The 72,089-nt window shown below is 39.2% G+C and overlaps 1 protein-coding gene across 1 annotated transcript; it reads left to right on the forward strand.

Annotated features, from left to right (window-relative positions):
- Positions 1-48,670: 48,670 nt before the first annotated feature.
- LOC149162658 (uncharacterized) lies at positions 48,671-51,655 on the forward strand. Its single transcript, XM_089435257.1, has 2 exons — positions 48,671-49,503; positions 50,251-51,655. Exons 1-2 carry the CDS (start codon positions 48,671-48,673, stop codon positions 51,653-51,655), a joined length of 2,238 nt encoding a protein of 745 aa, XP_089291383.1.
- The last annotated feature ends 20,434 nt before the right edge of the window (positions 51,656-72,089 follow it).

Genomic DNA, 72,089 nt, shown 5'->3' on the forward strand with positions numbered 1-72,089 from the left:
CATGTAGGAAGTCAAAAGGTCATAGAGAAGTCAAACAGTCATGAGGGTAGTCCAAGAGTCACAAGGGAGGTGAGTGATCACCCCACTTCTTATATATACCCCCTCATTGGTCATGCAAAGGACTTTTCACCTTGGCTCCTTCTACTAGGCACTCACGAGGAAGATAGCTCTTTTGGAGGAGCGAGTGACTGCTCTAATTCTCCACTATTGGGGCTAATGGTGTTTAATGTCTTGATGTGTCTTGGAAATTTTAATTAATTCAAAAGCTCGTTGAGCCAACACGCTTTCTTACATATGTCGTAAATATTGTAAGACTATTCTTTGAATGTTTGTGATGTATGTTGTTTTCATCTATACTAATGAAATCGAACTATGTTGTTGGCTTTGGTACTTATCTTGTTGAAGGTGTGTTGTATCTGTGTTAACAATCATTGCTTCCTTGTGAAGTATTTCACTAATTCATCAACGGTTCATTCATATGTATATCCTCGTGTGCCTTTTCTAGATTAGTACTATTACTTGTCTTTAAAGGGCCCACATTTCTCTTCCCTTTCGGTAGAAGGACCCTAATACTTTCCTCAGCTGAACTTTTCACAAGGCATACTCACTTTCTGATCCAAAAATACCTGTGTATTACTCTCTTGTGTTGAAAATTGTAGCCAAATAAAATTTAGAAGGATACATGGAAGTTGGATTGATACTCCGAATGGGGCTCCTACTCCAAATGATGTGAGGTATAATTGGGACTTCACATCGGTAATACCCCCTTGGTTTACGGATTTCTAGCATCGTCAACAAAATGGCACTAGAAGGAGGGTGAGATGACAAGTTGTGCCCATTGAGTTTCTTTTGAACCTCTTATCTGAAATGGCTTATCCTCAAATCACACTCCTGGGGTGTATTTATAACCTGTCCCCTAGTGAACTTTCAATCCCCGATGAATCTCTCCATGACTTGTCTCAATTCAAGTTTGATGGTGAGGGTGATACATCCATTGTCGAGCATTCATCTCTTTTCCTTAAGTTCTGTGAATACTACGAAATTGATTGTGAAGATGTGGCTTGTATTCTCTTCTACCTCAACCTTGAAGGTTGAGTTAGCAGATGGTGTCACACTCTACCACCTTCTTCCATTCATTCTCTTGAACACCTCATCAAGGAGCTTCATTTATCATTTGATAGGTATGTGTTAAAATTGGCAACTAGGGCCAAACTCCATGTAGGTCAGCTTATTTGTGGTAGCTGATATTTTTATTGGATCCCTCTCATTGAGAGGTGTAGGATTGATCTAAAGATCCTCCGATTCCGATAAGTATATATGGAGATATGAATTTATTTTGATTATGGAATTATCATCAAGCCGGCCAGCAACTAGAGTAGGTTCAGAAGCCCAATAGACTTGTCTATTCATCATCTACATGTTAGTATAAATAGAAGAGGATTTTAAGTCATTTGGAAACTCTCTTCAAGTGATATCGTCTCCACGTTTTGGGTTTTTGGAGAAGGAGATACACTATGGATTACGCTAGCCTAATATGATGATGCCCTAATGGAGAACGTAGTCATAAATACGCAGGCATATAAGGATGATCTACATTGTCCAAAAGTCTGATACACTTTACCTAAATCTAAACACAACTATGGAGGAGAAGCCTATACACAGCAAGAAAAGGCTCTTCATTCGGTCTACCATGGATGCAATAGAGACACCTAAAACACAGTCAAAAGGAGACTCCTAACATGCAGTGAAAGGAGACCTATTATCATAGTTATAGAAGAAATAGAACTTCGTATTCCTCTATGAGATTTCCACGTGAATCTTGTACAGGTATATACTGGAGGACAGAACTCGGGTTTTATGTATGAATTAAGGAGCAAGTATATGAAGCCGCAGGTATAGACCTAGCTGCAGTCATAGTATATGGAACCACGTTCATCAATACGTTGTTCATGAAGAAATATAATACGCTGCTCATTGAAGACCTAACCGCAGTCATCTAAGGACCTAGCTACGGTCTTTATGATACCTGTTAGCTTTGCTGTGCAAAACTATCAAAAATGGATTCAAACACTCTCAAAGGTTGCAATTACACTTATAATGGTGCCAAAGGATCCATGGTTGCTATTCAAATTCTCAAATTATGGCTAAAAGTCTTCCACCGATCGAAAAAATTGCAAGGGGAAAGCCCTTTGGAGGGCAGAAATACACTATCGGGAGGCGGAAATACCCAAAAAACCATGTAAAAATCAAAAGCGCAGGCATAAGGGACCGAATTAATCGCAGCCGTTGGATCTGGCTGATCAACGGTCCAGATCTCGTCGGCATATCGCAAGTCGGGGGAGGCAGCAGCAACGACATGATACATCGCCGATGAGCGATCGCCGATATCGCTATCGGCGTATCGCTATCGGCGTTTCCAATGGAGCATGGCCTTTTGCATATAAATGAGCAATCGCCGATGGGCCGGACCCGACGGCGGTATTAATTCCTTTTGATAGATTATCGGGTCCACAGCAATATCGCATCGGCATTATCAAAGAAATCGGGGCTTTTATGTTTGCGATGAGCGATCGCCGATATCGCTATCGGCGTATCGCTATCGGTGATAACAAAGGGGCGGGCTTTACCATGAGTTATGTTGCGACCCGATGGGCCAGACCCGACGACAATACAGCAATCCATTTCATAATATCTCAAATCCGCGCCCGTCGCTGTTTCGTTGTTTTTTATGTATTTTCTTTATTTTATGTATTTTCTTTATATAAAGAAAATACAAAGGAGGCCTAGTGGGTCCGATAGCGATGATGGGTCGGACCCGATGGAACTATAAATGGTTTTTATTAAAATTTAAAGTCCGCGCTGAGCCATTTTCATTGGTTTTGGGCGCATTTTCTTTGTTAAAGGAAATATAAGGAAATACAAAAGGAAGCCTGGGAGGATGTTGATAGCGATGAAGACCGGACCCGATGGGGTCCAGGAAGTAAAATATATATGTTTTTAAGTCCACCAAAAGCAAAATTCCCGTAGTTTTGCAGCGGTTTATGTGTTTTCAAATACAAAGGAAACCGCCAACTTTATCGGACCTCTTTTGCTCAACAAGTGGTTTTCGTACAAACTAGCCCGATGCAATAGAACTATGCCATGCGTCCTATGTACTTTTCCAAAACAGCCATTCTATCAGGACTTAAAGGACAGTCAGGAAAGGGCTTCCGATATTCACCTCAACCGTTCGATTTCTTGAAGGCAGATCAACAGTTGACGGACACCTTTTAAAGCCAAAGTTGAAACAGTGATGGGCGGGAATGAATAGTGTAGCAGCGTTTCACTGTTTTAAAGCCAAACAGTCATGATTGAGTCATTTTAATGATTCAGCAACTGCCATTAATCAAAAGTATGGCCGAGGAGGAAGTAGGACACCGTTTATCAAATCAGTGCATTCAATGGTTATGGCTCCTTTGGTATTTCACGCCACCTGCTCAAAGGAGGACTGCAGAGCAACAGAGGGGTCAAATCCATTTACAGCACAGCCAGATTTGTACCAGAGGCCCACTCCTGAATGTAAATGTGGTTGGTGACCATTTATGGGCTCCTCCACGCATAGCTAGCAAGGGGATTGTGTAATGAGACACCATATATACTGAAAAATTGATGTAGTGGGATTGATGAATGATAGTTTTTGTTGTTGCCTTTAACTTCTGGAGACTATAAATACTATGAGACCTGCAGCTTCTGGTCTTGATTTTCAACTAATACAAGCTTCTTTTGCTGTCACCTGCTCACTTTCCACTTCCCTTTCTTGTTCTAGGCTGTGCCTGCTGGCATTTATTTAATGTGCTGTGAATGTTTAATATCAGAGGGGCTGTCATCCCACCTCTGTATTATAATTTAGTGGTTCATTAAAATTGCTTGCAGATTGTTGTTGTTTAACATCAAGGAGTTGTCATCCTGTTTGAGTATTAAACAATAGTTCTACAGATCTTCTAACTGGTTGCAACTGGCCATCACAGGGTCCTGTGTATCTGCTGGTGTAATTAGTCTTCTCCATCATCACTTTTACCTTAAACTGTGAGTAGTTGGTAGTTGAAAGCCTTGTAGTTTGGGGGTCTTCACCCATGTCTGGGGATAGTCATAGTAGGAGTGGTTATCTGGCTTAAATGTGCAGCATATCTCCATTTATCCATCATCTTATCCAACCATAATTGTTGAATTTGTAATGTTCCTGAGCATCATTGGTTTACAACCTAGGTGAGTTTCTTGGGGTGATAACATTAAATGGCGTCGTTGCCGGGGAGAGGAGAATTGGAGCTCAAGCTTCCCTGGGAAAACGACATAGTTTCAAGCTTTGATGACAGACAAGGTTTGAACACAGTATTGGTTGTAATCTTCTGTCTAGCGACTCCATTGGTGGAAGGCCATCCTTTGGTGACTCCACTTTGAAGTTCTGGCTCAGTTTGTGAGGCATACTAGAAGAAATCCGCAGAAATCTCCAGCTGAACCATTGCATGACCCTGAGAAAGTTGTTAAATCGAAGAAATCATCACAGAAAGGGGCATCAGGATCAGGTAAGCCTAAAAACTCCAATTTATCTCTGAAAGATGAGTTTATAACTGAGGAATTACAGCTTGAAGTCTTAGAGCCCAACACTGTTAATAAAGAAATTCCTTCAGAGATTAATTCAGCCCCTTGTGCAGTTAGTGCCCCTTTGAATCTCAGTCCAAAGAAAGCTTCCCATATTGTCCAAAACATCCCAATATCTCTACCATCCATTACATTATTTCCTACTGCTCCATCTGCTAGTGTTCTTCCACATATTCCAAACATGGCAGGACAGCAAGCACCCACTAGGATTGAGAGGGTTGTTGCTGCTAGATATGGACCTTTGGTATTGCCTGTGCCTCTAAATCCTATGCCTGTGGGAGAATATAAAAAATATATGCCTAAATTTACTGGAACAGAGGGAGTGACAGCAGAAGAACATCTTGAAGCCTTTTACAGTTATGCTGATAATTTAGATATAAATGAGAATGATGTATGGATGAGAGTTTTTGTCCAGAGCCTTGATGGAGAGGCTAGGAAGTGGTTTAGAGAATTACCCCAAAGTTCTATAACAGATATTGAAGCATTAGATGATGCATTTTTGAAGCAATGGGGAGATAAGAAGGACTTATTATATTATCACACTGAGTTTGGAAACTTGAAAAGAGAAAAGGGTGAATCTTTGCCTAACTTCAATAAGATATTTAATAAGATGTATAGTAAAATACCAGCTGAGGTAAAGCCTACTCCCACCGCTGCCAAACTCACATATGCCAATGCTTTTGACTCTGATTTCTGCTTATTGTTGAGAGAAAGACGATGTGCTACTCTGGGTGATATGCAAGGCAGCCTTGGAGGTGGAATCCAATATTATGGCAGCAGAGAAGTTAAAGAGTCAAGTTGATAGGAGAAGGCTGAGAGGTGAGGCTTCTTCTTCCCCTGCCTTGTTATAGACATTTTTGGGCACTACAAACCCAAGCATGAAATTTCCATAAACCAAGGGCTCCTAAGTCCCTAAAAGTGTTGTTCTAACCCCTAAAGGAACAAGGTCAACAGATTACAGCTTCTCCCAGAAGTTCTCCATGAAAAACTGCTCAGAATTGGTCAAAACAGGATCATTTCAGCTGCTCCACTGGCCAAGTGCGTTGCATCTCACCTAAGTACACTGTGTGGGTGCGTTGCATTTCAAAAATCCCTTCTATGGGGTGCGATGGGCGAGAAATGACAAATGGCAGTGTCATTCCGCGAGGTGGAGAGGTAATGGAAGCTTCCAGAAACTTCTCCTGTGACACTTGCCTCTCTGAATTCGACCAAGGATGAGTAAGAGATCATCAATCTCCAAGTGGAAGCAAGAACTATCATAGGGAAGACACTAATCAAATCACAAGCTGGCTCATCTCCCTTACAGATATCTATATATGGATCCCTCATCCCAGAGATCCAGAGGCTGGAATTTTGCATATTGTAAGGAATTGTTGTTGGTTTCTTGAGGCAAACATCAGATTGTTGGGTGATCTAAGCTTTGTATGAGGTGAAGAGGGGCTTCCTTGCTGAGAGGTTGATGCTGGGTTAGAACAACTGGTTGTAACTCCTCTTGGCTTTTTCTTGTTTATCAATAAAAGCTATTCAAGTTTTCCTCCATACTTTTGTGTCATTCATGTTTGCTGCATTTGTATGGTCAATTTACATCTAATCCTAGATTGTTTATGATTATAGATCCATGTCTTTGTATAGTGTTATGCTACTGTGATCTTACAGGTACTCTGTGAAGCTGGGAGTGCAAGGGAACAAGTAGCGAAAGACTATCAAAGAAGAGAGGAATCGAACCAGGAGATTAGCGCAAGACAGAGGTTGGTCTTCTTTGTTCCTCTATATCTATACTTCATAAAGGAAAAATGAAAGTAGCTTTACTTTGTTTGTTTCTAAGGAAGTTGTCACACCTTAGTGGGATAAGCAGTTATGAGTAGACACTTTTCCCTGTAACATGCCTCATCTTCAGAGCCTAAATTAGACAAAATGACTAAGATGATCGAGTCATTGGCTGCTGAAATTTCTCAGTTAAAGGTCAAGCAGACTTCAGGGAAAACAAGGCAGCAAAACACATTTGCTCCAAGAAATCCAAAACTTTTCAGAAAATCAAATGAGCAGTTACAAATTATGCAAAGGGGTGAAGAAACAAAAGAAGATCATAAAGTTAAATATCCCTTTCAAAATATAGTCATGGAGGGGGAAAAAATTGAAGAAGATCAGGATGAAATTCACTGCTTGGAAGATAAACGCAGCGCTGCATTTTTAACATTGGCCGAATATGAAGAGTCATTGCTGCAAGAACAAAACAGTCAGAGGTGGGACAGTGGTGCTGTTCTGCAATCTGGTGAGCAGCAGCAAAAATATAATCTAAGATCCAATGCAAAGAATGTCAAAGAAAATGTTGCACAAGAAGCAGTTGCTCAAACAATGCCACAGAATAACAGGCAAAGAAGACCAGCAGCTGATCCTATCACCCTCAAAGCTCCAGTTCAAGAGGTAAAAACTGCTGATAAAGTATTCTCTTCTTTTAGTTTTGAGTCAGAAATTCAGAAATTGAAAATATCCATGCCTCTGGCTGAATTGGTGAAGAGTGAATTATTCAGAAAACCCATCCTAGAGGCCCTTGAACTAGAATCTAAACAAACCTCCATTGACTCTGTCAATTTGCAAGATGACAAGCCTGCTATTGTGCTTAGCCCCATGATTGAACTTGCTGATAATAGTTCTCCATCTTTCTATGTTTCATTAACTATCCATGATAAAATCCTCCACAATTGCCTGCTAGACACAGGGGCCAGCCACAATCTAATGCCTAAAACTGTCATGGAAGAGTTAGGCCTTGATATCACTAGACCTTATCATGATTTGTTCTCTTTTGATTCAAGGAAGGTAAAATGCCTTGGATTAATTAAGGATCTGGCCATTACCTTAACCCAGCTGCCCATGAAAAGTATGATGATGGATATAGTGGTGGCTGATGTTCCTCCAAATTTTGGTATGTTGTTGTCTAGAGGATGGATTAAGAGACTAGGTGGGACATTGCAGAATGATCTATCTTATGCAATTGTTCCAGTGTTTGGAGGAGAAAGCAGGAGGTTATATAGAGAAGCACAACTGGCATATATCATTAGTGATGAGAAGAATCCTACAAACCATCCCATATATGCAGTGGACACTGATTTTGGAGCTTGCATTCTCCAAATAGAAGAATCTTAGAAGGCTGCATTGCAGATCAGGAAACCAACAGCTCAGGCTGAGCATGATACAGGTGGTCAGATTTGGGAGATGTTCTTTGATGGAGCATGTACCAAGGAGACTGCATGAGCAGTGTTATAGACATTTTTGTGCCTTACAGCATTGAGCATGAAATGTCCATAATCTAAGGGATCCAAAGTCCCTAAACATGTTGTTCCTACCCCTAGAGGAACAAGGCTAACAAACCACAGCAATTCACAGAAGTTCTCCACCAGAAACTGCTCAAAAACAAGTCAGTTCAGGATCATTTCAGTGGCTACACTAGCTGTTTGCGCTGAATGTCAAAGCCAACACTGGCTACCTGTGTTGAATGTCAAATGGAACACTGGCTACCTGCGCTGAACGAAAGTGGACATGTGGCAGGCTCATTTCTCAAGGTGTCAAAACCCAGGAAGCTTCCAAAATGACACTTGCCTCAGGGAATTCGACTGGTGATGAGTAAGAGGTTCCAAATCTCCAAGTGGAAGCAAGAACCTCCAAGTGGACTCAAGAACTGATAGAGGGAGAGGACATTAGTCAGATCTCAAGCTGACTCATCCTCTCTCCAAACATCTATATATGGATCTCTCCTCCATGAGATCTGGAGGCTGGAATTTTGTTATTGCAAAGAATTGTTGTTGGTTTGAGATTGGAATCATTGGGTGCTTAATGCTTTGAAAGGGGTGAAGATAGGAATTCCATTTGCTGGGAAGGAGATGCTGGATTGGAGCCTTCTGGGTTGTATCTCTTCCTGAACCTTGTTATTCATCAATAAAGCTATCTTGGTTTCTCCTATATGCTGATGTATTTTTGATGTATGAATGCATTAGTATGTTTAGTTTATTTCTAATCCTAAACTAGTTATGAAAGTGAATATATGTCTTTGTGTAGTGCACTTCTCTTGTCGCAAGTAGCTGTTCTCTTGTCGCAAGTAGTTGTTCTCTTGTGATCTCGCAGGAACCCGTTGAAGCTGGACAAGCAAGAAGGCAAGTAGTTGTTCTCTTGTGATCTTGTATGAACCTGTTGAGGCTGGGCGAGTGAGAAGGCAAGTAGCTGTGAACTCCAAAAGAGAAGAGAGACCGGATCGAGGGACAAACGGAAGACACCGGTAAGTCTATTGATCTCTCTTCTTTCACATTTCATAAAGGAAGAAACCAGAATAGTTGTCTCCGTTTGTTGCTAAGGCACTGTCACACCTTAGGTGGATAGGATCATCCTGCATAGGCATTTTTCCCCACAACAAATTGGCGAATCCACTGGGGAGATTTGTTTAGTCATTTTATTTGTGTTTCTATCATTGTTTGTTTCATAGACTTGACAGCAACAATCGAACTGCATCTTTCCCGGATGCAAAGTAGACAGTTGCTGCTTTGATCCAATCACTGGACTTGTCTATGATCTGAACAATGGATTCACAAATGATTTGATGATCCTTTGTGATAGATCTTAGTACCCCTCAAAGCATCCCTTTGATTACACCTTGCTTGTTGCTTTTATTTGGCCTGAAACAGTTGATTAAATAGTAATATGTGACCCAGAACCAGTGAGAAACGAGAGTTTCTCCTTCAGCGCAGACCCAGTGAAGGGATTCTGCATTTCAACGCAGGTCCCGTGAAGGTTACCTGCGCTGAATGTCAAAACCCCTGTGTTGAGGTTGCGCTGAACCAGTTTTGCCTTGTGCAGCTGGGGTTCTCTGCTCTATTTTGCCTTGTTTTGATCTATGATTTTTGCAGCCTGTAACCAGCATAGGTACCAGTCTGATAACTCCTTTTCTCTGCTTAGATTCCGCCTCCTTTTGTACAAAAAGATTGTGAGTGTTTTATGTGTTTGTGGCGTCATTTACAATTTTCCTTTGCATGAGTAAAATAGTCATCCTGTAGCCCTTGATTCAGATCTGTTGATTGTGATCTTAGAAGAGAGTTCATTGGCTGTTTGTAGTTGATTATACATTTACTCTTGCTTATTGGTTTGAGTTTGTCTCTTTTAAGTGTCGAAACAAGTCTTTATTTCGAAAATCGTTAAGTGTTGTAATCTCTTCTATCTTCTCTGATTTCGAAAAAGTAAACTTGTTTGTATTTGTCATTTAAAAGCAAATTCAAAGTTGTACAAAAAGCTTTCTTTGTAGGCATCAATACTAAGAAAGCGGAAAACAAACACCTGCATTGTGCATTTGAATTTGATAGTTTGCATGTTGGATTTAGGAAAAGTGCATTAGAGTGTGTTGATTGCTCTTTGAGAAAAGATGGTGTTTTTCTTTTCCCTTAGTAGCTAGGATTTTCAAAGTTGAAAAGATATAAAGCTTGCTTATCATCTTTAGACTGCATTTAGGAGTTGTATCATACATCTCGTGGTGAACCTTGAAAGGCAAACTTCTAAAAAGATCAACCTAAAATAAATTGAATGAACTTAACAACGCTTTGCAACATAATGCACAACATAGAGGTCTAGGCTAGAGACGTGTTCCGGCGTCGTTAAGCCTGGAAACTGTCGATCTCGTGGATGGTGGGTGATTCCTCCTGAGGGACGATAGCGCCAGTACGGATTGTGCTCCCACGTACCGTCGCGTATATATTGGGAGACCCCTATAGGCATAAAACCTTTATCCTTGGGAATCCGTGTCGGCCGCCCTACTAATCGCAATGCACTGAACACAGCATTCAGGAAGATCGACCACCCGTACCCTAAAAAGTATTCTGCGGTTTTGCGAAAAGTTTGGCACACCCTCTGCCTAGAACTCCAGAGCAGTTCCTTTTGGCCTTTTTCAGACTCTATAACGGAAAAAGTCCATCCGAGCATTTGTCACTTCGGGCTCGTTAAAACATCAAAGGAGACTAGAGTCATCTTTATCTTTTTCTCGACTCTTTAAAACTGAAAAAGCAAGTTGTGTCTAAGCGTCGTTAAAAATTTATTTTAAACGGAACAATCACCCTTTAATCCCTGCGTTGATCTTTAGGTTGAAAAAATGGAGCACACCAACCAAGGAATTCCCCTTGGTGGAAATCCTAGTCCCTTCTCCTCTTGGGGAGATGTTGGTGCGCCCCATATGGCCACATTGTCACTTCCAGGACTGACAATTGGCCTGCCGGTCTGGCTCTTTTCAACCAATGTCGTTCAGAACACCACCATTCCTGAACAGTCGAGTCGACAGTTAGACCATACCAGAGTTGCCAACCAGCCTTCTACCTCATCTAACTCTTCCTCTACTCCTTCCTCTTCGCTTGACGGAACTGGTAAAACAAAAAACCAAGTTCCTAAGGAGAAGAAGGAAAAGAAGAAGAAAGAGAAGAAGAAGAAGGAGCCAAAGGTGACTGGGGGCAAACAAGTGTCGTCTGACAAAAATCCACACACAGCACTGACCAGGCCTAAATCGCCATGTGTCATATGCAAGGGAGACCACTTCCATAGATATTGTCCCTGCATCCCTCGGATACTAAGGGACTGGTCTCCCCATTTGCACAATTCGGTAGCGTCGACCTTTGATAGCCATGTTGACAGCTCACTATCGACTAGTGAAAGTGAAGTCCCAGGACGGAGAGGGAAAGCTAGATTTCCCTGCAAACTGTGTGAAGGTGACCATGCCATCCACCGTTGTCCCTTCTTAGACGAGGCTAAAAGATTTTTGGAAGATCGCCCGATTTTACGAGCACAACTTCCTCCTGGATATCAAAAACTCCTGCCAAGTCCTTCACTAGTTGAGAACCCGGCTGGTCCACCCCGATGGTCAGCCGAAGCACCTATCATTGAAGATGAACCGTCTGGATCCATGCCTGACGAAAGTCAAAAGGTTGAGGCGGCAGTTGACCCAGTTTTGCCTTCAGAGGCTCTATCTTTGAATGATACCATCACAGAGGAGAATAAAGACGACACCGTCCAAATTCTCTTCATCAACACTGACTCTGATGAACAAGGGGGCAATGCCCCCATTCCTTTATCGCAGGAAGGAAGTTCGTCCGAGCGATATCCGGTCGTCTATTCGGTCCCACCACCAAGCAACCTGGTTGTGTCCTTCAACTGGAACCAACTAGGCAGACCCCGGTTGCCAGCAAGCACACCATTCAGAATTATCGTTCAAATATACAGAATGGTAATGGCTGGCACTATCATTGATGAGGAGGCATCTGTGAGTATCCTTTCCTCTATTGCTTGGAAAGCGCTTGGTTCGCCAACGCTTTTGCCTGAAATGAGAAATCTATCAGGCTTTGATAAAGGAACCAGTCGACCTTTAGGGATCCTCCCCAATGTGCCTATAACATTGAAAGGGAAGACCGTTCAAATGAACGTGATGGTCGTTCAAGGACCCTTGGATTATAACCTACTCCTTGGACGAGACTATATATATTGCATGGGAGTTATAGTCTCCTCACTCTTTAGAGTAATGTGTTTTCCGCATGAAGGAAGAGTGGTCAAGCTCGTGGACCAACTTTCATTTCCCGGATCACGCATCGCAAATAGTCACATACCAACCCTAAATGGTCTATTCACGCAAGAAGTGTCTCAACCCACAGTCCGTCCTCCTGATGAGTGCGAGTAATCTGGGAGGATATGACTGGAACCTAGGGGGCATGCGTCCTGGTCTGCTTCAGCAGGAAAACTTTGGGTATAGGGTAGGTTTCCGCGGGAGAATATGACTAGTCCATACCCCGTCCGTAGAGGAAGAGGGGTTGTTCTAGAATAAGATTCTTTTGTCAAAGTTATGTGTTTGGCACTCGTTGTCACTCACCTTTGTCTATTTCGGTAGACATTGCTGAGGAAGTGTTTTGTTTGAAAGATTAACGAGACAATCTTTGGGTAACCTGAAAGAGGTAAGCCTCTCTCTTTAAAACAATTGTTTTGAAGGAAAAGAAGTAGAGGTAACCTTGAAATCGTACTTTATACCTGGGGGCATGCAAACCTTTTGGAGTGCAAGCAAAGAGCGGTTATTTATCTGTTTTTTGGGTTAGCCGTTTCCTAACTTGCATAAAGAAAGGTGCGGGGCATAGCTTTGTGAGATGAAGCTCCGTAAAAAAATAGAATCTCAATGAGACACTCTTATCATATGACTGGTATATCGAGCAGTTTTAGCACAAAGTTCATGCTCGTTAAAAAATAAACGCAAGATCCGAGCAGTTTTAGCACGTAATTCATGCTCGTTAAAAAATAAACGTAAGATCGAGCAAATGTTTCCACCCATGTTTAAGCTCGTTAAAAAATGAACTATCCCGGTAAATAACCACTGTGAATGTAAGATCATCAGCCATTAAAGCCTTGGTCGTGTTTGCCCCGTCACCTCCACTTTTCCATTGGCCGATCGTTCACCTCCATATGATTGTTTACCCATTTTGAGGAATAGCTGCGAAGAGTGATTTCACCTAGCCATCCTTGTGACACTGCCGTGATTGGAAAATTCCAACGTGTACCTGGAATCAGCTGCTAACCCTGTTTATCACTCGTTCCTCAAAAGACGAGTCTTCTTTAAGCTCTTTTCAGCTGACTCATAAAATATGAAAAGATTGTCGAGTCCTTGGCCTTCCAGCTCGTTAAAGGGACAGGAAGAGCTATCCCTCCTCTAGATTTTAATCTTTTTGGACCTGAGGGATTATTGCACAAAAAGATCAAGCGCTTGTTTTATTCGGCTCGTTAAAACTATCGAAAACTCATCCCTTCTGTATTGTTTTATACTTTTTCGGACTTAAGGGATTAAATGACGAAAAAGGAATTTTGGAGTTAACTTTATGTACCTTTTCAGACTCTCTAAAAATGAAAAGGACCGAGTTATCCTTGTCGTTAGACTCGTTAAAATCATTAAATAGCGACAAACTTGTCTTTAGACGAGAACGAGTTTCACTATCGCTAGGCTCGTTAAAACATAGCGATGGGCTTGCCCGAAGGGCAAGTTATAGAACAAGCATATGTTATCCTCCTCAAGCTTGACAAAAATAAAGAGGTACTGGTCAGCAATGACTGGGGAAAAAATTGGGAGAAACTAAAGAAAACTTTGATGGTAGCAAGTCGCTCTTGAACATGACACTTTTCCTCCACACCACAATCGGGCTGGGTTGTTTCATTCACCGGTCGCATCCATGGTCTCGCCATACCATCCATATTTGGGGTAATGTTACCGATCCATCGTATCAGTGTCGCCATATGTTCAAGAGAAGTCGTTCAGAAAAAAGTCAACCGTGTCCCATCCACTGCCATACATTATCCTTCATCCTTTCATGACCGCCACCCTGAATCATATGTCACAGATCGTTTTCACCTCCATTAAAATCATTAGCTTCGTTCCGTGTCACTGATGTGGGATTCATCAAGGCCCTCCTTTGACGGATCGCTTCTTTTCGACATCAGCTCATTATCCAAGAAGTTGATCTAGGAACAACCCCTTCAGTACTTTGAAGCTTGCATGCCTCAATGGCAAGTTTCTCACTTCCGGCGACAAGTATACATCAATGACCTTCGACCGAAAGATTTTGCGTGGTGTTCAACGCCAAGTCCTTTATTCACACCACGTGAATTGTACTACAGTACCTTGAGGGTCATTATCATTATCGGTGATTCCTCTCGCGCTTGTTAACGGTTTACATCATTGATCGGTAATCAAGCGATGTCTTTCCATGTTCGACTTCAGAACATTTCTCACATGGATCGACTTGTACTTAGAGTGAAGATCGAATGAGTTTGAAGACCCCGGATCTAGTTTCATCCATCCGGGCTGCGATATATATTCAGGAAAGATAAAGACATTGACATGTACATCATTGAAACAGATAATCATCCTACTCAAAGGATGATAATTTCATCAAAATTATCAGTCTACCATCAGACGATTGTCTGTTCTATGTACAGAAAAATGAATTTATAAAGCTGAGCATGGGAATGCCCGCCTCAGCTAGATCATGAAAGCAGTATGAAAAATAATGTATTGTATTGTATCTTATTACAGGTCTCCTCCCAGCATTGGATGAACTTCGGATCCCCCTGATAAAGCATTTCACCCGATAAACAGCCTCATACTTTAGGGGGCAACTGTTATAGACATTTTTGTGCCTTACAACATTGAGCATGAAATGTCCATAATCTAAGGGATCCAAAGTCCCTAAACATGTTGTTCCTACCCCTAGAGGAACAAGGCTAACAAACCACAACAATTCACAGAAGTTCTCCACCAGAAACTGCTCAAAAACAAGTCAATTCAGGATCATTTTAGTGGCTACACTAGCTGTTTGCGCTGAATGTCAAAGCCAACACTGGCTACCTGCGTTGAATGTCAAATGGAACACTGGCTACCTGCGCTGAACGAAAGTGGACATGTGGCAGGCTCATTTCTCAAGGTGTCAAAACCCAGGAAGCTTCCAAAATGACACTTGCCTCAGGGAATTCGACTGGTGATGAGTAAGAGGTTCCAAATCTCCAAGTGGAAGCAAGAACCTCCAAGTGGACTCAAGAACTGATAGAGGGAGAGGACACTAGTCAGATCTCAAGCTGACTCATCCTCTCTCCAAACATCTATATATGGATCTCTCCTCCATGAGATCTGGAGGCTGGAATTTTGTTATTGCAAAGAATTGTTGTTGGTTTGAGATTGGAATCGTTGGGTGCTTAATGCTTTGAAAGGGGTGAAGATAGGAATTCCATTTGCTGGGAAGGAGATGTTGGATTGGAGCCTTCTAGGTTGTATCTCTTCCTGAACCTTGTTATTCATCAATAAAGCTATCTTGGTTTCTCCTATATGCTGATGTATTTTTGATGTATGAATGCATTAGTATGTTTAGTTTATTTCTAATCCTAAACTAGTTATGAATGTGAATATCTGTCTTCGTGTAGTGTTCTTCTCTTGTCGCAAGTAGTTGTTCTCTTGTCGCAAGTAGCTGTTCTCTTGTCGCAAGTAGTTGTTCTCTTGTGATCTGCAGGAACCCGTTGAAGCTGGACAAGCAAGAAGGCAAGTAGATGTTCTCTTGTGATCTTGTATGAACCTATTGAGGCTGGGCGAGTGAGAAGGCAAGTAGCTGTGAACTCCCAAAGAGAAGAGAGACCAGATCGAGGGACAAACAGAAGACACCGGTAAGTCTATTGATCTCTCTTCTTTCACATTTCATAAAGGAAGAAACCAGAATAGCTGTCTCTGTTTCTTGCTAAGGCACTGTCACACCTTAGGTGGATAGGATCGTCCTGCATAGGCATTTTTCCCCACAACAAGCAGGGGTGGTGCTAGTATCTCCACAACAAGAAGCAGTTCAGTTGTCTCTAAAGCTGGTTTTTCAGGTGACAAACAACATAGCAGAATATGAAGCACTGTTGTTGGGCATTCATGAAGCCAAAGATAGAGGAATAAAAAATCTGAAGGTGTTTGGAGATGTTGATCTGATAATTCAGCAAGTAAATAAAACATTCCAAGCAAAGCATCCAAGGCTGAGAGCTTATAGATATGAGGTATGGAGAGTCAAAGAGTTCTTTGATTTTTTTTGCATTTCATATATTCCTAGAGCCCAAAATCAGCTTGTTGATTCACTTGCTGTCTCTGCTAGTTTGTTCATCCCTCCATCGCCTCCCAAACTAGTTTATGAGGTACAAATGAAGTATAGACCCTCTGTGCCTGATAATGTTCACCATTGGAAGGTTTTTGATGATGATGATGAGTTAAATAGGTTCCTTCAAGTCATTGATGAGTTCTCTGAAATGCATGTTGACCAAAATAATGATGCTTTGTTAGAGGATCCCAAGGCCCAACTTAGAAATAAAACTGGCAAGAATAGCATAGTCCAGCTTCCTAGTAACCATATCCCTAAGGGTCTAATTCCTCTTGAGAGATTGTTTGACCACAATGATGTGCCTTACAAAGCTACCCAAAAAGAAGATCAGTCTGCAGTTTGTAAGCATGATATAGGAAATCCAGGTCAGCCCCAATTCATAAATTTGTCCACTAATTTATCTGCTGATCGGAGTGCTGAATATTCCAAATTAATGAGGAAATTTGCTAATGTGTTCGCTTGGGAATACAGTGATCTGAAAACATATGACAGGAATATAATTCAGCATAAAATTCCGCTTGAGAAAGACACTATTCCTTTCAAACAGAAGCTGAGACCAATGAATCCTATGCTCCTTCCTTTGGTTGAGAAAGAAATTAAAAAGCTGCTGGATGCTAAGATTATAGTGCCTCTCAGATATTCTAAATGGGTGGCCAATCTGGTTGTTGTGAGGAAGAAGAATGGAGAAATTAGACTGTGCGTTGATTTCAGGAATCTAAATAAATGCTCTAAAAAGGATAACTATCCCCTGTCAAAAATGGAGCATTTGTTGCAGCAAGTCTCAGGTGCCAAAGTAATGTCTTTTATAGATGGATTTTCAGGCTTTAATCAAATCGTTGTGCATCCAGATGATCAAGAGAAGACAACATTTACCACTCCTTAGGGCACGTTCATGTATGCCAAAATGCCATTTGGGCTGATGAATGTTGGAGCCACCTTTCAGCGCGCTATGGATATTGCTTTTGTGGGTGAAAAGGATAAATTCATGCTAATTTATCTTGATGACATAACTGTTTATTCTGGCAGCCATCATGATCATCTACAGCATTTAAAAAAGGTGTTTTTAAAGTGCAGGAAATTTGGAATTTCACTCAATCCCAAAAAATCCCAATTTGCTTTGGAAGAAGGCAAACTGTTGGGGCATGTAGTGTCTGCTGCAGGTGTTCAAATTGACCCAGAAAGAGTCAAAGAAATTCAGGCCTTGACTCTTCCAAGATCAAAGAAAGACATACAGTCTTTTCTTGACAAAATTAACTTTGTGAGGAGGTTCATTCCTAATTTTGTAGAGCTGGTTAAGCACATAACCTCCATGTTGAAAAAAGGAGCAGAGGTAAAATGGACTGATGCGGCCAGAAAATCTTTTGAGTCCATTAAGATGGCTATTGTGGAAGCCCCTACTTTAATAAGCCCTGACTATAGCAAGGAGTTTCAACTATTTTCATTTGCCTCTAAGGATACCATTGCAGTTGTCTTGTTGCAGCAAGATGAAGCAGGGCAAGAGCATCCAGTGGCCTTTTTCAACAAGAATCTGAGGGATGCTGAACTAAGGTATGATATTATTGAAAAGCAGACTTATGCTCTTATCAAATATTTGAAAGCTTTCAGAGTATACATCTTGCATTCCAAAATAGTTGCATATGTGCCTTCTGCTGCAATAAAGGATGTCCTAACGCAACCTGATGCTGATGGAAAAAGAGCGAAATGGATTGCAAAAATGATAGAGCTTAACATAGAGTTGAAGCCCACCAAGCTGGTAAGAGGTCAGGGGCTTGCTAAACTATTGACTGAAGAAAATTGCAGGTCTTTGGACATCGATTTCTTGTTCAATGTAGAAGAAAATGGTCTAATGCAAGAGCATGAAACAGCTGAATCGCAAAGAGGACAGTCAGTGGCCGAGAACCTAGCTTCATGTAGCTGGTATGCTGCAATAATTAATTTCCTTTTAAAGCTAGAAGTTCCTTCATAATTTTCTCAAAGTCAAGCAAGAACGTTAAAGCTCAAGGCAATGAAATATTGCATCAATGGTGGCTTGCTTTATTGGAGGGATCCATCTGGAGTGCTTTTAAGATGCCTGGACAAAGAACAGTCAATAGAAGTTATGCAGCAATTCCATAACAGCATGTGTGGAGGACATCATTATTGGAGAACTACAGCCCAAAAGATTCTCAGAGCTAGGTACTATTGGCCCTCTTTATTTTCTGATGTATTTGTTTTTGTTAAATCTTGTGACAGGTGCCAAAGATTTGAAGGTAAGCAACAGTTAAAATCCCTGCCCCTAAAGCCAATAATTGCAAAAGGACCTTTTCAGCAGTGGGGCTTGGATTTCATTGGTGAAATTAACCCACACTCCAGTGGCCAGCACAGGTGGATATTAGTTGCCATTGATTATTTTACAAAATGGATTGAAGCAATCCCAACAAGGAAGGCTGATCATAATGTGGTAATGAAATTTTTATCAGAAAACATTTTCAGCAGATTTGGTTGCCCACATAAGCTTATAACAGATAATGCAGCAGCCTTCAAGGCAAAAGAGTTGGTGGAAATGTGTGAGTCAATGGGCATTAAACTTGTTCATTCCACCTCCTATTACCCCCAAGGGAATGGTCTAGCAGAATCCTCTAATAAAAGTCTGATCAAGATTATTAAGAAGCTGTTAGAGGAAAATAAGAAGAATTGGGATGCCAAGCTCAAATATGCGCTTTGGGCAGACAGAGTGACCATCAAAAGATCTACAAGCTGCTCTCCTTTCAAGCTGGTATATGGTACTGATGTTATTTTTCCAATTCAACTTACCCTCCCTGTGGCAAAGTTGCTCCAAACAGCGCAGAATGAAGAAGATGTTATGGCTAATAGAATCACTGATTTAACAGAATTATATCAAATCAGAGAGCAGTTGATTGAAAAAGCTACAGCACATCAGCAAAGGATCAAGGAAGTCTTTGACAAGAAGGCAAAAATGAATAATTTATAGGTTGGGGATTTAGTTCTGAAATGGGATGCATTTAAAGAAAAGAAAGGCAATCATGGGAAGTTTGATGCTCTCTGGACAGGCCCTTTCATCATTTCACAGATTCAAGGAAGCAACACCTTGATACTGAAAAGTATGGGGGGAGAACTAGTCTTTGATGGCCCAGTTAATGGGCGGTTTTTGAAAAACTATGTGATTTAAGGTCTTTTGGCCTTAAAAGCTGTAAATATGGTGCTTTTATCAGTTTTTAGTATAGTTGTAGTAGACTCCATGCCCAATGGAACACTAGGAATTTTGGCTAATTTGTTTGTTGCTGGAAAGGCATTGATCTGCAGGTTCTTGAGACCTCACAAGGAGGATCTCATCCCCAGAAGGAGCCAGTGTTAGCTTTGTTGTGCAAAACTATCAAAAATGGATTCAAACACTCTCAAAGGCTGCAATTACACTTATAATGGTGCCAAAGGATCCATGGTTGCTGTTCAAATTCTCAAATTATGGCTAAAAGTCTTCCACCGATCGAAAAAATTGCAAGGGGAAAACCCTTTGGAGGGCAGAAATACACTATCAGGAGACGGAAATACCCAAAAAACCATGTAAAAATCAAAAGCGCAATCATAAGGGACCGAATCAATCACAGCCGTTGGATCTGGCTGATCAACGGTCTAGATCTCGTCGACATATCGCAAGTCGGGGGAGGCAGCAGCAGCGACATGATACATCGTCGATGAGCGATCGCCGATATCGCTATCGGCGTTTCAAATGGAGCATGGCCTTTTGCATATAAATGAGCAATCGCCGATGGGCCGGACCCGACGGCGGTATTAATTCCTTTTGATAGATTATCGGGTCCACAGCAATATCGCATCGACATTATCAAAGAAATCGGGGCTTTTATGTTTGCGATGAGCGATCGCCGATATCGCTATCGGCGTATCGCTATCGGCGATAACAAAGGGGCGGGCTTTACCATGAGTTATGTTGCGACCCGATGGGCTGGACCCGATGACAATACAACAATCCATTGCATAATATTTCAAATCCGCGCCCGTCACTGTTTCGTTGTTTTTATGTATTTTCTTTATATAAAGAAAATACAAAGGAGGCCTGGTGGGTGCCGATAGCGACGAGGGTCGGACCCGATGGAACTATAAATGGTTTTTATTAAAATTTCAAGTCCGCGCTGAGCCATTTTCATTGGTTTTGGGCGCATTTTCTTTGTTAAAGGAAATATAAGGAAATACAAAAGGAAGCCTGGGAGGATGTCGATAGCGATGAAGACCGGACCCGATGGGGTCCGGGAAGTAAAATATATATGTTTTTAAGTCCGCCAAAAGCAAATTTCCCGTGGTTTTGCAGCAGTTTATGTGTTTTCAAATACAAAGGAAACCGCCAACCTTATCGGACCGCTTTTTCTCAGCAAGTGGTTTTCGTACAAACGAGCCCGATGCAATAGAACTATGCCACGCGTCCTATGTACGTTTCCAAAACAGCCATTCTATCAGGACTTAAAGGACAGTCAGGAAAGGGCTTCCGATATTCACCTCAATCCATTCGATTTCTTAAGGGCAGATCAACGTTTGACGGACACATTTTAAAGCCAAAGTTGAAACAGTGATGGGCGGGAATGAATAGTGTAGCAGCGTTTCACTGTTTTAAAGCCAAACATTCATGATTGAGCCATTTTAATGATTCAACAGCTGCCATTAATAAAAAGTATGGCCGAGGAGGAAGTAGGACACCGTTTATCATATCAGTGCATTCAATGGTTATGGCTCCTTTGGTATTTCACGCCACATGCTCAAAGGAGGACTACAGAGCAACAGAGGGGTCAAATCCATTTACAGCACAGCTAGATTTGTACCAGAGGCCCACTCCTGAATGTAAATGTGGTTGGTGACCATTTATGGGCTCCTCCACGCATAGCTAGCAGGGGGATTGTGTAATGAGACACCATATATACTGAAAAAACCGATGTAGTGGGATTGATGAGTGTTTGATGAATGATAGTTTTTGTTGTTGCCTTTAACTTCTAGAGATTGTAAATACTATGAGACTTGCAGCTTCTGGTCTTGATTTTCAACTAATACAAGCTTCTTTTGCTGTCACCTGCTCACTTTCCACTTCTCTTTCTTGTTCTAGGCTGTGCCTGCTGGCATTTATTTAATGTGTTGTGAATGTTTAATATCATAGGGGCTGTCATCCCACCTCTGTATTATAATTTAGTGGTTCATTAAAATTGCTTGCAGATTGCTGTTGTTTAACATCAGGGAGCTGTCATCCTATCTGTGTATTAAACAATAGTTCTACAGATCTTCTAACTGGTTGCAACTGGCCATCACAGGGTCCTGTGTATCTGCTGGTGTAATTAGTCTTCTCCATCATCACTTTTACCTTAAACTGTGAGTAGTTGGTAGTTGAAAGCCTTGTAGTTTGGGGGTCTTCACCCATGTCTGGGGATAGTCATAGTAGGAGTGGTTATTTGGCTTAAATGTGCAGCATATCTCCATTTATCCATCATCTTATCCAACCATAATTGTTGAATTTGTAATGTTCCTGAGCATCACTGATTTACAACCTAGGTGAGTTTCTTGGGGTGATAACAATACCTTAACAAGCAGTCAAAAGGAACAGCCTTGAACGCAGTCAAGGGAGACCCTTATTACCTTGTCCAGATGTATTAAACGGAGGCCCTAATACGCTGACCTGCAACCTAATACACAGGTCATGAATAGCATGGAAGTGAAGCCGCAGTAATACAAAGTTGTAGGTGACAACGTGGTAAATCCAAGGTTGTCTATGGAAAGAAACAGTCTTTTCAAGCATATTGGACAGTGTAATACAATAGTGATCTGAAGATGAAAATCTTGGATGAAGGGACTATGTTACACACAACAATCGTGAGATATAGAACTTAGTGTCTTATGACAAGGGCAGCATGATAATCATGATGATGCACATTAGCAAGGGCAGTGTGATAATCATGATGATGCACATTAGCAAGGGCAGCATGATAATCATGCACATTAGCAAGGGCAACATAATGATGATGATGCACATTAGCAAGGAGCTACATGATGAATGGGCAGCATGATAGATGAGATCATGGGCAGCATTATGTATGGGCAACATAGTGATCATGAGCAGCATGATGATGCATGATGCATCATGATGGTGCTACACAGTAAGGTGCAACAAATGGACGAAAGCACTACGATAGGTGAAGCCGTCACCTTGGAGAATTAGTTGAAGCAGAATGTCTTCAATTGATCTCATCGTTATAGGAGATGATCAATGCTCAGATCTAGATAAGTCAAAGTGTTGACTTCTGTTGTAAATGGACTATCTCTCTCTCTCTCTTTCTCTGCTGAAATTTGAAGAACATAAAAGAAGAATTGATCAAGGGTTTCCCCACATTGTGGGGTTTGTCCCTGGCTAGCACCACATCTTGTGTCCTCTTGTCTTGGCTTGTCTTCTGCGATTTATATTTATGTTCTATCTACAGTTTACATTAATGCTAATGTGATTGCTAACTATGAAAAATTAAATAAATTGCTCTAAGCATAGAACATACCTAAAATTAATAGTATGATTACCGAGATGTTTATAAAATGATTAATCAACTAATAATGAATCATAATGAATCAATTAAGGATTTATTTGATCATTCCTTCACCCTTGTTAAGAATTTCTTGAAGAAGACATGGATTTGGATTTCTTTAAACAATAGTTTGAGCGTTTGGTTTGTATCTCTTTGCATGGTGAACCCAAACCACCGAATGTTTTTTCTTCCCCAACTCTTGTAAGCCATGAGACACCCCTAATTTCATATGAGGAACCTATTATTCCTTTTGTTCCTTGTCCTTGTCCTTTTTCATTTCTAATGCAGCTGCCTCCTTGCGATGATAATAAAGTTGGGAAATCGACAAATCACATTCCTAATCCATCTTCTCATCCTCCTTCCGCTTTTCATGATTAAGATCACATAGAGAAAATATCAGAATGGTTCATGAATCTTATGGTGAAGAGTAATTTATCCATTCCTCAAGATGATATTATTACTCGTAATTTGAATCTGGAATCTGTTTAGATACCTGCCATCCTTTACCATCTCTTTCTCATGACCCCTTGTCCTTGATCTGCCTAATCAATCTAGTCCAAATTCGAGCAGTGAACAAGTGAAAGGTAGTCACATGTCGCAAGTAGAGGAGCAAGAAGGTGAATATTCTTTCAATCTTTCTTCTCTTTTTCAAAATCAGTTGTGTTAAGATGTTGTTTCCTCATTCTTGTTATTCAATCAAATGTGATCAATTTTCCTAATCAGCCTCAAGTCTTGGGCAACAATCATTCTAATGGGGATGACTTCGTTGATATGTATGATGGTGAATGCCCAAGTGCACAAACTGATATTTCAACTTCTCAAGGACATTTTGTTTCAAAATATTTAGATCTTAAATATGTTTCGGTCAAAGAATATTCTCTTATGAACACTTCTTCCTCTTCAACTCCCTATCCTTTGTGCTCTATTGTTTTATAATGCATCAACTTGCATGAATACTCTCCGTGCTATACAAGTTTTTTATCTCATGAGTTGAATCTTGAAATGACATGGGATAATGAGAATATCCATGATGGAGAAGAAAGCAATGAAATTATAGAGCATCCATTCCTTCCCTTATCATCTCTCATTTTGTATGTGGGGGACTCTTTGAATTGGTGTGGTCATGATATCTTTCCAATTCATACATCTTCAGACTTGCGATCAGAGGATTATTATGACTTGTGTGATATGTTTGTTGAAGTTGAAAAATATGATCAAACCAGTGATGTAGATAGTTGCCATCCAGATAATGGTGATCATGTTAACTTAATCGATAGAAGTTTGATATGAACATAAACAAGAACGCAACAAATTACACATATAACCATAAATACAGAAATGCAGCAGAAATAACACTTCATTTCATTAATATCATAATACTAAAATATGTTTACAAACAGAATGGAAATAAACTAGCTCGGGCGATGGTAGCTTATCTCTGAGAAGAGATGTGGCGGCTACATGCATTTGAATTGTATTACAATGAGGCTCAATGGCCTATTTATTATTGAAAAACAATGGAAAACCCTAAACATCCAAAAACCTAATCCTAGGAGATGAAGCGCCAAAATTGTGGGCCCCATTTGGGTAAATTGGTACATCAACTTCCCGGGGTCGTAACTTTGGCATACTATCTCTATTTGGAGATCATAATACCTCATTTCGAAGATCTCAAAGAGTATACAAAACAAAATTGGCAAGCCAACTTGGGACATTTTCGGTCTCTCCGTTTTCCCTAAAAATGTCGTTTAGGGCCTCAAAACGGCTCCGAAAGTTCTGGACCCAAAAAACTACAAAAAATGGTAAGTTGTGCTACAATTAAGGAAATCGAAGAAATTGAAAGAGACAGTGTAGGGGGTCCAACTGGAATAGGCACGTGGCCACCAATATCCACCTGGATCATTCCTCCCCCCTTAGGAAGCAATGGTCCCCATTGCGCTGAGTGCCTCCATGAGATGGGGAAACCTCTGTTAAACCTCTGTTAAACTTGGTCCCTGGTGAGCCACTTGCCTTGGTGAAGGAGTTGGCCAGCTTTGACAACCCAATATAGTTGGATCTTCTGCTGGCAAGTGTTTTTGATCTGTGTATCCATGATCTGATCAGTTGTGGCTTGTTCCGTGCAGTCTGGGTTTAGCTTTGTTGATGTGAGTTGTTCTGCAATGTCAGATGTGTCTAGCAATGGTGGAAAGTATGGACGAAGGTAGTCTATATTGAACATTAGGTGCATACCAAGGAATGGTGGAATGTTAAGCTCAAAGGAATTGTCCCCTACAGCCTTGGTGATGGGGTATGGCCCATATCGAAGCCGACGAAGCTTGCGGTGCGGTCCAGCAAGGCGCTCCTTCTACAAATGTAGCCAAATTTTGTCTCCCACGTGGAACTTGTGCGACACCCAATGTTGATCATGGCACTGCTTGTACTTAGAATTGGCTCTGTCCAATATATCATGGACCTACTGGAGTATGTGTTGAATGCGCTCAATGAATTTGTTAGCCATATCGGCTTCGAACTAGACATGAGTTGAATCTGCGTTAGTAGCTTCAAATGGTATGGCCACATCAATAGTACATAATGGTTGAAATCCTAGCCCTACCTGAAAGGGGTTGTGGAGAGCTCTGTTGTAGTTGTGTTGGACATAGGGGAGGCTTTCGTCCAACGTGCATGGATGCTTTGAGTTGTACATGCGCAGAATGTGTACGGTCATCCTATTGACGACTTATGTTTGGCCATCAGTTTGGGGATGGAAAGTCATGGACTTAGTGAGTTTGGTATCCAGCATCGACCAGAGACTTGACCAAAATGCACTTAGAAATTTGTTGTCCCAATCAGAGACAATGGACTCTAGGATCCCAAATTGTACCCACACTCGCTCAAAGAAGAGCTTAGAAGTGGCCTCTGTTGTGATACTCTTCTTGCAGGGCGCCATAATGGTCATCTTAGAGAATCTGTCGATGACCACGAAAACGCAGTCATTGTCGTGCTTAGTAGAAGGAAGGCCTGACATGTAATCCATGGAGATGGATTCTCAAGGTCGACTAGGAGTAGGCAGAGGAGTATATAGGCCTTGATTCTTGATGGTTGGTTTGGCAATGGCACACACAGTGCAGGATTCAATGTACCTCCCAACATATTGATGAAGGTTCGGCCAATAAAAATACTTCTGCAGTACTTCCACTATTTTCTCTACTCCAAAATGTCCAGCGACCCAATTGTAGTGTGCCTCCAAAATCATCTTCGCACGCTCGCTTGAAGGAACACAGATGTATCCCAGGTGACATAATAGTGCATCCTGGAGATGAAAATTTTGAACTTGCTTACCTTCCAAGAGTGTCTGGTATGTGTTGTTGAATTGTAGATCGCTCTTGTAAAGATGCAGCCACCCCAAAGTCTCGTGCCCATAGGAGACGAGCACAATTATCAATGCAAGGCAGTCTGCAACATTATTGATGCTTCCCTTCTTGTACTTAATGTTCAAATGGAATTGTTGCAGGTATGTGGACCATTTTTTATGGTGATTGTTATACAACTTCCCGTGTGTCTATATGAACTGCAGGGGTTGGTGGTCTATGTGGATGACCGTTTCCTTCCCCATAATGTAATACTTCCATTCCAACGGGCCTACACAATGGAATACATTTCTTTGTCGTAAGTGGGATACTTTCGGACTGTGTCTGAAAGTTTCTCATTGTGGTAAGCCACTGGATCCCCCTGTTGAGTAAGAATTGCACCAATAGCATAGTCAGAGATGTCTTTCTCAACCTCAAATGGTTGTTTTAGGTATGGTAATGTGAGCATTGGTGTAGAGCAGAGGCAATCGTTCAACTCAGAAAATGCCTTATGTTGGGTTTCGGACCAAAAAAACTTTTCTTTCGCTTCACCCTTGGTGACTTAACTTAAATGCCAAGTGATATGAGAGAACCCCAACACGAACCTGCGATAGAAATTGGCAAGACCTAGAAAGTTGCAGAGCTCTGTTAGAGTGGTTGGGACTGGCCAATCCCAAATGACTTGTATCTTGGTTGGGTCCACATGCACACCCTACTCATCAATGATGTACCCCAAATATTGAACCTGGGTCATGCCAAAAGTGCATTTCTCAAAATTGGCACACAACTTGTGTTGTTGCAGGGTTTTAAGGACCTGTCGAATATGGCGAAGGTGCTCTTTTCAACTCTGGATGAAGATCAAGATGTCATCTAAATACACCACCATGAATGCATTGGTGAAGGGTCGCAATATGTCATCCATCAATCTCATGAAGGTTGCGGGGGCATTCGTCAACCCAAAAGGCATGACCAACCATTCAAAAAGGCCCTCCTTGGATTTGAAGGTAGTCTTCCACACATCAGAGGGTTCGATAGGTACCTAGTGATAACTGGACTTCAAGTCAATCTTGTTGAAATATTTGGCCCCCTTGAGCTGGTCCAGAAGGTCATCAATCTATGGGATTGTGTACCCATTCCAGAGAGTGATCTTGTTTAGTGCCCGATATTTAATACAGAGTCTCCAAGTCTTGTCCTTCTTTTCTACCAATACAAATGGGCTCCCATGGGGTGATGAGCTTGGCCTGATATTCCCTTTTTGCAATAGTTTCTACAATAGTCCATTGGGCAGCGGAATTCCCTGGGTCAGATCGATGGAGTGCTTGACCTGACAGTGTAGAGGTACCCCTGTAGGTGAGGCGAAAATGTCCCTGTACTCCTCCACGTCCTTGTCCATCTGTTGTTGTTGTGCGGAGGAGCCCTGTCTAGAATTCGTGGCCACAACCTTCTTCTTCCCCTAAGGGTGAATCATAAGGACAACAAATTTCCTGGTCTAGGAAATGATATTACTGCATTGCTTTGCAGTGATCAAAGAGATGGAAATAGGCGGGGCTACTTATTGCCCAAAGTACTAATCACATAGCGAGGTCTAGACTCATATACAACATGTCGCTTCCACAAGTATGGTTGTCCTAATAATACTTCACAAACTTCAAGAGGAACAAAATCACACAGTACCTCATCCATGAAGGACTTGATGCTATAGGGAAGGTGGCACTGATGGCTGACATGGCGATATTGTCCTTGGGGAAGCCACTCGATGGTGCACGGTTGCGGATGTGTTGTTGTTGGTAGGCCTAACCGCTTCGCAACCTCTGCTAAAATGAGTTTGTTTTGGCTCCCACTATTGACAATGAACTGCAGCAGAGAACCTTTCACCCACATCTGTGAGTGGAAGATGTGTTCCCCCTCCTCTGAATCTTCAGGCTCATTCTTCTGGATCTTGGTGGTGGCCATAGTGGCACTGGGCTCCGCATCAATGACCTGCTTCACTTTTTCATTCCCCTTGTTGGGTTGTGACTTAGAGTCGGAACATGCATCTGATTTGGAAGCCTTCAGCTTGACCACCAGTGATTTCTTAGCCCGACACTCACTTGTGTTGTGAGTGGAGCTCTTATAGAACTCACACCATTTTCTTGTGTCCTTCTTTGTCTTCATGGTGCTTTTCTTTGATTTCAGTTTCGGCGGGTTTTCTTGGGTCGCCTGACCTTGTCTTTGGCCTTTTCTCTGTGGTTTGGGGGCACCCTTTCCTTGCTTCGGATTTGCAAATACAAAATATCGCTTCTTCTATTTAAAATTCTACTCAATCTTGACACTGTATCGGTACTCCATGCCGAGCAAGGAGATGTCCAGGAACTCCATCTCATCCTAGATGTACTTGTGTAGACAGTCGCGGTACTTGAGTACCAAATGCCACTCAGAATCCTTGATACCCAACTCCTTTGGAGGGTATGGAAAACATTTGTGAACTTTGAAACGTCTTGGTCCCTTCCCTGTTGTAGCGTGGTAGCGTGGTCCACTTCATGTATTTATCTTCATAGCTCCCAACAGGGTAATATTGTTTCTTGATGGCATCTCGAAAAGAATCCCAAGTGGGTGCGGGTAAAAACGGGGAGGATTCTCTCTTGTCCTTTTGTTCACAGTAGGTTTCCCACCAATCTTTGATGTGTGGGGCGGATTTGAGAAGTGAAAAAGCAATCTTTTCCCGACAGGAAATGTCATGAACTGAAAAATATCCTTCCTACATATTCAACCATTTATCTACAGCGTCTGCATCTATCTGGCCCTCAAATACGGGAATATCGAAGTTAACTTGTGCCTTAAAAGCAGTGGTGCCTCCAGAGTGGCTGCTGGATGAAGATGTGTCGCTTGTGGGTAGCCGTTGAAGGATCTGGGCAAAGTTATCCATCATCGCATTCCTCTGTCACTCGAGGGCTTCCTCGAGCAATATTTTGAAAGGATATCCTGCCCCCTCGTCTTTCTTTTCTTCCACCATGGGAGGTCGTTGGGGTTTGCGAGGCTGGTCTTGCAAAGGTTCAACCAGATCGAGCCCTAACTCCTTATACCCTGACCTCGTTGGGGACATGAAAAGAAAAACAGAGAAAGAGCAGACCGCTCTAATACCACTGATCCGAACTTAAACAGGAACGCAAAAAATTACACATATAACCATAAATACAGAAATGCAGTAGAAATAACACTTCATTTCATTAATATTAGAATACTGAAATATGCTTAAAAACATAATGGAAATAAACTAGCTCAGGCGATGGTAGATTATCTTTGAGAAGATATGTGGCGGCTACATGCCTCTGAACTAGGTTACAATGAGTCTCAAAGGCATGTTTATTATTGAAAAATAATGGAAAACCCTAAACATCCAAAAACCTAACCCGAGGAGATGAAGCACCAAAACTGTGGGCCCCGTTTGGGTAAATTGATACATCAACTTCCCAGGGTCGTAACTTTGGCATACGATCCTCGTTTGGCCATCATAATACCTCGTTTCAAAGATATTGAAGAGGAGGCCAAAAGAAAACCAACAAGTTGGTTTGGGACAATTTTCATCTCTCCATTTTCCCTAAAAACGTTGTTTAGGGCCTCAAAACGGCTCCAGCAGTTCGGGACCCAAAAAGTGAGAGACATTACTTGAAAATGCAATAAATAAATAAATAAAAGTAACCTATTATGAAGATGCAATAAACCAAGGGAGTGGGTGAATGGATTGTGTATGAAGTAAGTTGGTGGGAGAGGTCAGTGATGGAAGTTGCAGATGGTCTACTATAACATTGAGACAGTGAGAGAGGTTGTCTAAATCACAGGCAATTTACACTATGAATCTGAGGATAGGAGGGCTGGTCCCATCCTTTATAAATATTTTGGCAGGAGAAACTCCTCTATTAGATTACAGGAAAACCCTTGCAGGAGGAACCTCGAGAGAAATACCAAGCCTCGTACTGGGAGATAAATGGCAAGAAGGTTTAAAGGGTCACTGCATACCCAAATCTTTGAAAAACCCACTCTTCGTAATTCCACAAAATTGTCTGGATGATCACAGGAAGTGCATGAGGGATCATGCCTTCATCTGTAAATTCATAGGTGGGTGGATTATGGAGAGGGAACTAGAGAGATGGATACATCAAACCTGGCAACCAAAAGGGGAAGTTGATCTGAGACTGAGACCAAAAGTGGTTCTTTACAGTCATCTTCTCTAACTTGGAGGATAAAGAAAGAATCTTTGAAGGAGGGTCATATTTTTACAATAATGTTGGTCTTTATATTAGACACTTGGAAGCATGTTTTGATCTAAGATGGGCCTCCTAAGAAAAATTTACAACCAAAATAAACTTTATAAGAACCAAAAGGATTCAAGATAATGATGTCAACCATGGGAGATGATTCACCATTTTTTGAGTAAAAAAGTACAAAGATTAAAAAATAATAAAATAATAAAACTACTTTTTCAACTCGTATTTTCAACTTATCTCCCTAACTTTTTACTCGAATTTCGAGCAGGAGTACTCGTTGGATGAAAAATTTAATTCCCCATCCAAGGAGTACCCATATTACATACTTTCGATGGACCCTACTACACGAAAAATGAGAAATACATGAAAAAGTGTGATTGCAATCACCTTTTTCATGTATTTCTCATTTTTAGTGTAGCAAGGTCCATCAAAAGTATGCAACATGGGTATTCCTTGGATGGGGAATCAAATTTTTCATCCAACGAGTGTTTCCTCTCGAAATTTGAGTAAACCCATAGGGAAATAAGTTGAAAATACGAGTTGAAAAAATAGTTTTTTCTTTTTTCCCTCTAAAATTTGATGATGTAATCTAATATTAATTTATTATTTCCACTATTATTTTATAATTTCCTTAAGAGGCCCATTTTAGACCTCAAAACTCCCATAATGGGATTCCTAAAATCTTTGAGGGCATTGGCCAGGCCTTAGGGCATTTTGTGAAGATTTTTGAGATTACCAGACGAGGGAAAAATATGTCATATGCTCGTATGTGAGTCTATATGAATATTTCTCAACCCTTGTCAAAATCTATTGAGTTGGATTATTAGGGTGAATTTGGCACCATTCCATTGATTATGAACATGTACCCTTTAGGTTTCATTATTGTCACCAACATGGACATATTTTTCGTGATTTCACACTTGACAGAAGGCAATAAATGATTGGAATTGAACCAAACACTGAAGGCTTTACCAAGGTTGCACCTAGAAGAAGTTCACAAAAGGGTTAGTCTGCCCAATCCAACAACCAATGGTAGACTCAAACTCCTTCTCGACCTTAGAGGCGGTGGAGGTGGTGGAGGAAGAACCCCCATACCCTGTAGACATTTAGATGAAGGACAAGTCCTCGCGCCCAAAGAAAGGTACGCAAATGCAGAATAGGAAGTTGGAGGAAGGTGTACCACAAGCAAGCGACACTAATTATTTTAACTTAACATGGATTGACAAAGTAATTCAGCGTATGCAACATGACTCAAAGGACCTTACTAGTGAGGAACAATATCTAGTGTCTATGGTGAATGACTAGGCACATCAAGACCTAGGGGAACTCACAAAAGAAATCAAGCAACAGTATGTTGTGGCCTATATCAGTTGGAAAATGAAACGTTGTCAAACCCTCGAATAGGTTCAAGTTCCCCATTCCATCCAATATTTTAAAGCCAAATCCAAGGAGATTCTGATTCAATATCTTACCAAGGAGCTCAAGAAGAAAGGGCAAAAGCCCAGGAAGGAAGCCCTTCAAAATATAGGCAATAACCTTGTTAATTCAGGACAGGTAGTGGCTTTGCCGAATGTATTTCCACCTCTATCAAACCCTTCAACATGAATATTTTATCCTAGAATATAAGGGGATTGAATAGCAAGGGAAAGCTTTGATATATTAAAGAATCCCGACTAGAAAAACCAACAATTGTAATGTTGTAGGAAACAATGATTCTGGGGGAGAAATTTCCCCAAATTGTAGATAAGTGTTGGAAAATATGTAAATAAATGGCCTTTGATGCTAAGGGAAGCTTTGGAGGATTGGCAATTCTATGGAATCTGCAAGAGGCATTTTTCTAGGACTGGATGGCTAGTTCTAGAATCTTGACTGGGAGGTTCCAATATATAGGGACAAGAGAGCTAGTATTTCTCACGACGATGTATCGCCCTTCAATGGTGGGCGACAGACGTCCCTTTCTAGACCAACTTTTGGCAACTATACAATTAATAGGGGACTCCTTGTGGGTGTTTAGCGGATATTTCAACCTTATTAGATCATTGAAGGAGAAACGAGGGGTACATCATTTGGACTTGGTTTCAGCCTTATTTGAAAGTTATATAGAACAATTACATTTAGTGGATATCCAAACCATAAATGGTTTATATACTTGGAACAATCAGAGAGGGGGAAAACATAAAATAGCAAATCGTTTGGATCATTTTCTTCTATCTTAGGGAATTATGCATAAGGATATCTTCTTTTAAGTGATTATTTTACCATGTATGGGCTCTAAACACTGGCCTCTTAGACTGGAACTATATTTGAAAGAGGTTCCTCCTAATCGCCCCTTCAGCTTTGAAAGCTTCTGGTTAAAGGATCCTTTATTCTTAGAGAAGCTACAGCTTTGGTGGCAAGAGATGAATGTTCAAGGTAAGATTAAGATGCATCACATATGCATACCTTTCAATTAAAGCTCAAATAATTAAAAAATAAAATCAAAACTTGGAATAAGAAAGATTTTGGTACCATTTTTTAGGATAATATTAAGTTGGAGGGCCAAATGTAGACTATGCAACAACGCATCATCCTGGAAGGGAGATATCCTTAACTCATTTTGGGGGAAGGAATTATTCTTAATAGGTTGGAGGAACACAGACAACAAGAGTAAATCCTATGGAGGCGGAAATCCTCAGAACAATGGCTTAAGGAAGGGGAGTGAAACTCTTATTTCTTCCATAAATCAATGTTGTAGAGACACCACAAAATTTTCATTTTCTCTATATTTGATCTAGATTGGATCATTACATTATTTTTCATCCATCTTGATGCATTGGAGTGGAAAAAGTGGAGGAATCACCTCATGGGACTGTTTTTACCGGAGAGACCCAATTTGGCAAAACGGGGTCTGAAACCTTCCAAGAGAATTTTGAGGAATTAAATGAAGTTTTTTGGGGGTAAAACTTTGCCGCTTAAGTGTAGCACCATTTCATGTTGTTCTAAAAATAGAGAAGCGCATCAATCGGAGTCTATATGCAAAAGTTATGGCACTCAGAAGTTGACTTTCCTGTTTTCACACTTATAATTTGGGAGGATGTCACGTCAACCCCCATTATTCATGGAAAAGGGGCTAGCCACATGTTTTTGATGTAAAATACTCTAAAAGAGTCTATATTGTAACTCTAGTTAAGAGTTGGTGTAGTCAAAATTAACCACTAGTAGGCTATCATGTTGTGTTATAACCGGGCTGCTAGGAGGAAGACACGTTCCATTCTTTCAAGAGCATTTTGTTCCATAGCTGAGAAAAGATAGCTAGGAGAGATAGGAGGTAGAGCACACAGAGAGGATCTGTGAACTATAGAATCTCATGGGCCACAAGCATTACTTCTTTGTACATGCAGCCATACTTTCCAGACAGAGAAAGAGAACGAAGCGGCCTCACCTTCCAGTTGGGTTTTCTCCTGAAAGGGTTTCCCAAAGCATATTTTGTGTCTTATGTGTGTGTGTGAGCTTATTTTTTCATTCTATAATTTTCTTCATAATTCTCATTTGCGTGCATGAACTAATTACAGTAAAATCTACAGATCTAGAAATTAAATAAAATTGTAATAGTGTAGAACTTCATATTTTTAATATAATATTGTCAGATCTATTGTGACAAATTGTCCAGTAGAATATCCATGGTAGTTTATGGATCATTTGGTATCAGAGAAGATTTCTTTAGGTATTTTGTGGAGATTGCAGGGATCTATATCAGCGGGGCTAAAAATTATAAAACCCTAATCATGGTCGACGAATCTGTAAACCAACCTTGTGATCCTACATAGGTGAGGTTTACACAATTGGAACAACAATTCGCAGATATCAACCGCAATGTAATCCTCCTCATGGCGGCCTTGAATATTAATCTGGGGATATTTGGAGAAGATGGGTGTTCGAATGCATAGGACAAATCATAACATGGATCAGAAGATCAGGAGAAACGAAGAGCCAGTCGAAGAAAGGACCTGAAAAGATCAACCTAGTTTGAGTGTCGTGAACCAATCACAGTCCCTGTTTAAAATGGAAGAAAAAGTCAATATCAAGTCATATGGTGTGATCGATGCTTTGAATCTAAACCACTGGTTGTAGCAATTGGAATTTTCTTTCAGTGTCCATCAGATCGAGGAAGGGAAAAATATCTCATTTGCGTGGTTGAAATTAGAGGGCCATGCACTAACTTTGTGGAAGATCCACATGGGAATCCTGATCTTGGAGGGAGAACCTCAAGTGACTAAGTGGGATCATTTCAAAATCCTCATTAATTCATATTTTTATCCCATTGGGTACGTGGAGGACTAGTGGATCCAGTGGCATTATTTCAGGCAAAAATCGGGCCAAAGCGTGCAAGAGTACACAAGGGAATTTAGAAAGATGGCTATAATGTTGGGTATCTCTCCAAAGAACCCAGATATACTCCTCAATAATTTAAGAGTATGCATTTCCATCTGTGCGAGAAAGTGATTTTGTTCAAGCCCAAATTGGTGGAAGAGGCTTGTGTACATGTGCAATACCTGGAAAACATAGGCCTAAATAGATTGCAATCAAGTGGATCGAAGCAAAAGGAGCAACATGATGTTTTTAAGGAGGAGGAGAAGAAGCAAAAAGTGGGAAAAATAAAAAGACCGCAACCGCAGCACACCAGTGTAAAGATCCTAGCAACCACTACAACCACTGCAACATTGATGGCCATACAGAGGAGAAGTGTTGGAAGTTGCATCCAGAACTAAACCCGAAGAATAAGAATAAATATAATAAGAAGAATCTCATGGCCACTAATTTGAGCAACCAAGTTGAAAGCAGCTCAGACATGGATGAGAAGAACATTTGTACATCAATTCAGAAGGAGGTGAATCTAAGTAGCCTTCAGCATAAGGAAGAGAAAGAAATGACCAAACTCTTCCATATAAAGATATAGGTCAAGAAGACAAAGATTGATGCTTTGTTTGACTCGGGATCACATGTGAATCTCATTGCAACAGAGTTGGTCAAGAAGTTGGGTCTGTAAGTTCGTGATCATCCAAACCCATATCCATTGGGATGGGTAAATAAGGATGCAGAGTTGAAAGTAACAAAACAGTGTAAAATTAGATTTCTATCATTGTTGATTTTATTGATGAAGTAGATCTAGATGTGGTTCCCCTTGATGTATGTGGAGTCATGTTTGGGATTTCATACATGTACATGTGTGATGAAATATTCATGAGGAGAGCCAACCAGTATCGTCTCATTAAGGATGGAAAACCATTCATCAACAACACACACAAAGGCAAGTCAAAAAATTCGTTGGTAAGTGCCAACCAAGCCAAGAAATTGATCAGTTCTAGCAAGAAGTATGTTTTATTGTTTTAAGAGAAATTTAGTCTGTAAAGAAGTCAATAAGAGGCAAGGCATCCCTGTAGGGGTGTACTAGGAAATGAAAACAAAAATTGGAGGAGTTGTTACATGCATATAGGGATGTGTTCCGAGAGCCTAAAGGAATACCACCTAAGAGGGAAATGGAGCACGAGATCCAACTATTGTCGGACTCCCCATTGCCAAAGATTGGGTTGTATAGGCAATTTGTTATAGAAGCAAGTGAGGTGAAGAAATTGTTGGAAAAGGGTGTTATTCAACTAAGTACATCACCTTGTGGGTCACCCATCATCATTGTGTTGAAGAAGCATAGTACTTGGTGGATTTGTATAGATTACAGAGCGTTAAACAAAATCACGCTCAAGAAAAGATACCCCCTGCCCAGGATAGATGATTCATTGGACCATTTGCAGCACGAAAAATACTTCACCAATTTGGACTTGAAGTATAGATATCACCAGGTTTGAGTCAAAGAAGAAGATACCTGGAAAACCACATTCAAAACTAGTCAAGGTTTGTATGATTGGTTACTCATGCCATTTGACCTATGTAATGCATCAGCTACATTTATGTGATTAATGAATGATGTATTGTGCCCTTTTATAGATTCATTTGTTAATTTATATTTGGATGATATACTGGTATATAGTTCTACCTGGGAGGAGACTATGTCACATTTGACACAGGTGCTTGAAACATTGAAGAAGCACCAGCTACTAGAAAATCTCAAGAAGTTTGAGTTTGCACAGTAGTCTTTGGTGTATCTGGAGTATGTCATCAGTGGAGGAGAGATGAAGATAGATCCTTCCAAGATGGAAGCCATTATGAAATGGTCGGTGCCTACTAATGTTTCTGAGGTTGGGAGTTTCATTGGGGCAGTACATTCCCTTGAGGAAATTCATATCCTTGTTTTCCACAATAGTAGCACTTCTCCATGCCATAACAACAAGTGGCAATATTTTCCAGTGGGGAAAAGGTCAGTAAAGGGCTTTCGAATAGATAAAGAAGAAGATCATCCAAGCACCAGTTCTGGCATTACAAAACTTGCGGCAACCCTTTAAAGTGGATACATATGTGAGTGGGTATGTTATGGGAGTTATCTTGATGCAGGGAGGAAGGCATGTATGCTACCATTATGAAGTATTTCATGGGGCATTTCTTAACTACCCTACCTACGACAAGGAGCTTTATGCCGTGGTGCAAGTTGTCTTTTATGCCATGGTATGACAAGGAGCATTATCTGATGGGAAAGAAGACAGTAATCCACACAGATCACCAACCGCTACAATACTTGTAGGCCCAGAGTAAGCTATAGTAGACTAGGCATTACAAGTGGATGGGGTTTTTACAGCAGTTTCATTTGGTGATAAAATATAAGAAGGGAAGCACAAACAAGTTAGTTGAAATGCTTTCAAGGCCTCCCACATCAAAGATTATAACTTTGGGGACTCTTATGCACATGGATCCATTCACCCATGATGCATACAGAGAAGCATATTCAGAGGATGAGGACTTCAAGGAGGTGTATCAGCATTTGAAGAGTTAGATTCATGTGCATGATGGCAACAACACCATTGAAAACCATCTCTAGGATGGGTTACTATACAAGCTAGATAATTTATGTTTTCCTAGAGGTGAGTGATTGTAGATGATTAGAGAGACTTGCACCTCAAAGGTTGCAGGTCACTTTGGTGTAGGGAAGACAGTGGCTAACTTACAGAGGTATGTGTATTGGCCCAAGATGCAAGAGCAGCTAGCTAGGTTAATAAGAGGATGCATGCTTTGTTGTATCATCAAGCCTAGCAACATGAAACAGGGTCTATATCATCCCTTACATGTACCTACTCATCCTTGGGAAAGCATTTTCATGGACTTTGTGGGAGATTTACCAACAACTAGGAAGGGACGTGACTACCTATTTGTGGTAGTTTATAGGTTCAGAAAGATGTGTGTTCTAATTCCCTATAAAAAGATATAGTTTTGCAGAAGAGGTCCAAAACTACAAGACAGGGGCAGCATGACCTTTGGCAGATTAGATTGAAGGGACAACTTCCAAGCAAAGCTAAATGGTACACCAGAGAGAAGGTGGAGGAAAATTTCCTCACCTCATTTAGTAAAATCATTTGGGGACCAAAACCCTCCCAAATGGGGAAGGGTGATCTAGATTGGATCACTATATTTTTTTTCATCCATCTCGATGCATTGGAGTGGAAAAAGTGGAGGAATCATCTCGTGGGACCGTTTTTACCAGCGGGACCTAGTTTGGCAAAACAAGGTTGAAACCTTTTGGGAGTATTTTGAGGCATCAAATGATATTTTTTGGGGGTGAAACTTTGTTTCTTGAATGCAACACAATTTCATGTTGTTCTACACATAGATATCTTTCCAACGGCGCAAGAAGCGCGTCAATTGGAGTCTATATGCAAAATTTATTCCACTCATAAGTTGACCTTCATGTTTTCACACCTATAATTCGTGAGGATGTCGCGCTAGCCCCCATTATTCATGGAAAATGGGCTTGCCACATGTTTGTGATGTAAAATAATCTATAAGAGTCTACATTGTAACTCTAGTTAAGAGTTGATGTAGTCAAAATTAACCACTAGTAGGCTAACAAGTTGTGTTATAACCGGGCCACTAGGAGGAAGAGGCATTCCATTCTTTCAAGAGCATTTTGTTCCGTAGCTGAGAAAAGATAGATAGGAGAGGTAGGAGGTAGAGCACATAGAGAGGATTTGTGCACTATAGCATCCCACGGGCCACAGGCATTACTTCTTTGTACCTGCAGCCATATTTTCCAGATAGAGAAAGAGAGTGAAGCTGCCTCACCTTCTAGTTGGGTTTTATCCCGAAAGGGTTTGCTAGAGCATATTTTGTGTCTTATGTGTGCATGTGTGAACTTATTTTGTTGTTCTCTACTTTTCTACATAGTTTCCATTTGCATGTATGCATTAATTACAGTAAAATATACAGATCTAGAAATTAAATAAAAATGTAATTGTGTAGAACTTCGTATTTTTAATATAATATTGTCAGATCTGTTGTGACGAACTATCCAGTGGAATATCCATGGTAGTTTACAGATCAATATTTGGGGCAGATGGTGAGAGGAAAATACATTGTGACATAGAGGAAGAATTGGTAGGTTACTTTCAAGGTATTCTTACGGAACATTCTACTCCTCTGCAGTCAGCTATTCACTCTATTATCTCACCTATCCCAAAATTGGTCAACGGGGACCATAATAGGGCTCTTATCAAGCCTATCTATTTTTAGGAGGTACAAATGGTAGTTTTCAACCTGTCGACAAATAAGGCCCTAGGCCCAGATGGTTTTATTTTTTTAACGCTGCCTGAAATTTCGTTGGTACGGAGATTTATGAAGTGGTGGAAGAATCCCGACAAACTCAATCAATTCTCCCTACTCTAAATGTAATTTTTCTCACCTTAATCCCAAAAGAGGGACACTTTGATGAACCCAGTGGTTTTCTTCCAAAATCATTGTGCAATGTTATATATAAAATAATCTCCACAATCATTGTGCGTCGATTGAAACCATTACTTCCATGTTTAAAATCACAGGAACAGACGAGTTTTTTTGAAGGGTGTCTCATCACAGATGGTATCATCATCGTGGAGGAAATTATTCACTCCTTACAAAAACATAAGAGAAACTATCTTTTCCTCCCCATGGAATATGGAGAGTTGGCAAGTTGATGACTCATAAGCTTTTATTCTATACGCGCTTAATGTGAATCCTTCAATGGTGACGTCCATCTTATCCACCGTGCACATACTAGTGCATCCTATTGCTATAACATACACATCCACAATCATTGTGCGTCGATTGAAACCATTACTTCCATGTTTAAAATCACAGGAACATACAGGTTTTTTTGAAGGGTGTCTCATCACAGATGGTATCATCATCGTGTAGGAAATTATTCACTCCTTACAAAAACATAAGAGAAACTATCTTTTCCTCCCCATGGAATATGGAGAGTTGGCAAGTTGATGACTCATAAGCTTTTATTCTATACGCGCTTAATGTGAATCCTTCAATGGTGACGTCCATCTTATCCACCGTGCACATACTAGTGCATCCTATTGCTATAACATACACATCGCCTTTGTTGAGCTTTATTCAACTTAGTTTTAATGGTGCTTCAAAAGGAAACCCAGGAAACGTTGGGTACAGAGGAATTTTTCGAGATGAGCACTCTAATCCATTGTGTCGATTTGCATGGTGAGGTGGTGTCACTATTAATAACTTATCAGAATTATTAGTAGTGGAGAAGGGTTTAAAAGAAGACATATGAAGTTTTAGACTGCTCCATATCCATGGAGACTCCTAATTAGTAATCCACTACATTAAAAAACTATTCAACGGTCTACCACCACATATAAAGGTGAGTTGGCATTTGTAGGATGTAGTATCTAGTATGAAACCTATCCTTGCTCGATTCCACTACATTATTCTTCATCATACCCGCAAGGTAGGGAATTTGATGGTAGATGCATTGGTGAATTAGGGGTGTAGGGAGCGCCAATTGACTCGATACCACGTGGTCATAGATATCAGCAAGTGACGACATATATGCAATTAAAGTTTTGATACAAAACAATGGGGCCATGTTTTCAATAGTCCACGATGGGGGTGCTACCACTAAGCCACAACCTAACAACAAGCATTATTAACATGTCGAAGAGAAGAATGGCGCAAGGCTTGGTGAAATTTAATATCGCTACAAAACTTGCCACATGTTTGATGGGAATCACTGCGTGGCTCCCACTGGATCCCACGCCTCCAAGCTACCTCACCAGTCATGTCACTATAAATGCGAGAGTTGGGTAGGCGTTACGGGGAAATGCGACAGTATAAGGATTCACACTCTTTTTCCGGGAGGAGTTATGGCAACCTTAATACCTTATTGATTGGAGCAATCTACTCGGATCTCTAACATCACATTCTTCACACTTATTCATGAGAGCATGATGTCTGAATGATTGAAATGAGTTGAAGAGTGTGTCGGGCTTGCCAAATGTTTATTGGTGACCCAGCATTCACCACAGGCATTCCTCTCATGCTCATCACTATATTCTTTTCTAACCTTTATAATTGCATGGACGCCTGTCCTCGGTGGAAAATTAGTTACGACAATTCGGTTGGTGAAGCTCGTCTCACAAACTCAAGCAACCTCGGGTACTTCTGGTATACTTATCTTTCTTCAATCACTTGCCACCAATTTTATGATTACTCTTTGTTTATGGTTGATGATGTTTCAATTACATTAACCGTTGTCTGGAAATCTCTTGTTAGTATTGTCATATCGTCGCTAGGTCAATGTTCTTTGTCTTGTTCCTTCATAACACCAGCACGGGGTCGTCCTTCGAATTGGTAGCAGCATTGTCACCCTCGTCGCTCCAGAGCTTTGAACCCGCTGGTGTATCCTTCCACTGCCCTATCTTGTTATGTGGGGTTTGGTATTTGGGCTCCTTCTCCATCTGGTTCTAAAAGTGTGAGTTGGGTGTGGTCTTCAGTTGTTTCACCTTTTCATGTCATTTACCTTATGGTTAAGTGGTTTACTCTCGTGTCACTTTCTACCCAGGGTTTTTGGTTTGGGGCTCAGGTTCTCCTGGTTATCTACTCAATCTATATAACAGTGCTGCTACTCACACTTCCTCATTTCCTATCATGTCTAGGGTGAAACATTTTCTCCTTTTTCTCTAGCTCTCTCACCCTTTCTCACAAGTATTTGCAGTCAATGCTTGTTTTATGATTTTGGTCAATCAATTATTGTGGTTCCGTGGGGCATCTCTAGTTTCATGGCTCCACGACAATGTCAACTGAGTCAGAGGGGCGGACGGTCAAGCTCCTCTTCATCAACATGCAGGTTCTTCGGATGGGATTTAGTGGTGAACTTCTTTGACTCTATCCCTCTAGAAGTCAGAAGAGAAATCCTACTATTAGAGTCAAAAGAGTTTGGATGGAGATCTTATTTCTCATATTCTAAAGTCTCTGGACATAGATGCAATTGGGTTTCGGACCCAGGGCAGTTTAGGAAATGTCGCCTCCATTTTCTTCACTGCATAAGTCTACACCAACAACTTGACATCCTTCTACACATGGTTATAAGGGACAAACATGTTGATAATTATCGATTGTTTGCAGGATAGGAAGACATCAAAAGGATCCTAAGGAATCTTCGCTTCAGCCTCGATGATATTGACACCAAGTTGGCTAGAGTGGAGAAATACGTAGTCTCTACTTTGGATATTGAATCAATGGAGGATCATACAGAGGAACATGAAGCTCCAACAACAATAAATGATGTGCATTTAGTTGTGGCACTCCCTATTGCTCCCTCTCCTCACAACTTCCAACACCTTCTTCATCGGTTCTCATCTCTAACTAGTCTCCTTGCACTGGTCTCATCCTACAAATGATATGATGGCGTAGTTATGGTTGGCTACCTCCTCTTGAACTCTTAGTGTTTTTTTCTCCTCAGTCGTTATGGCACTCCTGGCTCTCTTTCTGGTTGCACTCCTAGCATGGTTTTCTAGTGTTTCCATGATCGCATTAATTTTGTAGTCCCTTATCTTTCTTTTATAGATTAGTCACCTGGAATGTAACTCTTTATGGTATATATGGTGACTCTAGTTTTTTTGTTCAATAGAAATAGGAAGTGTTTACATGGTTTTTTGCTGATAAGTATGGATATTGTAACTCTATTTTCTCTAATGTTCCTTCACCCGAATAACACAACTATGCCTCTGAGAAAGAAACATAAAACTACAATCTAGTTTTGTCTTTACGTTTGGACTTATTTCGTTTGTCAAACCAAACCTTTTATTATAATACATATTAATATAATCTCTTTTCAGTGTAATAGAAATCATTTACCGAATTTTGAAAAAAATAAAATAATAATAATAATAAATAAATAAATAAATAAAAATTCACTTTACAGTAATTGAAAAGAGAAATGCGATGATTGAAATGTAACAAAGGGTAGGGTAAATAGGATTTAAAGACTAGGGAGGCAATTAATCGTTAAGGCAAGGGAAAACCTTAATACAGAGAACAATATATGTCAAAACGAAACAATATTTCAAATCCTTACAATGAAAATAAAAGATTTGCTTTAATTATTTCGGTATAATCCTTTCATAAAAGGTGGGTCAACGTAAATAATCCTTTCCCAAAAAGATATTTGAAATAAAAGATCTTGGTCATGGGAAAAATCTATCTACTATGATTAAAATAAACATCCAATTAACTTGGACTTCTAAGTTCAAGTATTGGGCAATGCAATTTGAAATATCAACCAGCATGGCTGCGGGGAAGCAAGTCCCTGCCACCATATTTTAGAAGGCGATGCAGTGATGAACGGTATTGCATTCATAGTAGAAGCCGCTTCAAACTTGGGTATGAACACATGGCATCCTCCTGCCATTACGAGGGCCAATGTTGAAGAGATTCCCTAAAATGGGGGAGTGGAGATGGCAGTTGTCTATAATGAGATTTTTTGGAAGCTTTTCCGGTGGGTTTTTCCGGTCAAAATCCGCAGCAATTTATTGGAATCGCAAGTTTGATAGCTAGTTTCTGCACAATCAAGGTGTCCCAGGGATTTTTCAGGGTGCTGAATCCAAATATGTAGTTAAAAAACCATTTTAACTGCAACAAATCAAGATTTAACCTCAATTTCTTCCGCCGGATTCCGTCACCGGAATCTCCAAAAAATCGCATTATAGACAACTCCAAATTAAATTGAGTTTTTCATGCAAGGGCGCTGTATCCGGTACCTTGAATTGAATTTTATGCTTCGATTTTTTCATTAGACAGCTCAGGACAATGACAAATGTCAGAAGTATTACACCTAGACATGATCGCTTCTAGCAATTCCGATAATAAATGGGAACGTCCGTCTCTATAAACGGAGATTGAAAAGTGGTCCCAGACAGCCACGTAAGTAGGGTTGCCGGTGTTTAATGAGCGAAGGGTTATGCATTTTCTGTGTTCAAATTGTTGTAGTCTCACGTCTATTATTGACGAACCAACAAATAACTTGACGAACCAACAAATAACTTTTAAGATGTTAACTTATATTCTTAAAAAAAAGCCTTCCACGGTTTATATTCGACTTTCTCGTCGAAATTAGACTATAGTCAAATTGAATTTCAAATACACATTATTTAGTAATAAGAACTATAATAGTATTAACGAGTGTGTTGTATGTAGTTCACATCTCCACGGAGTTGTCTATAATGCGACTTTTTGGAGATTTCGGTGATGGAATCCGGCGGAAGAAATTGAGGTTAAATCTTGATTTGTTGCAGTTAAAATGGTTTTTTAATTGCATATTTGGATTCAGCACCCTGAAAAACCCCTGGGACGCCTTGATTGTGCAAAAACTAGCTATCAAACTTGCAATTCCAATAAATTGTTGCGGATTTTGACCGGAAAAACCCACCGGAAAGGCTTCCAAAAAGTCTCATTATAGACAACTGCATTTAATGGAGTTGTCTATAATGCGACTTTTTGGAGATTCCAGTGACGGAATCCGGCGGAAGAAATTGAGGTTAAAACTTGATTTGTTGCAGTTAAAATGGTTTTTTAACTGCATATTTGGATTCAGCACCCTGAAAAACCCCTGGGACGCCTTGATTGTGCAGAAACTAGCTATCAAACTTGCGATTCCAATAAATTGCTGCGGATTTTGACCGGAAAAACCCATCGAAAAGGCTTCCAAAGAGTCTCATTATAGACAACTGCATTTAATGGAGTTATCTATAATGCGACTTTTTGGAGATTCCGGTGATGGAATTCGGCGGAAGAAATCGAGGTTAAATCTTGATTTGTTGCAGTTAAAATGGTTTTTTAACTGCATATTTGGATTCAACACCCTGAAAAACCCTTGTGACGCCTTGATTGTGCAGAAACTAGCTATCAAACTTGCGATTCCAATAAATAGCTGCGGATTTTGACCGGAAAAACCCACCGGAAAGGCTTCCAAAAAGTCTCATTATAGACAACTGCATTTAATGGAGTTGTCTATAATGCGACTTTTTGGAGATTCCAGTGACGGAATCCGGCAGAAGAAATTGAGGTTAAATCTTGATTTGTTGCAGTTAAAATGGTTTTTTAACTGCATATTTGGTTTTTTATGTAAAGCCCCTAATTATGCATGATGAAGACTAAGGTGTGCCTTCATCATAGCTTTACTTTAATGTAAATGGTTTTACTTAATTATGCCTTTCACAATCTGACTCACCGTAAACCAATTAAGCTTTTCTATTTATTTTTAATGGCAGAAATTTTGTTTAAAATTTAAAGAATGATTAGTATTAATTCATCTACAAATTATGTTTAAAAATAAAAGTTAGGTTTACTAATAAAGATATAATTATAAGCGTAAACAAATTAAGATTTTCTATTTATTTTTAATGATAGAAATTTTGTTTAAAATTTAAAGAATGATTAGTATTAATTCATCTAAAAATTATGTTTAAAAATAAAAGTTAGATTTAAATATAAATATAAATGTTATTTATAAATAAAAGTTAGTTTTAATAATAAAGATATAATTATAAGTGTTATTTATAGATTTAGTTATTATTAATATTGTAATTGTTGTTATTAAGTATTTTATAAATTTATGAAAATTATTAATTTAAAAAAGTAATATTATTTTTTTATAAATTTGGAATTTTTTTCTTTATTGTTTTAAAAATTATTGCTTTATCTAAAGTGCATTTTACAACTCATTGTGAAGGAGATTTGTAATTCTTTCCATTCCCATCATCAAGTTGGCACAAGTCTTTTTTAAAATAAAATTGATATGTCTATTTGGCTAGTTTAATTAAAAACATTATAAATATCAATAATGTCACTCTCATTGTGTTCTATTGTTCACATCACAACTCACAAGAGGTAGTATAAATATTTCATTCTCACTCTGAACGTAAATAAAATATTTCCCTGTTCATGTGAAATAACATAAATTTATGTCAACTTTAAAAATATAAAGGAACTAAAAGTGAAAAAAGATATTATTGCAGCGAGATGCACATTCTATAGTCCAATATGAGCAAGATGTGTATCTAGTTGACACACATCCATCTGAATGAAAAAAAATAAAAATAAATAAATAAAATAAAATAAAATAAAATAAAATAAAAAATAAAAAAAATAAAACATAAAAAATAAAATAAAAATAAAACAAATAAATTAATTAATTAAAAAAATAATAATTAAAAAAAAATTAAATAAATAAATTAAAATTAAAATTAAATAAATAAATAAATAAAATAAAAGCGGAATCACGACGATGGAGGCAGCTCGCAAGGGTCTGGGTTAGGGTTTCAGGTTTCTCTGCAGGTCACAGTAACCATGCTGAGCTACCGTTAACCTGCACCTCCGCCGTTAGTTATCGTGCCCGTTCGTCACCTTACACCCTTGCTTCGAGCTGGTTGACCTGCTGGGATATCGAGGGGGTTCTGCTGTGCCGCTATCTCCCGGTTGACAACCCGCAAATGGTTCGCTTTACCTGCTGCACTCGGTCCGTTCCCTAGGCACTGTTTTCTCTCCAGTTTTTCCTGCTATCCGAGGTGTCCGCCGTTCCAAGAAGCAACTGGCGTCATGGAGGAACTTGAAGCCGTTGATTATTCTGAAGACCCGCTGGAGGGGGTCTCCATCTGGCGCTCCTATTTCTCCACATCAGAAGGTATGTACAACTCTGGCCTGGTCGTTTCTCCCCCCTTCGATTCCCATTGTTTCGGCTGGTATTACCTCTCAAGTCTCCTTCGCCCCCCCATCCGGAAGCTTCACCATTGTTCCTCCGCTCGCCAGTTCCCTCCCTGTCACTGTGGGTATCGCTTACCCATCCTCGTCTAACCCTAACCCTCCCCCCCCGGTTATATCAACCCCTCCCCCGAACCGGTCTCACTACCAGCCTCCCCTTCTGGGACCAAAGAAGAAGTACAAGTGTTTCAAATCTAAGGCGGACGACATCTTCTCAGATTAGAGGAGGACATTCAGTGGGGAGAGACCATGGACTTTGCTGACAGGGTACTATTTGGACGCATCAGAGGTCGGAATTACACAGTCTCTTGCTTGAAGACCTGGGCAACGGAGGTATGGGATCACCATCTGGTGGACATCCCCTTTGTGCAAACTTTCATGAGGGGATGGTCCGCCTTGAGATTCGCTCGTGCCAACCACACCAATTGGGTATTGTCCTCTTACTAGCACTTTGAACATGCCCCGGTGCTCCTCAAGCGATGGACGCCCCTCTTTGATCCCGAGACTGAGCAGATTGGCATTGGACCTGTTTGGATTCGACTCCCCGGACTTCCCCTGCAATACTGGTCAGAAGACATCTTTCGGCGGATTGGCAATGCGATAGGCTCCTACATGGACTACGACAAATCCTACCAGCACACAGACATGATGGCTTATGGTCGGATTCTCATCAATCTGGACACCAGGGGCGGACTACAGGAATTCATTACTATTCAATGGAGGGACACATCACACAAACAGATCATTGACTATGAAGGTATCCCGTATCATTGTCGCAGATGCCACAAAGTGGGGCACCTATTCATGGATTGTCCTCTCCTACAGAAAACCAAGGATAATGCACAGGGCTTGGAGACTGAACATCCCAAAGGAAATCCTTCTCAGCAACTTTCATAAAAGAGCCAGGAGGAGCGAGTCAAGGATGCAGGGGAGTCCCATGGTACTCCTGATATTGAGGACGCGGTAAAGGGCACCTCTAATACACACCCTCCATCGCCGCCTCCAGCAAGCACTACTCCTAATCATGAGGACTCCTCGACTCCGGGTATGTTTCTTTCATCCTCCTCACTCATTCCTCCCGTGTCTTGCATATCTGAAGTTAATGCATCTCATCCCATCAATTGCGCATCTTCCCCCCTATCGGCGCTCATGACCTCTGTGTGTTCCCTTAGTTCGCAAGGCCTTGCCCCTCCATTCTCCCTTACCTGCTCCCTCCCTCTCCCCGCTCCCGCCTCATCCCCCTGTGTTCCATCCCTGTCATCTACCTCCCTCCCATCCCACTCCATCCCCTCCCCCTCTGTATCTCCCCGGTACTCACTCTGCTCCAGATCGAAGGAAAGATGTTTTAATGCATTTGGTCTGGACCCCGAGGCTACCCCTGTTACCAATAAGAACTCAAGAGGCCGACCCTCACGCCTCACAAAATCCAGACATACCGCGGGTGAAGAAGTTGCCCTCGGGCGACAACAAACCATTCTCAGGGCCCTTAGAGCAAGGAATGGCCCGCAGTTTCACCCAACATGAAGATTCTATCTTTCAACTGCAGAGGGTTTACTAACATGCCCAAAAAACTAGTGCTTAGAAGACTGCTCACCTCGTCTCAGATGGACATTATTTTTTTACAAGAAACTCTCTGTTTAGCTGAACCTCTAATACATACACTTAATTCCTGGCTGCCTAATTGGACCTTTCACGCATTGGATGCGTCTGGGAGATCTGGGGGTTCTGCTATTGGGATAAGCAACAAAGCTATGGAGATCAGGAATATTTGGGGAGGCAGAGGCTTCATAGGATTGGATATTTTTGCCCACTCTATGGAGTTGGAAATTCGTATTTTGAATGTTTATGGTCCTTGCGCCGACAGGGCAAACTATTGGAGAACCTTACTGGACTCTGACCTCCTACAGGCAGACAACATCATTCTTGGAGGGGACTTAAATTTTTCGTTGGGCTTCTGCGAATCTTGGGGACACTCAGCCTAGGTAGACTGCTTATCTGATACTATCTCTAACCTACTTGAGGAACATCAGTGGGTGGACATTCCTTCAGCCATGATTCAGTTTACTTGGACTAATAATCACAGTGGAGATCACAGTCTGGCCAGAATTCTTGATAGGTTTCTCATCAAGGAACCTCTTCTTCGCAGACTCCCCCGCATTTGTCAATGGGTTGGGACTGGAGGCATCTCAGATCATCGACCAATATTCTTGGAAATGGCCGATGTAAATCAGAAGATCAGGAGCCCCTTTAAATTTAATGCCTCTTGGCTAAGAGACCCTTCGTATATACAGTTGGTAACCAACTTTTGGCAGACCAACCCCATCCTGGATGGAGAGGATCATACTGAAGGCTTTATAAGGAAATTATCTGAACTAAAGAGGATCTCTAAAATTTGGGCTCATCAGAAGCGTATGAATGATGACAACACTCTGAGGGAGGCAGAAAGGGTCATTTCTGCGTATGAGGACACATCTAACGGTACCTTCCCTACACCAGAAAGCAAAGAACTCTACTCCTCCTACATCATGAAGCGCTCACAAATTCTGAAGGAAAGGGAAGAAAGTTGGAGGCTCAGGAGTAGGGCAATATGGCTCACCGAAGGAGATGATAACACAAAGTTCTTTCATAAATTTTCCAACGGCTGCAAAGCCATCAACACTATTTGGGAATTGCGAGATGAACAAGGACACTCAGTATCATCTCAAAGGGAACTGGCTAGATTAGCTATAGAGCATTTCAGGAGCATATATAAAGCCCCCAGAGCTGTGAACATCTTGGAGATCATGAGGGTGGCTGAACATTTCCCCAGATTCGTACAACAGGAAGACACGGAGGATCTGCTGATGGAAGTATCAATGGAAGAGCTGGAGGCAACCTTAAAATGGTTCAAAAAAGATAAGAGCCCTGGTCCAGATGGATGGACCATTGAGTTTTACATAGCTTTCTTTGAAATCCTCGGGAATGACCTGCTCAAGATCGTGGAGAACTGCAGAAGGAGTGGCAGAATATCTCCGGCCATCAAATCCACATTCATAGCCCTCATACCAAAATCTGACAATCCCGCCTCATTCAATGATTTTCGTCCCATTTCCCTCTGTAATTGTCTGTATAAAATTATTGCAAAGATCATCGCTAATCGCCTAAAGCCTATCCTCTCTCGACATATTTCATCTGAACAGTTTGCTTTCCTACACCACAGACAGATACATGAAGCTATCGCTACAGCACAGGAACTCCAGCACACCTTGCAAATTAAAAAACAGAAAGGTATGATACTTAAGGTGGACCTATCTAAGGCATTCGATAGAGAAAATTGGCTCTACATCAGACTACTGCTGACCCACCTTGGATTTCCTTTTGCATATATCAAATGGATAATGAGTTGTATAACAGATGTATCTTACAGTGTGCTACTTAATGGGGAAGCTACAACTTTCTTCAATTCGGAGAGAGGCCTCAGACAGGGATGTCCACTCTCGCCCTTACTATTCTTACTTATAATGGAAGGATTAAGTAGGACTATTACATCTGCTCGCGATAGAAATCACCTGTCAGGCATCAAAATAGCTGAGAATTTTTTCCTCACTCATCTATTGTTTGTTGACGACATTCTCATTTTTTTAAATGGCAGTATTGGGGATACCACGACCCTCCAGAACATCTTCAATCTATTTCAACAAGCCACAGGGATGGTGATAAATGATAGTAAATCCACGATCACTACGGTTGGCTGCTCACAACATGAGATCACATACACATCTCAGCGCTTTCCTTTTACCTCTCTGAATCTGGCAGAGGGTATAAAATACCTGGGATTTAGATTAAAGCCTCTCGGATATAGGATAGCGGACTGGACATGGCTCGTTGCGAAAGTGGAAAAGAGACTCCAGATATGGTACCATAAATACCTATCTCGGGCAAGCAGACTGATCCTCATCAAGGCGGTGATTGAAGCAACTCCAGTCTACTGGATGACCCTGTCCTGGATACCAAAAGGTATTCTAAACAGATTACAGAGTATATGCTGCAGATTTTTATGGAAGGGTAATCAACCGGGCAAGCTTTTTTCCTGGGTCAAATGGGACACTATTGCAAAACCCAAGAGATGGGGAGGATGGGGCATCAAGAGGCTTGATCTTTTTTCCAGAGCCTTGGCGGCTAAGCTTGGTTGGCAGCTTATTACCACCAACAGTCTATGGTCCCGAGTTGCACATGTGAAGTATATCTGGCCTATGAACCTGATGGACTGGTTCAGACAGCAGCATGGAACGAGAAATAACATATCCAATATCTGGAAAGCGGTCGTCGGTACACTTCCTTTCCTGCGAGAAGGCATCACATGGCGTATCAAGGAGGGCAATGTTGTTCGAATCGGTTTGGATCCGTGGGTAGGCTGTGGCAATGCTCATAAACTATCTGCAGACTTAATAAGGTATCTACACAGCAGGGGTATCACCCACATCAAGCACATTGGCGACAACAACAACTCCTCTTTTCTTCATCAGGCATGGATATTGGCTCGTGAATTGGACATTCCGGTTCAGTGGCAGCATGAATGGCAGGACTATACGGATGCCCTTACCCAGGCACACATCTGTCTCACTGATGGACCAGATGAGATAATCTGGGCCTTTGCCAAACATGGTGTATACTCCCCGAAACAGGGTTATATAAGGCTAATGGAACCACATAAGCCTCAGAACATTCTTCCAATTTGGAAAATACTCTGGAAGCTTAAGGCAGCCCTCCGCTCTCGCTTACTGATGTGGAACATCCTATTTGACAAGATACCTATTGGGACTAACCTGATGAAGAGATATTTTTATGGCCCTTTCTGGTGCCACTTGTGTCACAGAGATGAAGAAAGCACAGAGCACCTTTTTCTAAACTGCCCCACAGCAAAGGAATTTTGGAATTCCATCATTGCTCACTATCCTACCTTAAAAAACTGGCATGGGCTCAATCTTATGGATGCCTGGAATATATGGTGTCAAAATCACAAAGGCAAAACCACAAATATGCCTCTTCTCATATGATGGGCACTATGGATCGCTCGCAACTAGACTATATTCAACCATAGAACCCCCCATTGGCCTGCCATCTTACTCCATACCATCGCTGATTTTGACTTGCTACCAGCCGAAGATTCCAGCACCCCTCCACGCACCATCAGACCTGAAACCATTGACAAATCTAAGCCCTGGGCTTACTTTGATGGCTCTGCACAGGAGGCGGGATGTGGGGGTGGGGCCATCCTTCATCTTAATGAAAATCATTGCTTCAAGATCCAAATTAATTTAGGTAGGGGAACCAATAACTTTGTTGAACTATGCACAACAAAACATATTATCCACTTTGCACTGCAAAAACAATGCAGACACCTGCAACTATTCGGCGATTCTAAAATCGTTTGCAACTGGTTGAATGATGCATCTCATTGCAATGCATTTTCATTGAGGCATATATTAGATGAAGCTAAAAGATTGATTACATCCTTTGACTCCTTTGTCTGTCAACACATTTACAGGGAACAAAATACAGGGGCAGATCAACTATCCAAAGAGGCAGCGCACAGACAAGGAAACGACTGGTTGATACAGGAAGAGATAGACGGGACCTTCTACCAGCATTACCACAGACCTTTTGATGATCTTACAGATAATGGGCTATAAGGCCCACACCTATTATAGACTATTTTTGTATTTACTGTACATATTCTACAACTTGGTACTGGTTACAAACTCATTTTTGGATGCTTAAAGTTTTAGTGCTCTCTGCGAAGAGCCGGATAGATTTTTGATCATACTTACTACAGCCGCAAACTAGTATAATCATAGTATAGCAGTCAACAGACTCCCTGCGTGGAGACATAATAGTTTTTCTTTTTGGTCAAAAGCTTATGAACTCGTCAGGCATCTCTGCCTCCATATGAATATGCACTTGGCATCTGCAAAATGTAATTTCTTTATATCAATAGAAATTACGACTTTTTCCATGGGAAAATAAATAAATAAATAAATAAAAAATAAAAATAAAATAAAATAATAAATAAATAAATAGATAAAATAATAATAAATAAATAAATAAAATTAAAAAAAATAATAATAAATAAATAAATAAAAATTAATAAATTAATTAAAATTTCTAAATTAAAAAACAATGACGACCACAATGCAAGCGATTGTGACAAAGGGGGAATGATAATAGGCTATAAGAGGGAGTAGAAGGGGAAACATCCCATTGATCAGAGTAGTAAAGGCTTCAAAATGAAGGTCCAATGTCTCCCTTACACTTGAGACTTTGCAAGTCCTCATGCAATATTGGGTGAATCACAAAAGCTAAACCCAAAGAGGTTCCTCAAAATGGATCAATGTTGCCAACACGTCCCTGATTATTATAAGACAAGGGTATATCTCACATATTTCACCTTGTCTCTTTAATTTAATTTATTACATTTATAATATTTGTAAATCTAATTTACATTTCAAATCTATGGGTTATAGAATATACACATAACAAGAGAAAAAGATAACTAAATCATAATAGAACAAAACTGGAACCCATGGATGATAAACCCCACTCAAAATAATAATAGTAGTTCAAGAAAGTTACAACTTCTAGACAAGTTGGTCACCACTAAAATGCTCATCGATTAAACTTAGAAACTACTTGTGCAAACTACTCAGAAGCCATTTGGTTCCCCAATTAGTCATCTCCAACATTGTCTCAAATTGTTGTAACTCTCAACCCTATTTCTCTTTTGGCTTTGTTGTCTTGCCAAGTATTTAACTCTTCATACTTTTCTCCAATTTCATTTCCTCACATGCTCCTTATCCATGTCAATTCAAGAACCACTTTTCTTACTATACCTACTCAAGTTGATGTAATGGATCTTCTGTTAAATGAAATTCAACCATAGGATTGCAAACGATTGCAGACAAGTGTAATTAGTAGACCTTCGATTTTGGGATAATTAAAAAAAATCCTATTTAATACTCTCATCACTCTTTTTATCTTATATGGATGTGAAGTTTGGGGATGAAGTATCTCTAGATAATATTGAAGAAGGATAGATCAAATCCAAATGAATTTTATAACTTATAATCTTAATATTAAAAGTGCACACCCTATTAGGTCCCTGAGGAAAACTCAATTAACAATGGTTGTGAAAGTGAAGTATTATGTTACAAGACGTTCCAAGTTCAAATCCCTCGAGTTTACCTGTGGCCAACATGTTGGGGGAAGCGTGGCTCACATAGAGGTTATAGTGTTAGTGGTTGGAATCGACCCCATGTCACGCGAGTACGAGACTAACCCAGTTGCCAACTCCTCTAGATAAAAGAAGAAGAAGAAAGAAAGTGTACACCTTATCCTGTCCTCCTCATAGAAGTAAGCCTCTCCCTCATTAAGTGCAAGGCCTGATATGATTAACTTGATTATTTGAGATACCACTCTCGCCACTCTTACATCTTTAAAGAAAAATTAAAATGTATATGGTAATATTATAAAAGTAGTGTTACATCTTTTATTAGTTTACGACAATGAAATTGTAAAATTTATAGGTCTTTAAAATATACATAAAATTAGTTATCCACCCCTCGTTAAAGAGCGAATGGTAGGGTTTTTCCCTAGCTGGCCAATCTATGCCTAGATCATGTGGATCTCTTTACAGATCTATATTGCATCAAGAAAAATGGTGAATCTTAGTGATCCAATGAAGAAGATGGTTTCTTTTGCAAGAATGGTTGTCGGTCAAGCAAGCTCTTCTTCGGTTTCGTATAGTGCCATTCTGAACTCTGGATCTATTATTTTGGTAGTTCAAGAAGTTAATTCCCTTATTGTTCTAATAGAGGAGGAAGACGTTATTTGTAAAAAAAAAAAAATTGGAACAAGGTCAATTCTGTAGGTTTAATGGTGTTTGGCTGTGGTTAACTAATATTCACAAATGGATCTGCGAGTCATGGAAACCTCTCTTGATGGATGATATGAATATGTACCCTATGGCATGGGGTTTTTCTATTGTTTCTTTTGACAATACTGAGGACAAGAAGGTTTTTGTGAATCTGGGTCGTGGTTTTGGAGTAGTGTTGGTCTCTTCATGCATCTTTGGTATCCCACCTTTGATCCAATTATGACATTAATATCCATGGCTCAAGCTTGGGTAAGGCTTTTGAACCTTCCCCTACATCATTAGAATCTACTATCGGTATCCTCTATTGCGAATGAATTAAGAAAGTTTTATTGCTGCAACCCAAAAATAAAAATTATTTTAAGATTACTTATGTTGGAATGTGTGTGGACATGGACTTCAATAAGGGTTTTCCCATTGATATTAATCTAAGGAATACAAACGATGTCTAGGTTCAAAAGATCGATTATGAAAATGTGTCATTTCGGTGTAGAGTGCGTTAAGAAATTGGGCATGTAATAAAAAATTTCCCCAAGAGTTTGTAGAAAAAAAAACCTAGAAAAATAACCAAAGGCTCAAATGGTGGCAAATATCTTACAATGAAAATTATTTGGTTAACAAAGAAGAAGAGCCCTAGGATAATAAAAGAGTAGAATATAGATAGTAAGAAGACATTGTCAAAGAAAATGCATTGGAGACAACATAAAGTAGTTAGGTAAAAATGCAAGCCAATGAGGACCCTTCAGACTCAATCACGGTGGAAAAACAACAAACCCTCTTGAAAAAATGGATCGTCTCCTCAAACGACAAGAAATAAAGTTGGAGAAGGAAATTCTTGGGAAGATTAGTAAAATGAGGAAGAATTCAAAAATAGAAACAATCATCCATCAAAGAGTGACCAATTGAAATAAGCAAAAAACACAAGCTCGATTCAAGTTGGTAAGAAGGGAAAAAAATATTTCACCAAGGAAAACAAGAAGTTAGTAAAAATCACATCAAAAGTAATGAAAAGTGGAATGTAATTGTATTTGGATACTGGGAGTTTTTTGGAAATTTTTTGACTGGAAAGGGACTAAAATTTGTGTACCATAGGTTCTCACTTGAGGGTTTGGACTGAGTCTTCATGCTCAACCTCAAAACTGCAAGGAATATTGAAAGATGCAAAGGTGTTGTCCTTGTAACCATATTAATCTTTAATACAAATCTTTACTTGTTTCTTATGTGTGTGTGTGTGTGTGTTAATTTTTTAAAATATGTATTCCATTTCTTTGTTAGTTTTTGGTAATGAAAATTGTAAAATTTATAGCCTTTTAAAATATAGAAAATCAAGTATAAGGTGTTATGGATGCGTGGGAAGATAGTAGACAATTGGAAAGGCAAGTATGTGCATGTATATAGGAAAGAGAGGAGAGGGTATGAGGATATAAACCATCTTAGTTTCATCCCAACATATAATACTCTCCATCACTTAATTCCCAAGCTATTAGTATTGCAAGAAGTGAAGACTCGCACATTAAATTAGGCAATTATGAAAGTAATTAAGTTCAAAGTTTGCTTTATTATATATCAAGGTAGAATGGAGCTTTGAATTTTTAATGACAATGTCGTAAGCATTAGCTATTTAAATGGATCATAATAGTTACAACCAACTATGAAGGTATGCCAAAGAGGAGAGTGGTTACAGTTGTTATTGATAATATAAAGTTTCATCTAACTTTGTAATCTCTAGGTGGAAAATTGGAAGAACTGGTTTGCAAGCCTCATTTTAAGGGTGGGTCCTAATTTGATAATTTATGATTAAAAACTTTTGAGGCTAATTTTAGGCATATAATGACACCTTTTATAATAAAAAAATCCAACAATAGGTCTTAACTCCTCAAAGTTGTTCTATAGACTAAAATCATTCCAACACTAAGGAAATCACCTCAATCAAAGTTCATATGTAGCATTTATGCCCCCTATAAGTTGACTTATTTTATTAGAAGTCATCCCCCCTACAGTTGATCTATCTTATTAGCCATCATGGCACTGAGCAACCTATTTCACACACATAGTGGTGGTTTTGTGTTAGACTTCCAAGAATATTGTAGAGAACAAAAAACCATAATATTGATTAAGAATTGATGCATGTGAAAAGACTAACCCTAGCTATAGATGGATATGAAGCTATGTTAAATAATGGGCCACTTAATGATAGTACATTGCATAGATATTGAGATAGACCCTATGATGCACAAACCCACACACTACTCTTTCATTTAGAGTAATGTCTAGAATAAATAAAATCTTCATGGTTTCAAAAGTTTCGTTGCTCGATAAAATAAGCTAGTGAGGAACTCTCTAAAGATCATTTGAAGTTGAGAATGAAGCCTAATGTGTGTGTGTGTGTGTTGATATATAAAATACTATTACCAGTATAATATTAGTATATACATTATATCAACATATACTAACATAATATATACATGTATACATCCTAGGATATATACTAACATATTATGTTGACAAATACATGCATACATATATACATACATACATATGTTGACATTCCAAACTTACTATAATATGCTCTTATCCTTAATTTTTGCAATATGTGTATGCAACAAAATTCTATTATATAAAAACAACTCAACGATTCTAGAAACTATACATATTTGTAGGCCGATAGGCCTTCCTTTGAAAGGGACTTTCGTCGTCCTTTTGATTCTCAAGCTGACACCTGGCGAACTGGGCAATTTTCTTAGTATTTGTTCAGGCTTGATTCTCATGCTGACACCTGGCGGAGTGGGCAATTTTTTTCGTATTTGTTCAAGGAAACGACTTAGCAGGTATAGAGCGAGCAATTTGTTTGCGTATTTGTTCAGGCAACTGACTTTTTACGACACCTCATTACCTGCGTATTACGGGAATTCATGTTGCACGACCCAGCCATCGCAGAATAAGGGCAAGTGCAGTTACAGATCATATCGAGGCCGAAAACTAGGAGGGCATGCTTCATCCTTTATCCTTCATGGTCCTATGAAAATATTTTACGCGGCCTCGCCATGAGCTCTGTTCTTTCCGGTCCCTCAGACCTTTGATGCATATCCCCGAAATCTCGAAAATTTTGCACGCCAAGTTTTGTGCTCTGAAAATCCCATAAAAATAGCCGTTCTCCCTCAGAATTCAGCGAGGGTTTGCGCGAAGTATATTTATTTCACCCATTTGAGGCAGGGCTAATCTTGTGGGTGCTTTGTAGATGGCCACGTAATGTGTTGCAGAAATGGAGAAACGACCGAGGAAACGCGCCATATTGACGTGGGACGTTGCCCCCCATGACGAAGAAGAGTTTGGTCTGTGTGTTGTGGTGTCTTTGTGGTTTTCTCTAGATATTGGCTCAAGGGTTCGAGCCTCTTAGAGACCGGGAAACCCCCAACTCAACTGAACTGCTCTCACTCACTCTGTGTATGTTGTTTGGATTGGATTGGATTGGATTGCTAGTGGGTCAAATTTGACTGTGGGAAACGGGTCGCTGGCTGTGTGTAGGCTTAGCCAATGCTACTCTATAATGGTGGCGCCCATGATGCCCAGCACCAGGTTCGAATCCTTTGTTTGCTGGTGAGTTTTCCACAAATGCTTGGTGCAGACATTTAATCAAATGCTTGCGTGGTGGTTTATGTACATTGCAAACACAGCCGGTATTTAGCCATCTCCATTCCCTCTTAGGGTTTTATTGCACATCTCACGCTCTGTATCTCTGTGTTTTCTTGAATAGATGAATATATAATAAAGAAATAAGAGAATCACAAGTCTGATTGTTGACATTTTTTATTATTACCAAATTTACATTAGTATTATGCGTTAAACATAGATGTTTGTGTGAGGTCCTGGGCCTCAAATATACTTGACAAAGATGACACGGGCTGGGTTTTTAACTTTTGTTTCCTCTATAGTGCAAGATATTCAAGAGGGCAGTCTTTAATCAAATGGCTTGTCATTTGCTACAATTGCAAACACAGTTGGTATTTAGCCATAGGAATTCTCACTGAGGGTGTTGTTGCACATGTCATGTACTGTACATCTTTGTGTTTTGAACTTGTTATCAGCCATTAGTAGTTATATTCACAAATTGATGAATGTAAAGAAATACAAGAAACACGACTCTGGTTGTTGACTTTTCTTTCTTTATACACCAAGCCATAGATTTGTATTGAATATAAATGTCTATCTAAATGGATGCTTTCATGGGTTGCATATAGGTACAAGATGGCAGAGGATTGCGTAGATGATGACGATGATAAATCATCAATCAGTGAGCTACGAAAAGCGACTGAGGAGGAGCTCAATCTGCACAATTCCTTGGCTGAGGTACAATTACATACTATGTTTTGCTGAGTTGTGCTTTTCTCTAAGATCAAATCATTATGTGTAGTTTCTATTACATAAGCTTCCATATATCTAGTGCGATGCCTTGTATCTGAAGTTAAATGTGACTTTATGAGTTAATTGGTATTTGGATTTTGTGCTAGCTCAATGTGGTTTCCAGTAGGCAAAACGTTTTTAAACTAATTCCCTCTCTTTAGGGTCGGTAGTCAGCCATAAAAAATAATCTGAATTGTATTCCATGCTTAAGACTACTTTAAGAACAGAGATTTGTGTTTTATTTTCGTGTCAACCCTTTCTTTAATATATATCTATATGTGCCCTCTTCCAGGAAGCAATGTTTTAACTTTTGCCCAATTATTAGTAATGAAATTAGTTTTGTGAGTTTAAAAAAAATTATGTTCCGGACTTGCATGTTTTGTAATGTTATGTTGTTTGAAAGATGGAATTTTCCCTGAAGCTTAGAGTCTTCATGCTTTGGCTTGATAAACGTGACAAAAATTGTTCGCAAAATCTTTTTAGATTATTGTCTGAAACTTACACTCTTCATGTTTTGGCATGATGAAAGTGACAACAAGTTTTTCTAGATTGCAGCATGCAAAAGCACATCTGAATGAAAGGGTTCTGCTAGAAGGAAAAAACAAAATTTCATTGAGAGTTTAAGAAAAACTTGATTCCCTTGAGTGTAGTTGGCAACCTTTATTGGATGTTGAGAGTTTTCCCACAGAAACTGGGATCACAGGGAAATTGGGAAAGAGACCACAACTTCTTCAGCAATCTCCCATCCACCAACCCTCTGATAAATCTAGTGCTCTCATATATATGTGTGTGTGTATTGTGCCATACATGAACTCTTAAGAAATTTCAAAAGCCTTCACCTAATGCAATCCTCCAGGTTTTTCAAGACACCAAAGAAAACTACTTACGATCGGTTTCTTAAACATGGAAATTTTACAACACACTGCTTCCAAAACAGCGATCCAAAAGGTCATTACTATAATAGCTTGATTAGAAATAGATTGAATGAGAAGGTCCAGATGGGGTATTCAATCATCTCCATCCATCTGTTCTGCATCCTCAGTGCTTACTTGGACAATATATCAGCCTTCATATTTATCCCTTGCATACATGCTGAAAAGATAATGACATGGAATTTTTCCTTGCTTCTCTGATTTCGTCCAATGATGGGCCAGCTGCAAATTTTCCTGATTGAAATTTCCATTTGACCTCTCTGCAATGTGTTTGGAATCTCTTATCACCTGTAGACAATTTAAACCTTTCTCTATTGCTATTTTCAGAATCTACCAAAAAACATAAAGTTTTGCTTTGTTGTTTGATCCATCTCCTACAGCTCTGCTTTGAAACTGATCTCGTAATTGTCTCTTAAAGTAATGCCTCATGATCCACAATAGCTGGGATTACCTTGACAAGCCTCGTTGAAATAACTCCACACTATTGTTATATATATATATATATATATATATATATATATATATATATATATATATATATCTGGGGATCTTAGTATTATTTGTTTCTTTTCCTTTAAAGTTGGTTGTGTCCCTTAATATGCATATCTATTCTTGTGTCAAACTTGATTAGTAATAACATCTTTGTTTTGAATTCTTTTCATTTCTTGCTAGCCAAATAGCTTAAGTCACTGTACAAGGACAGTCTGATGCCCACATGCAGTTAATACAGAATGTATTTTGAAAACTAGGATTTAGCTTTGTAGTGCTTTAATCATCATCTCATGTTGGTTTTCATTTGTTAGTAGCCAGATCATTTCTCTTACAATATGATTGTAATATCTTTTGTTTCTCTTCTGTGGGAAATTTTGTACAGGAGTTCAAACAATGTATATAAATAGAAAGATGCAGAAAATGACAGTCAAATTTTGTACTCAGAATTATGACAAGAAAGCCCCTGCTGGGTTTGTGAGGAAAGAGAGCTTCAACACCAGTTCTGTCTCCAACCGCCAAGATGATCAGTACGCTACTAACATGTTTAGTGAAGAATTTCTGCTATTCTCTTGTAATCTATAGGCCCCCAAAGCTCCTCATAGATGAGAATATTTGCAGGATGTTAATATTGTTGTAAGTTTGTAGTAGTTGTGGAATGACTTACTTTTGTGCTGCTTCTCATCTTCAACAACAAGAGTTTCTGTGGTGAATAAGAAGAATCCATGTCCTGCCTTGTGAAGCAGCTCTCCACTGTGATAACGTTCTTTGTAATGTCTCTGATAAAACCTTTAGACTTCTATTTCATTCTATAATATGATGGGATTCACTCTACAAGATTAGGGGATTCACTCTACAGAGTCCATGTCATACCTTCTGAATCAACTCTCCACTTATGCTAATTTTCTCTGTAATGACCCTAATAAATCCTATATAATGAGATTTCATTTTGTAATATGATGGGATTTCACTCTACAAGATTGGTTTCAATTTTACTTGTATTGTGGTATATGAAATTTCTCAGTTTTACTTGTAATAGGATGGGATTTCATTCTGTAATATCATGGGATTTCCCTCTGCAATATTTGCTACTAAATTTTACAATGCCAAATTAATAATCCTATCGGCCTCTCTTTGTACCTTTTGGGACAATTGCTAGTTTCTACTCTTTAAGGCCACTAGTCGTCTTCTTTTGATTTCTCAACATTTTTGTTTCTAAAGTGAAAATTCTAGGCAGATAAATAAATTATCCACAGTATCATGTTCATTCTGTTGACGTTTCAAACCCCAAAGGGGGTCCATCATCAGGACTAATTTTTAGAATATGATTGATAGTTCCTTGAGAGAAGAATCTTGCGACCAGAGTATAAATAAACCTAAATCTTGATCAATTTTATATTGAAGCCGACTCTTCTATATATATGAATATTATAATAATTTTAGTTTAATTATTTCAATTTTGATTATTATTTTAATTGTTTTACTTAATTGATTTTAATATGTAGATTATTAATCCTATTTATTTCCTTTGATTATAGGTTAGTTTTTATTGTTTCAATTAGTTTTTATTTTTATTTTATTAATTTTCTTATTTTTATTTTTATTTTATTTAACCTAAGAATCTAAAAATATCTTTTAATTAATATAATTAATTAATTTACAATTCTTTCTATTGTTTTTATTTTTATTTTAGTTAATTTTCTTTCTATTGTTTTTATTTTTATTTTATTTTAGTTAATTTTTTTTTTTTTTTTATTTAACCTAAGAACCTAAAAATATTTTTTTAATTAATTTAATTTAATTAATAATTCTTTCTATTGTTTTTATTTTTATTTTAGTTAATTAATCCTCAAGAAAGAAACATTATTGTTTGATTAATTCAATTAATTAGTTAATTAATTTTATTTTATTCGATTAATTAATTAATTTTATTTAGTGAATTTAGTTCATAATTTTGTTTTATTTTATTATTATTATTTTCAATTTTTCATTGTTAAATTTATTTAATCCTAATTGTTTAATTGATAAATAAGTAAATTATTTTAATTAATGTGATCAATTAATTAATTAATTAATTTTAAATTTTAAATTTTTATAATTTTATTTTATTTTATCAAATGTTAATTTTTATTTAATTTTCAGTTTTAATTTTTAATTTTATTTAAAACTAATTTAATTTTTTAAAATTAAATTAGTTAAATTAATTTAATTTAATTAATTAAAATAAAAATAATTGATTTAATTAATTAATTTAATTGATTAATTTAATTAATTAGCTTAATTTAATTAAAAGTAAATTAATTAATTTATTAATTTTATTAATCATATAAATATCGAAAACCTATGATACTATGCTTCTAAAGGTTTCGAGGGATTTATTTGTCTAATCAGGGGAAGCCAATTTCCACTGATCTCACTCCCATTGTCCCTGTTGAGGTTCTGAGGAAATTTCATAATTTCGATGGCCTCTCTGATTTTTCTTTTTTGATAATTATCCTCTCTTGCAATTATTTTAGCGTCTTCTAGACACACATGATGTTTGGTTTTGGATGAGTTCTGCAAGGGCTGATGTACGAGATCTCCCATTCTTTATATAAGCTCCATGCTTTTCAAGTCTTATTCTTAGAGACCAACCTGTTTCCCCAATATAACTCTTACCACAAGAGCAATCAATCTTCTACACACCCTTGAGTTGTTGATGATCGATGTTATCCTTGACTAACCTCATCATTTGCCTTATTGTTCCACATGTTGTAAATTGAGTGTTTATGTTATTCTTTTTTAAAAAATTTGCAATCTTATCCGTAATCCCTTGGATGAATGGAAGGTATACTTTCCCACAATTTTCTTTTTCTTTCTTGTTTTCAGGAGGACTCTTAGAGAGGACCTTATCCTGAGCTCTTCTTATAGCTTTTCTAATACTAAACTCTTTGTATCCTAGGTTTTTGAAGACCAAGGTTAAATGTTCAATTTCCTCATTTAGGTGATCAGGGTCAGAAATCCTGAGAGCCCTAACAGCTAGAGTGTTTAAGACGCCAGATTTTTGGGATGGATGATGGTATGAGTCAACATGAAGATAGCTATCAGTATGAGTTTTCTTCCTATAGACCTGGTGTCCCAAAGTTCCATCCTCTTTTCTATTGATCAGTACATCAAGAAAAAAATGTGGGAAAGTATACCTTCCATTCATCCAAGGGATTACAGATAAGATTGCAAATTTTTTAAAAAAGAATAACATAAACACTCAATTTACAACATGTGGAACAATAAGGAAAATGATGAGGTCAATCAAGGATAACATCGATCATCAACAACTCAAGGGTGTGTACAAGATTGATTGCTCTTGTGGCAAGAGTTATATTGGGGAAACAGGTCGATCTCTAAGAATAAGACTTAAAGAGCATGAAGCTGATATAAAGAATGGGAGATCCTGTACATCAGCCCTTGCGGAACACTCATCGAAAACCAAACATCATGTGTGTTTAGAAGACGCTAAAATAATTGCAAGAGAGGATAATTATCAAAAAAGAAAAATCAGAGAGGCCATCGAAATTATGAAATTTCCTCAGAACCTCAACATGGACAATGGGAGTGAGATTAGTGGAAATTGGCTTCTCTTGATTAGACAAATAAATCCCTCGAAACCTTTAGAAGCATAGTATCATAGGTTTTCGATATTTATATGATTAATAAAATTAATAAATTAATTAATTTAATTTTAATTAAATTAAGCTAATTAATTAAATTAATCAGCTAAATTAATTAATTAATTTAATCATTTAAATTAATTAATTAAATTAATTATTTTTGTTTTCTATTAATTAAATTAAATTAATTTAACTGATTTAATTAATTAAATTAATTTTAACTAAAATTAAAAATTAAAACTGAAAATTAAATAAAAATTAACATTTGATAAAATTATAAAAATTATAAATTATAAATTAATTAATTAATTGATCACATTAATTAAAATAATTTACTTATTTATCAATTAAACAATTAGGTTTAAATAAATTTAACAATGAAAAATTGAAAATAATAATAATAAAATAAAACTAAATTATGAACTAAATTAATTAAATAAAATTAATTAATTAATCGAATAAAATAAAATTAATTAACTAATTAATTGAATTAATTAAACAATAATGTTTCTTTCTTGAAGATTAATTAACTAAAATAAAAATAAAAACAATAGAAAGAATTATAAATTAATTATATTAATTAAATAAATATTTTTAGATTCTTAGGTCAAATAAAATAAAAATAAAAATAAGAAAATTAATAAAATTAAAAATAAAAACTAATTAAAACAATAAAAACTAACCTATAATCAAAGGAAATAAATAGGATTAATAATCTATCTATTAAAATCAATTAAGTAAAACAATTAAAATAATAATCAAAATTGAAATAATTAAACTAAAATTATTATTATATTCATATATATATATATAGAAGAGTCGGCTTCAACATAAAATTTATCAAGATTTAGGTTTATTTATACTCTGGTCACAAGATTCTTCTCTCAAGGAACTATCAATCATATTCTAAAAATTAGTCCTGATGATGGACCCCCTTTGGGGTTTGAAACGTCGACAGAATGAACATGATACTGTGGATAATCCGGATCATGCTACTCCAAAAAACAACCATAGAAGCTTAAAATCTAACAAATAAATTATACTGTTCAATATTCCCAATCAGTATTCTCTTTCTTAACTCCTAGTTCTAAGTAGAGAGTTATAGTCTCTTGAATTTTTCCAATTTACCCCTTTTCTATATTTCTATCCCTTATACAATTATATTGAGGTCAACTTCTATCGATTGTAGAGGAGAATCTAAAAATATATAGAAAAAAATGTAGGAAACATTGATAATAATGATGATGTTGTACTAACAACAACTCTCATATTTATGATATAATGTTCCAGTCAAAATCCACAACAATTTGGAAATTACATCTTTGCACGTTTTTTAGACATGTAATTTTTAACCAAATTGGTTGTTATATCACAAAGTGAGTAGTTCTAGAAAAACTTAATTAAATCAAAGTTATCTAGCTTGATGAGTAGATAAAATGTTGAGTAAATACTTTTTCTTAGTTTTGTCATCTAAAATATCTTTTCTTCATCTAAAAACCCTCGAAAATCCCACAAAAGTGGCCTTGATAAGTGGATGGAATTACTTTGTTCTAACCTCTTGTGCAAACTATTTGGAAAATGGCCAAATCCCTAGCTCCCACTGTTTAGGTGGTCCAGGCCTCACTCGATGAGGCTTTGAAGTTTTCCGAAAGTGCCCTAATCTGCCGGTTCAATGGTTTTTGGCCGCGGCTGACAACTCTCCACAATTGGATCTCGGAGGTATGGAAGCCTGTCATTTCTTATGAAATTAATATCTACCCCTGTGCTAGGGGTTTCTTTATAGTAGATTTTGAAAATCCTGAAAGCAGACAATATATTCTAGATTCCAGCCCTTGGTTTTGGGAAAAATCAGGCCTATTCATGAAGCCATGGAACCCATCATTCGATCCCTCTACAACAGTCATAACCTCAGCACCAGTTTGGGTGATATTGCCAAGACTACCCTTGCATCTCTGGAATCTCTCCTCGCTAAAAGCCATTGGAAATGCAATTGGGAAATTTTACTGCAGGTGCCCAGAAACAGAGGAATATGCCAGAACCACCTATGCACGCATCTGTGTGGAAATGGACTTCAGCGCCGGATTCCCAGCTGAAATAAACCTAATAAGTAAAGCCTATGTGTGGAACCAGAAACTCGATTATGAAAGTGTCATCTTCAGATGTCGATCCTGCTTTGAGATAGGCCATCTAGCCAAAAATTGCCCAAAAGCCTCCCAGAAAAATTCTGCTAGAAAAAACCACCATAGATTTACATGGTGTGAAGGAGCACAAAAAGAACACTACACTGTCATCAAAGAAGAATACTTTAGAGAAAACTCTGAATCACAAGAAATCGAGCAAGAAATAAACAACTCTCAAGACAAGAAGGCAGAAAGCCCCGCCCAACAAATCAACAGTTATGAGGATTCAAATACTGCACCAAATAAATCTTCATTTAATAGCAAAGCAGATCTCCTAGACCAAACTTCTTCTCCGACTATCTTCAAAAGGACGAACACAATAGACTGCGAAGCTAAGACACCAATGTCCCAAGAACCAAAAGAGATGAAGGAGATGCAAGATAAAGGAAGTTGGAAGACCATAGAGAAAAAAGAAAGAAAGCTACAGCACCAATCTCACCAAGAAAGACGAGGAGCCAGATAATTAAAAACTAAGAAAATTGTAGGTCCGATAGACCAATTTGGTCTCAATGGACGTTAACCACCACCACCATCATCATCATCAATATCATCTATGATATTTTACTTCTTTATTTTGCAAGTTCATGTGCATGAATCAATAGGGGTTAGTAAGCTGATAGCTACTAGTATCTATCATATGCCAATGGGCATGCTTGTGAGATAGACTCTCAAGTAATAAGGGATAAATCCAAGAAAACAAAAATGGAAACTCCACTAGAGAGTGAATTTGTTAAGATTTAGCTATTTATTATATTGTTTTACTCTTTCCTTCATTGTATTGTTGACATGTATGTAAATATCACAAGTGATCTTATTGGATTTAAATATTAGAAACTTTGTTTGTGAGTATTAACAATCATACTCTTGTTAGAGCAAAAGTCCTCAAAGATTCTTTATGAGGATCATAAAGACACCTCACCATAAGAACAATATCATCATTGTAAAGAAGAAGATTCATGGTTATACCATCCAAAATTAGGTTGAGAAAACATGTTCCTTGCAAACAATCTTCTAACTTGTTAATACATATGCAAAACTCATTAGGGACAAGAGACAACCTTGCTTAATTACTCTATTGCAGTTAATCTCTCTCTACTAATCTTCATTATTTTTAAACTTGACAATAAATTTCTAATGTATCATTTCCATACTACTCCTCAACTCCAAAGAAACTTTTACCTCTTTCAACCTAGTCCAAAGATTTGTCCAAACCACTCCATCAAAAACTTTTTAAAAACAAAATAACAAAAGAAATTAGTTTTTATTATTGAATCACTCCTCACAATTAACAATTAAATATAATATAATTAAACTATTACTCATGAATCTATCCTAACCATTATTTTTTAAATATTTAAAAATAAAATTTCAGCATTAAAATTTTCATTATTTAAATAGTATTATAACTTTAACCAATTTTATTAATTAATAAAACATTTAACTTATTCATTTTGCAAAATACAATTCTCCTTTCAAGAAGAACATGAAGGGACATGTAAAGCGGATTTGTCATGGTTGTATCTTAAAGTCCATATTTTTATGTCACAAATATAATGTTTTCCAGTCATTCATTCGTAAATGTTTAACCATCACGCACCTCATAACCAAAATCTCAAACCGCAGATTACTAATGATTCTTTAACCAAATTTTCTTTTTCCATTATCAAAACATTTGAAACTTTTATATACCATTGATACCAAATAGGATTCCCTTTCATAAAATTTGAAAATTGTATATCAACGTGTATGATTTTCCCCTATATGCTCCTAGACCAGATAAAACTAATAAAACATCGTTTTTCTTCATAATCACCATCCTCACAAGGTCGAAAAACAGCCCAACTCTTAGTCGGGGCGCTCATTATCGCAGTACCGACAATTCCTTGCATTGATCATGGATTCTTTAATTAGTACCCAAGAATTTCGACAATGGGATTCATCGATCCATACCCGTAGTACTGCATCAACAATGGGATTCATCGATCCATACCCGTAGTACCGCAAATTCCTTGCATTGATCCTTCCCTGCATACATTGATGTCAGAATTTTGACCATGGGGTTCATCAATCCATACCCAAAAATTTCATAGCCTCATATGACAATGGAAGTGGGAAAACATAATAAGCATACCTGGAGATAAAGAAGAAATTTGAAGTATTGGCAAAGAGAATATTATCAAGTTTTATATCTTGGTGAGCGATTCTGATGGAGTGGCAGTAACTGATGGTTTCCATGAGCTTTGTAGGATGTTGGTGGCCTTCGCCTCCTCTTCCAAAAAAGGAACTGTATTCTTCCTGCCGACGATTCTTTCATACAGATCTCTATCTGAGCACTTCATCATCATCATAAACGTCATGAAGCGAAAACACACTGGGGAAGAAGGAAAGCAGTCGGAGCTTTCATAACTTAAATAGCTTCGAAGAATGCTGTCATCAAAAAATGCTTTTCCGTGACCTAGCCTGCGCCTCTCGCTGCCTCCTGCAGCAGCCTGCTGCTGTCGGGCTGCATCCCTCCCTTCCTCTTGGCTGGTTCCTTTCGCGTTGATCTCTGCTCCTTGCTCTGGTCTTGGTAGCCTTCTGTTGCTGAGCTTTCCTCGGGACCCTTAAATTACATTAGCTAGATCACAGCTTTGCAACCTGCGAGTCGTTCTGTGTGCAGGCTGGATCTGGGACTGCGAGAGGGCCCTGCTGCAGGTTGCAGTCGGCATGGCTAGGACTGCTGGCTCTCCATGGAGGAGCCGACTCCCCCACAAGGGCCTCCCTCCCCTCCTCTGCCCTCTGTCACTGAGGCGTTCAAATCATTGCTGGCCTCATTGCCAAAGAAGAAGATAACGGAAGCCGCAAAGTTTGTGAAGAAGCTAGAGGATATCCCTGAGATCGCCCTTCCGCCAGAAGGACCGATCCAAGTAGCTCTATCTTTGGCAGATCGTGCCCTTGTTGGCCAGTTCACAAGTCTCTGGCCGTCCCCGAAAACCACAGAGAACTGGGTTGCTAGGAACTGGGCACCTTTGATTAAAGGTAAGGTAACCTCATTCTTCCTCGGGAGAGGATGCTTCATGTTCAAGTTCACTGCAAAAGAGGACAAAGATCTCATCTTCTGGAATGGCCCTTACTTCATGGGGCCCCAAGGCCTGTATTTGAATAAATGGATGCCAGACTTCGATCCGGCAATAGATGTACCTACAGCTGTCCCAATTTGGGTGAGACTCCCCAACCTCCCAGTACACTGTTGGAATTAGGACTCTCTGAAGCACATAGGGAATACCCTTGGCAAATTTATAGACAAGGCGAACAGTAAATATCAGTACGACTGCGCCAGAATCTGCGTGGAGGTAGATTTAGAGATCGGACTACGAGAAGCCATCAAAATAATCGCAGGCCCCTGGACTCATATACAAAAACTGGATTATGAACAACTGTCGTTTAAATGCCGAAAGTGCCACGTTTATGGACATTTCGCCATAGATTGTCCGTCCAATGGTGTGGAAGAAAAAGGGAAGGACGAGGGATGGAACCAGGCAAAGTGCTCCAAAACCTCGCATAAGAAGAATGCAAACATGAAAGCCAAAGATCCACAGTCGGGTCCGGCTCAGAAACACCCCACGGAAAACAAAGGAAATAAATTCGAGATCCTTGGATCGGCAATCATGATCTCTCAGGAGGCAAAAATTCCAAAGGAGGTTACTTCGTCTAAAGCCTCCCCCTCATCCAAAAGCGCAACAGAGAGATCCAAAGGGAAGATTTCAGAAGAGGAGGAGGAAACACAAGAATCAGAGGAATCAGAGGAAGAAGGAGAAATAGGAGAATCGCAACCATCTCCCAGAAGATCCACAAGGGGACGCAAGTCTGCAAAGGAAAAAAGAGAACAAGAAACCTATAAAGACAAACTTCAGGGCAGTCAGCCAGCACTCGAGAAACTACTGGAAAAAATCCCAAAGACGGCGAGGAATCAAGCCCAGGGTTCCAAAGGAACCCACTCCAGCAAAAATAAATGATGAAGATAGTCTCCTGGAATTGTAGGGGAATGGGCACCAAAGCCAAGGAAGAAGCAATGAACAGTTTAATAAGACTGGAAGCCCCAGACATCCTTCTCATCCAGGAGACTAAATTGGAGGATTCTGCTTTCCTCCAAACAAGCAAAAAATTTTGGAACAAAGACGGAGCGCATGCAACCTCTACCTGTGGTGCTTCGGGAGGACTTGGGTCGCTCTGGAATCCTAATAAGTTCTCCCTAATCTCTGAGTCCCTGAATACTCATTGGATTTTTTTAAAAGTGCAGCATTTAGAATCTAAGGAAATTATTTGCATGTTCAATGTATATGCTCCTAACAATGCAGGTGAGAAAAAAACATGCTGGGACTCCATAAAAAGCCTGGCAGATCTAGAAAATCTGGAAAATATAATCATAGCAGGAGATCTCAACCTCACCCTCCTCTCGTCAGAAAAAAGAGGAGACAGTAGCGTCAGGGATCCGGCAAGAGAATTAGCGGAAGACCTCATGCAGGATTGGGATCTAATAGACATTAAGCCGATCACTGATAAGTTCACATGGTCAAATAAGAGATTTGGTCCGGGTTACATAGCGGCAAGACTTGATAGATTTTTGGTTCAAATTTCCTTCCTACTTCTTGGATTAGAGGCCAAAATGCACATTCTTCACAACGGTGTTTCAGACCACAAGCCCATTAGTCTAGAGCTGCTGACCTCCAAGGATCTGGGGCCTATACCTTTCAGATTCAGCTCACTCTGGACCAAAGAGGCAGACTTCATCGAAAAGGTCAAAGTCTGCTGGAAAGATCCAGTCAAGGGCTCCACCTTTTTATTTGGGAGGAAAAACTTAGAAGGGTAAAAGCCATGCTGAAAAAATGGGCTAAGACCTTGCCCAATCCTGCTGCTGAAAGGAAAAAAATTCAAAGAGCTCTAGAAAATCAACATCTCCATCTACAAGCAACTGAACTTACTAAAGATGAATTGGAAAAGGAGACCGAGCTTCAGCAAAAGTTCCACAAGGCCTGTCTGGCAGAAGAAGAATACTGGAGGCTCAAGTCCAGTAGTCTTTGGCTCAAATCTAGTGACAGAAACTTCTCCTTTTCCCATAAACAAGCCCAAGCCAGGAAAGGCCATAATTCCATCTCTGAGATAAAAGAAGATAACTGCACCCTGAAGGACTTTGCCAGCATTAAGAAGGCAGCCTCAGAGCATTTTGAGATGTTGTATAGGGAAGACATAGAGGCTGGTCAAAACAATATTCTACTGAACGTTGTCCCCAGCCTTATCACTTCCAGAATGAACCAGGCACTTGAAGACAAAATCACCCAAAATGAAATCAGGGAGGCCCTCTTCGCAATGGACCCCGATAAAGCCCCGGGACTAGATGGATTTACTCCTAGATTTCTCCAGACCTGTTGGCAGATTGTTGAGAAGGAGTTCTTCAAAATGATCCAGAAATCCCAAGTATGTCAGAAAATTAGAGGTTGCACAAATTCAGCTTTTCTTGCCCTCATCCCTAAAGAAAAAGGGGCAAACTCTTTCAGCAGATTTCGCCCAATCTCCTTATGCAATATTGGGTACAAAGTGATAACCAAAGTGATAGCTAACAGGTTGAAGAAAATTCTCCCCAAAATCATCCCGGAGAACCAAGGTGGATTTATTCATGGCAGGTAGCTTGTGGACAACTTCGTTCTGGTCCAAGAGGCGATTCATTCCAGCCTTCACCAAAAGGAAAAAGGTATGGTTATTAAACTAGATCTAGCAAATGCTTTTGATCGTGTTAGACATAGTTTTTTATTTGATGTGTTGCACAAACTGGGGTTCGGTCAAAATTTCATCAAGTGGATTAGAGCCTGTATTTCGGAACCTTGGATTGCCCCCCTGGTGAACGGTAGGGCTGCTGAGTTTTTCAAAGCCTCTAG

This window comes from Pinus tabuliformis, chromosome 5_2, assembly GCF_031772625.1.
Source record: "Pinus tabuliformis cultivar Carrire ecotype Pingquan chromosome 5_2, CPIR1, whole genome shotgun sequence".
Taxonomy (NCBI): Eukaryota; Viridiplantae; Streptophyta; class Pinopsida; order Pinales; family Pinaceae; genus Pinus; species Pinus tabuliformis.

What these genes read in the sequence shown, in the direction of transcription:
- LOC149162658 (XM_089435257.1), top strand. Translation starts at nt 48,671, where the DNA reads ATGATTCAGTTTACTTGGACTAATAATCACAGTGGAGATCACAGTCTG. An exon ending in CTGGAGGCAACCTTAAAATG is followed by an intron (nt 49,504 to 50,250) that starts GTTCAAAAAAGA and finishes TTTAAATGGCAG; the next exon opens with TATTGGGGATACCACGACCC.